This window comes from Hylobates moloch, unplaced genomic scaffold, assembly GCF_009828535.3.
Source record: "Hylobates moloch isolate HMO894 unplaced genomic scaffold, HMol_V3 SCAFFOLD_2, whole genome shotgun sequence".
NCBI lineage: Eukaryota > Metazoa > Chordata > Mammalia > Primates > Hylobatidae > Hylobates > Hylobates moloch.
This window is the reverse complement of record NW_026652277.1, coordinates 103,405,394-103,477,482: the sequence shown is the minus strand read 5'-3', so window position 1 is coordinate 103,477,482 and position 72,089 is coordinate 103,405,394. Positions and strand designations below refer to the sequence as shown.

At 42.4% G+C, this 72,089-nt stretch overlaps 1 protein-coding gene, 1 long non-coding RNA gene, 2 other non-coding genes and 1 pseudogene across 10 annotated transcripts in view; all 5 read left to right on the top strand.

Annotated features, from left to right (window-relative positions):
- Positions 1-27,315: 27,315 nt before the first annotated feature.
- LOC116469457 (uncharacterized) lies at positions 27,316-30,236 on the top strand. Of its 3 annotated transcripts, none has more exons than XR_004248269.2 (6): positions 27,316-27,439; positions 27,954-28,008; positions 28,104-28,182; positions 28,268-28,341; positions 28,642-28,710; positions 28,941-30,236. It is a non-coding gene; the product is annotated as an uncharacterized LOC116469457 (long non-coding RNA). The 3 variants fall into 3 exon arrangements; XR_004248270.2 differs by having other exon boundaries at positions 27,324-27,447; XR_004248268.2 differs by lacking the exon at positions 27,316-27,439 and having other exon boundaries at positions 27,923-28,008.
- LOC116477669 (small nucleolar RNA SNORD50) lies at positions 28,477-28,546 on the top strand. Its single transcript, XR_004250584.1, has one exon. It is a non-coding gene; the product is annotated as a small nucleolar RNA SNORD50 (small nucleolar RNA).
- LOC116477663 (small nucleolar RNA SNORD50) lies at positions 28,762-28,835 on the top strand. The gene has a single exon (XR_004250583.1). It is a non-coding gene; the product is annotated as a small nucleolar RNA SNORD50 (small nucleolar RNA).
- A 2,104-nt stretch (positions 30,237-32,340) lies between the features above and the next one.
- LOC116476729 (pyruvate kinase PKM-like) lies at positions 32,341-47,751 on the top strand (annotated as a pseudogene).
- An 18,041-nt stretch (positions 47,752-65,792) lies between these two features.
- Positions 65,793-72,089, top strand: part of SYNCRIP (synaptotagmin binding cytoplasmic RNA interacting protein) — a 34,700-nt gene continuing 28,403 nt past the window's right edge. For 2 of the 5 annotated variants that reach the window (XM_032154671.2, XM_032154661.2), the window contains exons 1-6: positions 65,876-66,007; positions 67,354-67,513; positions 68,247-68,365; positions 68,486-68,593; positions 71,437-71,550; positions 71,650-71,826. In XM_032154671.2, coding sequence (XP_032010562.1) covers positions 67,366-67,513; positions 68,247-68,365; positions 68,486-68,593; positions 71,437-71,550; positions 71,650-71,826 — 666 coding nt within the window. In that variant the 5' untranslated portion in view covers positions 65,876-66,007; positions 67,354-67,365. Of the gene's footprint in view, positions 66,008-67,353; positions 67,514-68,246; positions 68,366-68,485; positions 68,594-71,436; positions 71,551-71,649; positions 71,827-72,089 lie in introns of all 5 variants that reach the window. The other 3 variants (XM_032154690.2, XM_032154680.2, XM_032154651.2) reach the window with 2 other exon arrangements.

The window sequence follows — 72,089 nt, the reverse complement described above, 5'->3', positions numbered from 1 at the left end:
AATGGCAATCATTAAAAAGTCAGGGAACAACAGGTGCTGGAGAGGATGTGGAGAAATAGGAACATTTTTACACTGTTGGTGGGACTGTAAACTAGTTCAACCATTGTGGAAGTCAGTGTGGCGATTCCTCAGGGATCTAGAACTAGAAATACCATTTGACCCAGCCATCCGATTACTGGGTATATACCCAAAGGATTATAAAACATGCTGCTACAAAGACACATGCACACGTATGTTTATTGTGGCACTATTTACAATAGCAAAGATTGGGAACCAACCCAAATGTCCATCAATGATAGACTGGATTAAGAAAATGTGGCACAAATACACCATGGAATACTATGCAGTCATAAAAAAGGGTGCGTTCATGTCATTTGTAGGCACATGGATGAAGTTGGAAACCATCATTCTCAGCAAACTATCGCAAGGACAAAAAAAACAAACACCGCATGTTCTCACTCATAGGTGGGAATTGAACAATGAGAACACATGGACACAGGAAGGGGAACATCACACACCTGGGCCTGTCATGGGGTGGGGGGAGTGGGGAGGGATAGCATTAGGAGATATACCTAATGTAAATGACGAGTTAATGGGTGCAGCACACCAACATGGCACATGCATACGTATGTAAACAAACCTGCATGTTGTGCACACGTACCCTAGAACTTAAAGTATAATAAAAAAATTAAATAAGAAAAAAAAAGAAAAGGTGCTCAACATCACTGATCATCACAGAAATGCAAATCAAAACTAAAATGAGATGTCATCTCACCCCAGTTAAAATGGCTTATATCCAAAAGACAGGCAGTAACAAATGCTGGCAAAGATGAGGAGAAAAGGGTACTCTTGTACACTGTTAGTGAGAATGTAAATTAGTACAACTATGGAGAACAGTTTAGTGGTTCCCCAAAAGACTAAAAATTTAGCTACCATATGATTCAGCAATCCCACTGCTGGGTATATATCCAAAAGAAAGGAAGTCAGTATATCATAGCGACATCTCCACTCCTACGTTTTTTGTAGCACTGTTTACAATACCTAAGATCTGGAAGGAAGCTAAGTGTCCATCAACACATGAATGGATAAAGAAATGTGGTACATATATACAATGGAGTACTATTCAGCTGTAAAAAAGAATGAGATCCTGTCATTTGCAACTGATAGTGACAGAAGAGAGACAAATTCTTAGGCAGAAAAGAATGGGTCTAGTGAAACCTGACCTTCAAGTCAAAGACAGCCTGAAGCCTGAAAACCAAGCTGCTAGTTCCAGCTGGAGTCCATGACCAGAGTAAGAACTTCCTCAATGCCTTTTAGTCAATCAAATGGTGCTTTTTCCATGCCTACCCATGGATCAATCAGCATGTACTCCCCCATTCTGAGCCCATAAAAACTCCAGACTCAGCCTCACAGAGGGCTACCAGCTTTCAGGTCCCCTCTCACACAGAGGGCTACCAACTTCAGGTCCCCTCTCATTGACGAGAGCTTTTCTGTCACTCAGTACAATTCTTCTTTTCCTTGTTCACTCTCCAGTGTCTGTGTACCTCATTCCTTTCGGTCACAGGACAAGAACCCAAAAGGACTGGGTACAAAAAGAGCTATAACACTGTAACCCTCCTTCCAGCTCACTGAGCAATGGGGGAGAAAAAAACCACCGGGAATCACATGCCCTGCTTGCCAAGCTGCTGGTGGTGGAACCAAAAAAGCTGTGACACGCCCCCGTTCACTGAAGCTGTGGGTGGCAGGAGGCTGTGGGTGGCAGGAACAAATGAGAGCTGTACCACTTCCTGGGGGTCTGAACTGTAAAGCTCCCTGGGGGCTCAGACCTTCGGACTCCCTGAGCAAAACCTGTGACACCACTTGGGCCTCCATGGTTGCTGACATCTCTGAGTTTTTGGGCAATGCCACATCCCCCTCGTCCGGACACTGGCGAGCAAGGCAGAAGCCAGTCGTGGCACACCAGACCAGTGCAAAGCTGCAGCAGGTGCAAGATCCAGGCTGGTAGTGCAACCTGAGTGCAGCCTGCCAGGCTGAGTGGGAAGGGCGAGCCCAGCAGGCCCCAGTAAAGTTCTGGCAAGGGTGCCACCAGCCACAGAGATTTCCAGCTGGTGAAGCAGCACTGAAAGAATCCTGTGTCACAACAACATGGATGGAACTAGAGATCATTATGTTACATTAAATAAGACAAACATTGCATGTTCTCACTTATTTGTGGGATCTAAAAATCAAAACAATTGAACGCATGGATTTGGAGAATAGAAGGTTGGTTACCAGAGGCTGGGAAAGGTAGTGGGGGGTTGCAGGGGGGTGGGGATGGTTAATGGGCACAAAAAAATAGAAAGAATAAATAAGACCTAGTATTTGATAGCACAACAGGATGACTATAGTCAATAATAACTTAATTATACATTTTAAAAATAAAGAGTGAAACTGGATTGTTTGTAACTCAAAGGATAAATGCTTGAGGAAATGGATACCCCATTCTCCATGATGTGCTTATTTCACATTCCATGACTGTATCAAAACATCTCATGTACCCCATAAATACATACACTTACTATGTACCCACAAAATTTAAAATAGATAAAATAATGTTTTTAAAAACCACATCGAGGCCAGGTGTGGTGGCTCACGCCTATAATCCCAGCACTTTGGGAGGCTGAGGCGAGTGGATCACCTGAGGTCAGGAGTTCAAGAGCAGCCTAGCCAGCATGGTGAAATCCTGTCAATACTAAAAATACAAAAATTAGCTGGGAGTGGTGACGGGCGCCTATAATCCCAGCTGCTCAGGAGGCTGATGCAGGAGAATCACTTGAACCTGGGAGGCAGAGGTGGCAGTGAGCCAAGATCGCACCACTGTACTCCAGCCTGGGCAACAAGAGCAAAACTGTCTCAAACACACACACACACACACACACACACACACACACACACACACACACACACTGAGCAGCACAGTCACAACAGAGACAAAGGAAAGAGAAAAGTAAAAATAGGGGAAGGAAGCAGAACTTAGGGAGCTCAAGAAATAACCCATTGTATTTTTAACACTTCGCAAACATAATAAAAGAAGGAACTGCTGAGCTAAGAATTTAGAAAAGCCATCCTGCAACAGCCTCCTTTTAAAAGTCAGGTAAATTAATTTTATATAAAAATGAGCAACATAAGTGATCAAAGACAAATCCCACACATGCAAATTACTATAAGAAGAAACGAAAAGGCTGAGTGTGGTGGCTCATGCCTGTAATCCTAGCACATATATACCATGGAATATTATGCAGCCATAAAAAATGATGAGTTCATGTCCTTTGTAGGGACATGGATGAAACTGGAAATCATCATTCTCAGTAAACTATCACAAGGACAAAAAACCAAACACCGCATGTTCTCACTCATAGGTGGGAATTGAACAATGAGAACACATGGACACAGGAAGGGGAACATCACACTCTGGGTGTTGTTGTGAGGTGGGGGCAGGGGGGAGGGATAGCATTACGAGATATACCTAATGCTAAATGACGAGTTAATGGGTGCAGCACACCAACATGGCACATGTATACATATGTAACAAACCTGCACATTGTGCACATGTACCCTAAAACTTAAAGTATAATAATAATAAAATAAAATGAAATAAAAAAAATACCAACAGACTTTATGTACACACTGATTCCTGGGGGATACACATCAAATATCAACTATAATTTATAGTTTTGAGGCCATTAGAAAGCCTCTGTGAATTAAGATAGACTAAAGAGACACAACAACAAAATATAGAGAATGAAGCTTGGTAAATTCTGGCCAAAAAACATTAGTTAAAAAGACGTTTTGTAGACAATTGAGAAATATGAATTTGAATGAGATATTATACAGTATTATAATTTTCTTAAATGTGTTAATATTATTGTTTATAGAAGAGAATCTTCTTTTCTTTTTTTATTTTTTTAGGAGAAGTCAAAATTGCACTGGCATGATCTCAGCTCACTACAGCCTCGAACTTCTGGGCTCAGGCGATCCTCCTGCTTTGGCCTCTTAATTAACTGGGATTACAGGTGTGAGCCACCATGTCCAGCTCACATGTTCTGTTCTTATACATAAGTATCTTCTAGAAAGAAATTCTGAGTTTCCTTCTATTTAACAACCCTCATTGTATAATCATTTGACAAAGTTGACAAGCTCTAATCATTCACATAACATAAGCTAGGAAAATTCTCTTAATGACAGGCCATTAAGTCACATTTCTGAGCTGAAGTCTCCTTGATCCATTGCCTTGACATAGTACATACAAGTTCCTCCATGTACCTGAAATAAGCCATCCAGAACATAACAGGAAAGTAAGCACGAGTGTGACAAGAGTAAAGTGAAAAATATATCTTTAGGAAGCCACACACTATAACCCATTCCCAACTCTACTGTAAATTTTGTAAAGAAATTAACTATCCACAGCCAGTCATGGTGGCTCATGCCTGTAATCCTTGCACTTTGGGGGACCAAGGCAGGTGGATCACAAGGTCAGGAGATCTAGATCAACTTGGCTAACATGGTGAAATCCCATCTTTACTAAAAATGCAAAAATTTAGCTGGGCATGGTGGCACATGCCTGTAGTCCCAGCTACTTGAGAGGCTGAGGCAGGAAAATTGCTTGAACCCAGGAGGCAGAGGTTGCAGTGAGCCAAGATCGCACCACTGCACTCCAGCCTGGGCAACAGAGCAAGGCTCCATTGCAAAAAACAAACAAGCAAAAAAAGGAAATTAACTAAACATTCATGACATTTGGTACATAATAGCTTATAATTCTTTTTAACTATAAAGTACTTACAAAATATAGATAGTCATCACAATGGCTGCATGACAAAAATGGCTGGCAAAACTTTTTAGTGTATTGAAAAATTACTGAAGATGCCAAATAGGAACAGCTCCAGTCTACAGCTCCCAGTGTGAGCAACGCAGAAGATGGGTGATTTCTGAATTTCCAACTGAGGTACTGGGTTCATCTCACTGGGGCTTGTTGGACAGTGGGTGCAGGACAGTGGGTGCAGCCCACCAAGTATGAGCCAAAGCAGGGTGAGGCATCACCCCACCCGGGAAGCACAAGGGGTCAGGGAATTCCCTTTCCTAGCCAAGGGAAGCTGTGACAGATGGCACCTGGAAAATCAGGTCACTCCCACCCTAATACTGCACTTTTCCAATGGTTTTAGCAAACGGCACACCAGGAGATTATATTCTGTGCCTGGCTCGGAAGGTCGCATGCCCATGGAGCCTCACTCATTACTAGCACAGCAGCCTGAGATCGAACTGCAACGCTGCAGCAAGGCTGGGAGAGAGGTGCCTGCCATTGCTGAGGCTTGAGTAGGTAAACAAAGTGGCTGGGAAGCTCGAACTGGGTGGAGCCCACCGCAGCTCAAGGAGGCCTGCCTGCCTCTGTAGACTCCATCTCTGTGGGCAGGGCATAGCCAAACGAAAGGCAGCAGAAACCTCTGCAGACTTAAATGTCCCTGTCTGACAGCTTTGAAGAGAGTAGTGGTTCTCCCAGCACAGAGTTTGAGATCTGAGAACCAAAAGACTGTCTCCTCAAGTGGGTCCCTGACCTCCGAGTAGCCTAACTGGAAGGCACCCCCTATTAGGGGCATACTGACACCTCACACAGCCAGGTACCCCTCTGAGATGAAGCTTCCAGAGGAATGATCAGGCAGCAACATTTGCTGTTCAGCAATATTCGCTGTTCTGCAGCCTCCACTGCTGATACTCAGGCAAACAGGGTCTGGAGTGGACCTCCAGCAAACTCCAACAGACCTGCAGCTGAGGGTCCTGACTGTTAGAAGGAAAACTAACAAACACAAAGGACATCCACACCAAAACCCCATCTGTACATCACCATCATCAAAGACCAAAGGAAAATAAAACCACAAACATGGGGAAAAAACAGAGCAGAAAAGCTGAAAATTCCAAAAATTAGACCACCTCTCCTTCTCCAAAGGAACCCAGCTACTCACCAGCAACAGAACGAAGCTGGACAGAGAATGACTTTGACAAGTTGAGAGAAGAAGGCTTCAGATGATCAAACTTCTCCGAGCTAAAGGAGGAAGTTTGAATGCATCACAAAGAAGCTAAAAACCTTGTAAAAAGATTAGATGAATGGCTAACTAGAATAACCAGTGTAGAGAAGTCCTGAAATGACCTGATGGAGCTGAAAACCATGGTAAGAGAAGTACGTGATGAATGCACAAGCTTCAGTAGCCAATTCAATCAACTGAAAGAAAGAGTATCAGTGATTGAAGATCAAATGAATGACATGAAGCGAGAAGAGAAGTTTAGAGAAAAAAGAATAAAAAGAAATGAACAAAGCCTCCAAGAAATATGGGACTATGTGAAGAGACCAAATCTACGTCTGATTGGTGTACCTGAAAGTGATGGGGAGAATGGAACCAAGTTGGAAAACACTCTGCAGGATATTATCAGAATATTCAGAACTTCCCCAACCTGGTAAGGCAGGCCAACATTCAAATTCAGGAAATACAGAGAATGCCACAAAGATGCTCCTCAAGAAGAGGGACTCCAAGACACATAATTTTCAAATTCACCAAAGTTCAAATGAAGGAAAAAATACTAAGGCAGCCAGAGAGAAAGGTCAGGTTACCCACAAAGGGAAGCCCATCACACTAACAGTGGATCTCTCATCAGAAACTCTACAAGCCAGAAGAGAGTGGGGGCCAACATTCAACATTCTTAAAGAAAAGAATTTTCAACCCAGAATTTCATATCCAGCCAAACTAAGCTTCATAAGTGAAGGAGAAATAAAATTCTTTATTGACAAGCAAATGCTGAGAGATTTTGTCACCACCAGACCTGCCCTAAAAGAGCTCCTGAAGGAAGCAGCAAACATGGAAAGGAACAACCAGTACCAGCCACTGCAAAAACATGCCAAATTGTAAAGACCATCAATGCTAGGAAGAAACTGCATCAACTAACGAGCAAAACAACCAGCTAACATCATAATGACAGGACCAAATTCACACATAACAATATTAACCTTAAATGTAAATAGGCTAAATGCTCCAATTAAAACACACAGGCTGGCAAATTGGATAAAGAGTCAAGACCCAACTGTGTGCTGTATTCAGGAGAGCCATCTCACATGCAGAGGCACACATAGGCTCAAAATAAAGGGATGGAGGAAGATCTACCAAGCAAATGGAAAACAAAAAAAGGCAGTGGTTGCAATCCTAGTCTCGGATAAAACAGACTTTAAACCAACAAAGATCAAAAGAGACAAAGAAGGTCATTACATAATGGTAAAGGGATCAATTCAACAAGAAGAGCTAACTATCCTAAATATATATGCACCCAATACAGGAGCATCCAGATTCATAAAGCAAGTCCTTAGAGACTTAGACTCCCATACAACAATAATGGAGACTTTAACAACCCACTGCCAACATTAGACAGATCGAGACAGAAAGTTAACAAGGATATTCAGGAATTGAACTCAGCTCTGCACCAAGCAGAACTAATGGACATCTACAGAACTCTCCACCCGAAATCTCCAGAATATACATTCTTCTCAGCACCACGTCGCACCTATTCCAAAATTGACCACATAGTTGGAAGTAAAGCACTCCTCAGCAAATGTAAAAGAACAGAAATTATAACAAACTGTCTCTCAGACCACAGTGCAATCAAACTAGAACTCAGGACTAAGAAACTCACTCAAAACAGCTGAACTACATGGAAACTGAACAACCTGCTCATGAATGACTACTGGGTACACAAGGAAATGAAGGCAGAAATAAAGATGTTCTTTGAAACCAACGAGAACAAAGACACAACACACCAGAATCTCTGGACACATTTAAAGCAGTGTCTAGAGGGAAATTTATAACACTAAATGCCCACAAGAGAAAGCAGGAAAGATCTACAATTGACACCCTAACATCACAATTAAAAGAACTAGAGAAGCAAGAGCAAACACATTCAAAAGCTAGCAGAAGGCAAGATATAACTAAGATCAGAGCAGAACTGAAGGAGATAGAGACACAAAAACCTTCAAAAAATGAATGAATCCAGGAGCTGGTATCTTGAAAAGATCAACAAAATTGATAGACTGCTAGCAAGACTAATAAAGAAGAAAAGAGAGAAAAATCAAATAGGTGCAATAAAAAATGATAAAGGGGATATCACCACCGATCCCACAGAAATATAAACTACCATCAGAGAATCCTATAAACACCTCTACGCAAATAAACTAGAAAATCTAGAAGAAATGGATAAATTCCTCGACACATACACCCTCCCAAGACTAAACCAGGAAGAAGTTGAATTCCTGAATAGACCAACAACAGGCTCCAAAATTGAGGCAATAATTAATAGCCTACCAACCAAAAAAAGTCTAGGACCAGACAGATTCACAGCTGAATTCTACCAGAGGTACAAGGAGGATCTGGTACCATTCCTTCTGAAACTATTGCAATCCACAGAAAATGAGGGAATCCTCCCTAACTCATTTTATGAGGCCGGCATCATCCTGACACCAAAGCCTGGCAGAGACACAACAAAAAAGGGGAATTTTAGACCAATATCCCTGATGAACATCGATGCAAAAATCCTCAGTAAAATACTGGCAAACCAAACCCAGCACCACATAAAAAAGCTTATCTACCATGATAAAGTGGGCTTCATCCCTGGGATGCAAGGTTGGTTCAACATATGCAAATTGATAAATGTAATCCAGCATATAAACAGAATCAAAGACAAAAAACACATGGTTATCTCAATAGATGCAGAAAAGGCCTTTGACAAACTTCAACAACGCTTCGTGCTAAAAACTCTCAATAAATTAGGTATTGATGGGACATATCTCAAAATAATAAGAGCTATTTATGACAAATCCACAGCCATTATTATACTGAATGGGCAAAAACTGGAAGCATTCCCTTTGAAAACTGACACAAGACAGGGATGCCCTCTCTCACCACTCCTATTCAACATAGTGTTGGAAGTTCTGGCCAAAGAAATCAGGCAGGAGAAAGAAATAAAGGGTATTCAATCAGGAAAAGAGGAAGTCAAATTGTCCCTGCTTGCAGATGACATGACTGTATATCTAGAAAACCCCATCATCTCAGCCCAAAATCTCCTTAAGCTGATAAGCAACTTCAGCAAAGTCTCAGGATACAAAATCAATGTGCAAAAATCACAAGCATTCTTATACACCAATAACAGACAGAGAGCCAAATCATGAGTGAACTCCCATTCACAATTGCTACAAAGAGAATAAAATACCTAGGAATCCAACTTACAAGGCATGTGAAGGACCTCTTCAAGGAGAACTACAAACCACTGCTCAACGAAATAAAAGAGGACACAAACAAATGGAAGAACATTCCATGCTCATGGATAGGAAGAATCAATATCATGAAAATGGCCATACTGCCCAAGGTAATTTATAGATTCCATGCCATCCCCATCAAGCTACCAATGACTTTCTTCACAAAACTGGAAAAAACTACTTTAAAGTTCATATGGAACCAAAAAAGAGCCCGCATTGCCAAGACAAGCCAAAAGAACAAAGCTGGAGGCATCACACTACCTGACTTCAAACTATACTACAAGGCTAAAGTAACCAAAACAGCATAGTACTGGTACCAAAACAGAGATATAGACCGATGGAACACAACAGAACCCTCAGAAATAATACCACATATCTACAACCATCTGATCTTTGAAAAACCTGACAAAAACAACAAATGGGGAAAGGATTCCCTATTTAATAAATGGTGCTGGGAAAACTGGCTAGCCATATGTAGAAAGCTGAAACTGGATCCATTCCTTACACCTTATACAAAAATTAATTCAAGATGGGTTAAAGACTTAAATGTTAGACCTAATACCACAAAAACACTAGAAGAAAACCTAGGCAATACCATTCAGGACATAGGCATGTGCAAGGACTTCATGTCTAAAACACCAAAAGTTATGGCAACAAAAGCCAAAATTGACAAATGAGATCTAATTAAACTAAAGAGCTTCTGCACAGCAAAAGAAACTACCGTCAGAGTGAACAGGCAGCCTACAAAATGGGAGAAAATTTTTGCAATCTACTCATCTGACAAAGGGCTAATATCCAGAATCTGCAAAGAACTCAAACAAATTTACAAGAAAAAAAAACAAACAACTCCATCAAAAAGTGGGCGAAGGATATGAACAGACACTTCTCAAAAGAAGACATTTATGCAGCCAACAGACACATGAAAAAATGCTCATCATCACTGGCAATCAGAGAAATGCAAATCAAAACCACAATGAGATACCATCTCACACCAGTTAGAATGGCAATCATTAAAAAGTCAGGAAACAACAGGTGCTGGAGAGGATGTGGAGAAATAGGAACACTTTTACACTGTTGGTGAGACTGTAAACTAGTTCAACCATTGTAGAACACAGTGTGGTGATTCCTCAAGGATCTAGAACTAGAAATACCATTTGACCCAGCCATCCCATTACTGGGTATATACCCAAAGGATTATAAATCATGCTGCTATAAAGACACATGCACACATTATGTTTATTGAGGCACTATTCACAATAGCAAAGATTTGGAACCAACCCAAATGTCCAACAATGATAGACTGGATTAAGAAAATGTGGCACATATACACCATGGAATACTATGCAGCCATATAAAAGGATGAGTTCATGTCCTTTGTAGGGACATGGATGAAGCTGGAAACCATCATTCTCAGCAAACTATCACAAGGACAAAAAACCAAACACCGCATGTTCTCACTCATAGGTGAGAATTGAACAATGAAAACACTTGGACACAGGAAGGGGAATATCACCCACCGAGGCCTGTCATGGGGTTGGGGGAGGCGGGAGGGACAGCATTAGGAGACAGACCTAATGTAAATGACGAGTTAATGGGTGCAGCACACCAACATGTCACATGTATACATATGTAACAAACCTGCACATTGTGCACATGTACCCTAGAACTTAAAGTATAATAAAAAAAAAGAAATGTAAAACCAGAAAAAAAAGAAAGAAAAAAAAGATAAATTACTTTAATAACATACACAACTATGGCCGTGACTTCCTCTTAAAACATCTTTGAGCAATCTATAATAACTGTTTGTTATCTGTTTGTCTTTTAAAGAATTGTGAAACTCTCTAAAGCAGAGCTCAGCTCAAAATACATAACACATATATTGTAAAGCTAAGGGGTGAAAGGGTCAATGTAACATCACTTGCAAACCTTATTTTAGGGATTTAAAATTCTAGGATGTATATCACAGAAGTTAGAAACAATATCTAACAGCAATTGTATAAAATTTACCAACAAGTTATAGAATTCAACAAGGTATAAAATTGGGTTACTATAAGCATTCTCAGCCAGTTTCTAAGCAATGATTTGCTTGCAGCCATTCTAATCAGTGCTTAAGAATGATCTGAATATTTTATTTAACACTGCCTATAATTGACTTGTGAGAAGCTGCAGTAGAATGGGCAGATGTAAGGTGCTACCCAAGGACATATTTAAAGATAGCTTTCATTCAATGTTGCATAACATTGGAGGATGGGGTTAAAAATATATGTATCAACCATGAAGTCAAGCTGGTATACAGAAACCGAAAAGATTAACTCAAATTGGCCAAGCTGACAAGACAAGAATATTATTTATTATGTATATGAGTGCATGTATGCTTTTAAGGGTACTTAAAACTAGTTCATCAGGTAAATATTAGTTACAGTCCCAAGAGAAAGCATGGATAATTTGAGAAAAGTTCAATAAAGAGGCTATTTACAAGGTGAGTAAGGTGTAGGGAAAAAAGAGAATAGTATCTCTGTTAGCCTTTACTTTCTGTTGTAAAGAAATATTTAGTAATAGTATCCTGCGCCTCCGTGAGCTTTACTTCTGGGCCTGAAGGTGCAAGGGAAAGGGAGAAAGGTATGAGATGGCCACCTTGACAGAAACTTCCCTTCAATGGATGTCAACAGCAACTCCCTCCTCCCTCTAATCTCCTGCTGCGGCTCCCTATTAGCTAAAACCAATGGGAAGCCAGAGGACAAGGGAACTCATTGGTGCTGTTCATCTAGGTCAGCTTCCTGTAGCATAAAGCACTATGGAAAATGTTGAGGAGTTGATCTTGAATGAGAAATGTAAGATAATTAGCATAGCTGATTTTTTTTTTCTTGTATGGGGTAAAGTTGGATTGATTTATCCCTTTGCACCACAGATGAGCTTCAAGGGGTCTAAGAATTAGTAGAAACAGATTTTCAGAGACTGTTATAGTAATGGGTCTGATGCATTATACCTTTCAGTATTCACGCCATTCAGTATCCATATCCTGTGTATCCCTCTTCCATACTGAGTGATTTCTGGGGAAACCTGATTTCTACTAAGGAATGGCTAAATGCCAGTGCCACAGGAATCAATCAAGTTCAAATACTATGCCTCACAACCTGGTTCTCTCCACCTCACAGCTCAGCTGTTCTCTCTTCCTCTCAGAGTGTTGACTTAATTCTTAAATGGAATAGATTCTTCTCTCATAGTTACAAAAAGGTTGCAGCACTCCCAGATTTCACATCCTCCATGCTTAATGCACAATAGGAAAAAGAAAGTTTCTTTTTTCCAATAATTAGGCAAAAATGTCCAGTCTAACTCTCAAAGTGAGTTGTGTTCATCACAGCAGACCAATTACTGTAGCCAAGAGGTGGGGTTTGTTGAGTGGTTAAGTCAATCAGGGCCTACCTGAGGGATTAGGGTAAGTAGATCCAAATAATATAAGCTGAGAATAAATGAAGGGTAAATCCACACTAAAAAAAAAATGAGACAATTTGAAAGAAGGGAGAATCACTGTGGATGCTAGGTGACCAAAATTGATGAATTTATACTACAAATCCCAATTTTGTTCACCCTTCACCTTTCTTCCAAATTCCAGGCTTATATATTTAACGGCATATTTGGTATTTAATATTGGATATCTCCAGACATTTCAAACTTTAAATGTCCCAAAATGAATCACCCACGGAACTCAGATCTGGAGGTGGAAAAGTGCTTCTTTTGCTTTTTATTGTGGCTCCCAAACCTTATCCTAACTCTTCTCCTATAAAGCCCCATAATCTTTTATGCGGACCAGGATATTTTAGCACTAGCTTCTTCTTGTTGCTGTCATCTGCCAACTCCCTAGGCTATAACCTTCACAGTGCTGATGACTCTAGCACCTGTCTTATAGTCTACTTGTACCAATACTCCTATCAACATAATTAGTGCTGTCAACATTCACAGTGATGATCCACCTAACAACTTGACTCTCAGTTTCTCAACCTCCAATGATTCTTCCTTCCAATGATCAATTTACCACTCTATCTCAACCACCCACTCACTCCCATGGTAATACTTTGATTCTTGTCTTTAACAACAACTATACTACCTCCAAAATCCCAAATTCCAGAACCTTATTCTCTAGCCCTCCCATGTCCTATCACTTCTAGTCTTTGCGCAGAAGCTCTTCTTTGATCTTAATAAAATTTTCAGTCCAGGAACACCATCCCTTTCTCACTATAAAGCATTCCCTTACCCACTTTATATTTTTGTTCACCGCTAAAATCATTTCCTTGCAAAAGCCGTTAACTCCTCCAGCCCTTTCTTTCTTCCTTATCTTACCTGACAAAGCTTTGACCCTAATTAATCCCACATACTCCACACCTGCACCCAAGTGTCTGACTAGCTCTAGAAAAAGAAAGCTTACAACTTTACTCACATTACATTTATGGCCATAAATTTCATGGGCACTCCAGACTGCCAGGCAATCCTACTTTACTTCCCTACTCTGCCTGCTTTTCTCTTCTGCATAATAACAATTTCACATTTCTTTTCTCTTTCCTTTCTTTTGCCAACTTTCCTTTCTCAGTTGATGACCTTGCCTCATAACCATTTAAAAAAATACAAATGATTGAGGACCTCTATTTTCTGTACTTATACTTCCTGCTATCAAGCAACACTTGTTGCCTACCATCAGGGGCAGCAGCATCAGGATGTCAACCCACTAGGTGATTTGCAGGTACTGGAGTCACTAAGAAAGACATGACTCACACAGGCACTGAAAGGAACAATGCTTTACTTACCTAGAGAAGAGAGCAAGATCAGTTTCAACAGTGTACATTGGTCTGCCACGGCAGCAGGTCTTGCCTGGCAGCTGACATAGGGTGATAATCTTCACACATCCCTCTTGTGCTACAGGCAAAGGACCCTGTTCCCTTCTCACTGGGAACAGATAGAGCAGTAGGGCTGGCCAGGCGTCATATGATGTACATTCTTTAAGTAGGATAAAAAGTACAGATGACACCCAGAATAGGGAAAGATACTCCCAAATAAGGAGATATGCTCAGCATAGGTCCTTAGGACCCCTTATCTCTGTATAAAAATATGTTCCAGACCTGAGGCATACTTTCATGCAGCCATGCAAGGGTCAACAGGCTGTGCACAACTGTCTTTCCCAATGGTCCAACCCCTAATCCATACTTGGATGCTGACATAGCAGGTAACGCACATCAAATTTGGTAGGACCACTAACCTGACCAGGATTTGGAGGTGAAGTTGGTTCTTGTGGGGCCTCTGAACAACTCATTATGGATGTAGTTTATCTCAGAGACTCCCTGTCATTTTGAGACAGCATTCCTTCTGGGTTACTAGAGAAACAGGCACTTGGGCTTAACTAGGCACTTAACCGGGAACCCCAAGTGCCTGGGTCAAGCCAAATAAAGAGATTAAAATGAGTCCGAGGAAACTGTGAGTGTATAGATGTTAACTGTCTTCCTGAGTGTGGATCTTCTCCAGCTCAGTTTTTACCCTCCCTGAATTATTGATATATACACAGCAAGAGGTGTTGGCAATAACACAAAAACACCCTATTCTTCCAGCAAATAATCAAGGCTATTCAGTTGTCCATCACCACCTTGGCTAGTGAATTCAGTGAGTTTTGTTGGTCTTGGATGGCTTGGAGAAGGTTCGAGTCACTGTGCACTGGCCAGGCCACTACGATGGGAGTGTGGGATGAAAGGGATTTCATTGTGGGGTGGCAAATCCTGCATACTTTGAGCTCGCCACTTCTCACAACTGTGCTGATTCTCATCAGTGTTGTCATGCCAGGCAAAGCAGGAATGAGAAGAGGAAAGATTAATATTCCCAACCCATCCCGTCTGCATAAACCTCCTGAGGCCAAAGACCCTCTTTTTCAGTGACCTGGGATGACACTTACTCAAATATAGCTACCCAGGCTCTTTGTGTCCTGAGGCTACAATTTTCATGAGGATCCACTATCCCATTGCTAAACCCTAACTTTTCAGCCCTAATCATCCAACTCAGGGAAGAAGGTCACATCCTGAACAAATTTGACATGCCCTAAAATACTGTTCACCTATATGGAGGAATTGGGAGTTCCAAACACAACCAGGGGAATCCTAGTGTCCTGATAGTCTATCACTCCTTCCCTCATCTCCACAGAATCCACAAGAGGGAGGCACCTGAAGGTAGCATTGCCTTCAGGTCTGAATCAGAGACCCTACTGGTGATGCCACTGCAACATAGACCACAAACCACCCCTGGGTAGTGTGTTCCAGTAGGAAAAAAGAAAAAGAATGATTGGGTATACTGAGATTGGGATTTCAGAGGCACAGCCTAATCAGGCATCTGCCTAGTTCTCCACCCACCCCAAACTCAGTATTTTCTTTTTTGAGACAGAGTCTCACTCTGTCGCCAAGGCTGGAGTGCAGTGGCATGATCATGGCTCACTGCAGCCTCCACCTCCTGGGTTCAAGTGATCCTCCCCCTCAGCCTCCTGAGTAGTTGGAACCACAGGTGTTAGCAACTGCATCTGGCCTCAGTATTTTCTAATATGCATTGAAGTGCCATGTTTCATAGGCATTATTTGAGTCACCCACTTTATTATTTTATTATCCTACATTTTGCTTGAGAGTGATAGGGAGCATAAAAGGTTCATCTCTCCTTTCTAGTTTGCAAACTGTTACCACAGTTTTTGTTTCCACATAGGGGAGCCTTTTGTGGTCTAATTCTTCATCCATTAGGCACTGGACTCTATGATTAGCCCATTTGTGAGGCCCATGAGTCTGCAAATACATAGGAGGGATTTGCTGTTGGAATGGCTTGTACAGACATCATTATTGTATAAAGTTCAACCCATTAGACAGAGTGTTCTTATCTCGTCTCAGAAGGTGGCCATCCTTGAGGCAGATAGCCACAGTGACCCACTGGACTTCAGTTTCAAGGATCTATCTGTGAACCAAGCCATTCCATCTGCTGGAACATCTTTTAACCGTGAGACCCATTTAGTTAAGACTGGGAAGGAAGTATCCCCTTTGGGTCATTAGTCTCCTCCAGCAAAATAGATATTTGTTTATGGAATCCATTAACCCTTTGGGCCCCCAATCAGGCTCCCTCTCAGATATATCATTTTTATTTAATGACAGAGCTTTGCTGAGCTCTGAATTAAATTAGATTAATTAATTAATTAAATTAAATTAAATTAACAGAATTAGTGAGTATCCATATAAGGATGGGCAGCTTAGGTTTTAAGGTCACATACAGCACTTCAGTGGTCAGGTTATTTGTTTCCATCAGGTCCCAAAAGCAGGCTAATAGATGCCATTTAAAGGGGGTGTAACTGGCTGCCTCAGGTAATTTATAAGTTTAAAACCCAAGGGATCAACACATCCAAGTAACAGTATCTTGTTATCACATGTTCAGTCTCAGTAGGAGTAAGTGAGATCTGTAGCTCTGACAGGCTTCCTTGGCCCTACTGGCAGGACCCATATCATTGCATGTTGTATGACCTTTAGAGCCTGTTGTTATTGGGGGCTCTAAAGCCACCTTTAAATGATCCATGGATCATTTAAAGGTGGCCACTTTTTGAGTAATATTGATTAAAGAGACCAAAAGAATACCCAGACATGGTACATGCTGTTTCTAATATCCAAACAGGCCCATTAGCTGTTAAGCTCCTTTCTTATTTGTGAGTGCTACCAAGGACAGTAACTTTTTTTTTTACTTAAAAAGAACACTCTGATTACCAGCCAGGCGGCTCCTAGGAACTCCAATTGTTGAGCCTTGGACTTGAGGGCTCAGTCTACATGCCATGGTGTCTATGAGCTTAGGTAGGGCCTGGTCAACCTGTTTGTTTCAGTTAGGCCAGCAATGAAGATGTCATTATCACAGTGAATGACAAATATATCTGAGGGTAACTGGGCTTATTACAGATCTAGCCCTACCTATTGGTGGCATTTTGCGGGAAAACTGATGTATCCCTGTGGAACTACAGTGAAAGTGTATTGTAGGTCATTTATGTGAACACGAATTGGTCTTGATATTTATCCTACAAAGGAATCCAGAAGGTGGCCTTGGCCAGATCAATAATGTGTTGGTCTCTGTGTGGGCCACCATTGCATAAGTGATGGTAATGATGTCAGGTAACACAGGAGCCAAGGGTGGCACCTAAGCATATAATCTTTGGTAGTCTACTGTCAACCTCCAGGATCCTGAGGCCTTTTGTACAGTCCAGACTTGGCTGTTACAGTGAAACAAAGTGATGCATAACTTCTGCCTGCAGCAAGTTTTATATCAACAGGGACATGTCTCTTCATTGACCTGTTATGTAGTACTGCTTTTGTAGAATAACCTGCTGGGGCTTGGATAAATTTGGTGGTAGGTGGGAGCTGACATATCTCACTGTTATGGCTTAAATCCTTTGTCATGAGGTAGCATATCCCCTGAGGTGGCAGCGATGCTGCAAGTAACCAAAACGTCAATACCTATAATACATTCAGTGCCCAAAATGGCCCAAAGGGCCCTACCCAAAAGCACGTGAATCTGTCTCCATCAGTTTACCCTTACTCCTTCAGAGTCCCAGGATTATTGCCATCCGGGCAAAGTTTGGATTTGTGGCCAGGTGCAGTGGTTCATGTCTGTAATCCGAGCACTTTAGGAGGCCGAGGCAGGTGGATCACCTGAGGTCAAGAGTTCAAGACCAGCCTGACCAATATGGTGAAACCCTGCCTCTACTAAAAATACAAAAATTAGCCGGGCATGGTGGCATGCCCCTGTAGTCCCAGCTACTCAGGAGGCTGAGGCAGGAGAATTGCTTGAACCACGAGGCAGAGATTGCAGCGGGCAGAGATCACACCACTGCACTCCAGCCTGAGCAACAGAGCAAGACTCCATCTCAAAAAAAAAAAAAGTTTAGATTTGCTTTTTATTTTTATTTTAAATCTTGGCAGGAGCATAGGGCTCTGGTCCCCAGTGGGGACCTAGAGACCTTAAGTTTTATCCCCCTTAGTTCTATTTTTGTTGAAAAAATTAAGGTCAGGGTCAGGTGCAGTGGCTCACTCCTGTAATCCCAGCACTTTGAGAGGCCAAGGCGGGTGGATCAGTTGAGGTCAGGAGTTCAAGACAAGGCTGGCCAGCATGGTGAAACCCCATCTCTACTAAAAATACAAAATCAGCCAGGCATGGTGGCAGGCATCTGTAATCCCAGCTACTTGGGAGGCTGAGGCAGGAGAATCTCTTGAACCTGGGAGGTGGAGGTTGCAGTGAGCCAATATCATGCCACTGCACTCCAGCCTGGGTGACACAGGGAGACTCCATCTCAAAAAACCTAATTAATTAATTAAGGTCAGCGTATGGGTGAGTACAATCATACATACTCCCTGTCTGACTCACTGTATTCACTGTCAACATTGTCTTCCTGATTGTCCTGTTCAGGACACAGAGAAGTCATAGTCCCCATATTCAGGGACTTGAAAGGACACTATACAGGATTCTAAATCTTTTCAATCTTATGAGCCCACACTTTTGTTTTTATGGCTAAAATTACGATCCTAACCTCTAATTTAGTGACACTTCTCTCTGCCTGATAGCATTGGCCAAGATCTTCTGTAGGGATCCCATCAATCTTCCTTTCACCTATCCCCTGAGTTTTTTGTTTTGTTTTGAGATGGAGTTTCACCCAGGTTGGAGTGCAATGCCGCAATCTCATTTCACTGCAACCTCCACCTCCCAGGTTCAAGTGATTCTCCTGCCTCAGCCTCCGGAGTTGCTGGGATTACAGGCATGCGCCACCACACCTGGCTAATTTTGTATGTTTAGTAAAGATGGGGTTTCGCCACGTTGGTCAGGCTGGTCTCGAACTCCTGACCTCAGGTGATCCGCCCATCTCGGTCTCCCAAAGTGCTGGGATTACAGGCGTGAGCCACCACACCCGGCCTTGTCTATCCCCCGTTTTAACAACGAAAGCCATATTATTCTGTGGGTCAGCACTGTTCTATTTTTTCCCTTTCACATCCATTGGTTTGCTCTTTTGGTCCTCTGGACATTGCTTCCTATTCTTGAGAACTCCATTCAGCTCAAGTTGTTGGAAACCACTGAAACCATTTTGCTTTTATCCCAATGCTGGACACTCAGTGGAGTTTTTCCATTGCTCCCCCATGATCATTTCAGGAAACAACAGTAGGGATAATGGGGTCTTCAGGTTTGGGGAGACCTCTGTCACATGAAGGCTTCCACTGCATCATCCATATGCTGGGAGCAGGGTCACACAGTCAGGTATGACTTTTTCCTTAAGAGTGATTTCGGCTTTATGGATGGCTTTCGAGTGGATTTTAGGAAGTCCCCCACAGTTTGGAAGACCATTATCAAGATCTTTTCAACCTAGATCAAGAGCAGCTAGGACTCATCTCTATCCTTGTCCTGTTGGCTGTCCTGTTCAATGTAAGCAAAATAATGTTGCAGCAAGGGGTCAGTGGTTAGCTTACCTATACTGAGCCACTCAGTCTGAGACACTAAAGTGTACAACACCTCCTCATCAAACAAGTAACTACCGAAGCCACCTAGGGCTCCCCTGGCCTCCGCCCATGTCTGTTTTTCAGTATTATTTCATTTTCAAGGAAGGTACTCATTTTAAGTTTCATTTTCAGCAACACCATCGATGATTACGTGATACTGAAAACAGGTCTTACTTGGGACTTGTAAGTGACCAGACCAGGAGGAGTTTCCTGTGTGGGGGCCTTTCATTCCCCTCAGGCATTTTCTGCAACCCCTGGGACACAGTGAGAGTCGGCAGATGGTTTGGGAGTGTAAAGTTGGCTACCCAGAGCCAAGGTATAGTTATCCTATATTTTTCACGGGGCCCATCTCCTGCATTTCTACCCTCATCCATTGTACCATTTATTCTTGTTAACAGGGAGAATGTCAACATCCCATGTACCCCCACCATGCAACCAGAGGGAAGCCAGCAACTCAGTCAGCCCATCATCCCCTCAGGGAGCTGGCACCATCCTGAGATGGCTGGACTGGCAGACCCTGCTTGCTGTGCCAAATTGTCAAGCAAGTAACACCTGTTGCCTACCATGAGGAGGAGCAGTCCGAGGATGTCATCCCACTGCATGGTTTGCAGGTGACAGGATCACCAGGAAAGACACAATTCACAGAGGTACTGGATAGAACAACACTTTACTCACATAGAGAAGAGACAGAGCAAGATTAGCTTTGATTTGAGTATGGTACCCCGCAGTGGGTCTTGCCAGGCAGCTGACACAGCATAATGGTCTGTATGCATCCTACCTGGGCTGTGGGCAAAGAAACCCCTTCCTTCCCAAGTAGGAATAGGTAATTGTACTGGGATTGGCCAGGTGCTATATGCTGCACATACTTTAAGCAGAACAAAGAACAAAGAAGTACACATCAAGCCCAGAACACGGAAAGATACTACCAAACAAGGTGACATGTCCAACTCAGGATGTAAGGGCTCCTTAGCTCAATGAAAAAAAGTGTTCCAGGCCCATGTCACAAGGCACACTCATGTGGCCATGCACGGGTGGACAGGCTGCACATGATAGCCTTTCCCAACACCTGCCTTCTCTTTCAACAAATGAAACAGATGAAGTGTCCCTATTCCAATCAGAGTTCTCCATTTGTATTCTGGAAAGGATCTCTTGTCTTCTCAAGGGTTTGGCTCCTATAACTTTTGCCTCTTTGTCCTGCATCATAAATATTCTCCCTCTATTAAATAACTCCCATGAACATATATACTCTAGTATTTCCTATTTACAAAGGAGTGCCTTGTCCTTACATCCCTCTCTACCTAGTGACCGATTTCTGCCTTCTCACCTCAATCTCTTCAAGTAGACTTCCATCACCATGATTCCACTGAGACTGTGTTTACAAGATCACCAGTGATCTTCATGTTACCAAATCCAGTGGTCATTTCTGTTCTTACTTGATCTTTCAGAAACATTGAACCCAATTCACCTACCTCTTCCTAAAATTTTTTACTTCATTTCTGAGGTACCATATTCTCCAGTTTTCCCAAGGTGTCTCCTTTGTTGGCTCTTCCTTTTCTACTAGAACTCTAAACTTTGCAGTGTTTCAGGGTCCTGTCCTGGGCTTTTTCCTCTTCTGTATTTATATTTTCTCTGATGATCTCACTCGTGTCAGGCTTTAAATTCCTTATTCATGCCAATGACACTTAAGCCCTGACCTCTCCTCTGAACTTCAGACTCAAGAACCAAACTGCCTCCTTAATGTATCCACATACACCAGATATTTTCCCTAATTTAACTCTAACTTTACCATTTCTTAGAGTATTCACAAGATTTTCAGTTGGCTGTCCTACCATGGAACCTAGAATTTACTGGCCAGATCAGATATTGGGGAAAAATTAAAAAAGAATATTAGACTGAGAGATAGAATTCCTTTGTTTCTCAATTGTCATAGAATTCTTCAATTCTTTTTTTAAGGCTATTTTTCTGTTTTGGAATAAGGTAATTATGCCTCCAATACTTAACTTCTTATACATGTTTCTCCCATGATTTAACCAAAATCTTTGTGTACTTTTTTCTTATAATTTTGTAACCAGATCTTTATATTGACTATGTTTTTAAGGTTGTCTACTGTAAGCTACCTGGACACACTATAGTACTAATTCTAATTCTAGGCCACCACTATTAGCTCTTTTTTCCTTTTCTCTCCACACTCGTCTGTTCACATAGCTTCAATCATCCCTTCTGCATTAGTGTTTGCCAAATCGTCCTCCTCTAGTGCTGATTCTTCTCTGCCTTCAGGTCCACATTTCTGATGGTCCACTGGAAAACTGTAACCAATCAATGTTCCACTCAAAAATTAACACAACCAAAATGGAATTATGTTATTTTCCTTGCTCCCAAACCAGTAACTACCTGCCATTCTCTAAGCCACCTGGGCTCCACTCCACTTCCTCTCTTCTCCCACAGCTCATCATCACATCCTTCATTTCTTACTTCAGCACAGCTACATAATGCCGTGGTGACATGATTATGCATTTAAGGTCAGAAACACTTGGGAACATTAGTTAACTGAGATCTCCATGCCTCACTTTGCTCATTTCTAATATAAAGTTAAAAATACACACCAGAATTGTCTTGAAGAGTACACGATCTAACACATACAAGAACCTAACAGCATATAACAAGTACTCACCATATGTTGTACTCTTCCCTACCTTCCATTTCCATGGTCAAAATTATAATGGTGTTCCTCACAATATCTCATTTCTAAACTTTGTAAAAAGTTGGGTGGATACTTTTACTTTTTACTAAACTATAAATTCTTTCAAGGTTGACTTTTGTATATTCATATTAGACTTATATGAAGCACAGTGCATGCACCAGGGGTTCAGTGAACATTTCTTCAAAAAAATGACTAAAGTGATTATCTTATCAGGAAGTTTGTTACAGAATATAAGAATTTATTTTCAGTATAACGAAGACTCCCAAGACACTTTTAATTTCAGTACTGATCTTTATTAAGCCACTTCAAATATTTGGTAGTAATTCACTTGACTGTTTTAGGTGTGGGAGCAATAACTGATGGCTTCATCCCTCAGTTCATCTTTGTTTCCTGAAGAGATAAACATCTTAAAGGAGTTGTGTACTGACTTTATAGTCATCATCCACGTTCACAGGAAGGCACTGTTGTCAATTATCAGGCTCTGAGTTAATTTCATTTTTGCACTGCCCTTGTTACAGTTACTAGTTTTTGAGTCAAAAGTAATTCGGGGCTCAGCAAGATGGCCCATGTCTGTAATCCCAACACTTTGGGAGGTCCAGGTGGAAAGATTGCTTGAGGCCAGGAGTTTGAGACCAGCCTGGTCAAAAGAGCAAGACTCTGTTTCAACCAAAAAAAAAAAAAAAAAAAACTGGTCAGGTGTGGTAGTACACACCTGTAGTCCCAGCTACTTGGGAGGCTGAGGCAGAAGGATCACTTGAGCTGAGGAGTTCCAGGCTGCAGTGAGCTGTGATCACACTACTACACTCCAGCCTGAGTGAGCAAGACCCTGTACGTATAAAAAAGAAAAATAATAACATGGAAGGTTTTTTTTGAAAAAAAGATTGGAATATATATCACATATGTAGTATCTCTCTTACCCTAAGACTGTGGTTCTCAAACTTCTATATGAATCACCCTACACCTGTGCTGTCCAATGCAGTGGCCAGCCACATGTGACAACTGAGCACTTGAAAGTACAGACCACGCATGCATGTAAATGTTCATCACAGCACTATTCACAATAGCAAAGATATGGAATCAACCTAAATGCCCATCAATGACAAATTGAATAAAGAAAATGTGGTACATATACACCATGGAATACTATACAGCCATAAAAAAGAATGAGATCATGTCTTTTGCAGGAACATGGATGGAGCTGGAGCCATCATCCTTAGCAAACTAATCCAGGAATATAAAACCAAATACTGCATCTTCTCAATTATAAGTGGGAGCTAAATGATGGGAACTCATGAATTCAAAAAAGGGAACTACAGACACTAGGGCTTCCTTGAGGGTGGAGGGTTGGAGGATAGAAGGGAGCAGAAAAAATAACTACTGGGTACTAGGCGTAATATGTGCGTGACAAAATAATCTGTATAAAAAAATCCCTGTGATACAAGTTTACCTATATACAGCAAACCTGTGCATGTGTCCACGAACCTAAAAGTTAAAAAATAATAAATGTACAGACCAAATTGAGAAGTAAAAAATACATACCTGATTACATTTACTGCATACAAAAAACAAATGGAAAATATTTCAATAATTTTTACATTGTTTCTATGTCAAAATAAAAAACTTTGATTATATTTGGGTTAAATAAAATAGATTAGCACTAATTTCATTTTTCTTTTTTTTTTTTTTTTTTTGAGATAGGGTCTGGCTCTGTCACCAAGGCTGGAAGGCAGAGGCACAATCTCAGTGCACAAGCTCACTGCAACCTCTGCCCACTGCCTCCTGGGTTCAAGCTATGCTCTCACCTCAGCCACCACACCCGGCTAATTTTTTATTTTCTATTTTTTTTTTGTAGAGACGGAGTTTTGCCATGTTGCCCAGGCTGGTCCCAAACTCCTGAGCTCAAGCAATCCACCCGTTTCGGCTTCCCAAAGTGCTGGGCTTATAGGCACGAACCACCACGCCCGGCCCATGTGATCCTTTTTACATTTTAAAAATGTGTGGCCTGGCGTGGTGGTTCACGCCTGTAATCTCAACACTTTGGGAGGCCAAGGCGGGCGGACTACGAGGTCAGGATATCAAGACCATCCTGGCTAACATGGTGAAACCCCGTCTCTACTAAAAATGCAAAAAAAAAAAAAAAAAAAATTAGCCGGGCGTGGTGGCGGGCGCCTGTAGTCCCAGCTACTGCAGAGCCTGAGGCAGGAGAACGGCGTGAACCCGGGAGGCGGAGCTTGCAGTGAGCCACTGCACTCCAGCCGCCAGCCGAGGCGACAGAGCAAGACTCGTCCCAAAAAAAAAAAAAAAAAAAAAAAAAAGGTGGCTAGGCCAGGCGCTGTGGCTCACGCCTGTAATCCCAGCACTTTGGGAGGCTGAGACGGGTGGATCACAAGGTCAGCAGATCGAGACCATCCTGGCTAACAGGGTGAAACCCCGTCTCTACTAAAAATACAAAAGATTAGCCGGGCGTGGTGGCGGGCGCCTGTAGTCCCAACTACTCAGAAGGCTGAGGCAGGAGAATGGCGTGAACCCTGGAGGCAGAGCTTGCAGTGAGCCGAGATCACGCCACTGCACTCCAGCCTGGGTGACAAGAGAGACTCTCCCCAAAAAAAAAAAAAAAAAATATATATATATATATATATATATATGGCTACTAGTACATTTTTAATTACATGTGTAGCTTGCATTTGTGGTTATTATATTCCAATTGGACAGTATTGCCTCTAATGCTTGTTTAAAATGTGGATTTTTGGGTCCCACTTTTGAACATTATGCTTTCAAGATTCCAGGTTCGGGCCCAGAAAATTTGATATTTTTTAGCTTACCAGATTTTAACTGGTTAGTTAGGGTAAGAAATCACTGTTTTATATGGCTTTTGACCAGGTGATGTTTGTGGTCTTCAGAATGGCAGAAACTCTATCTCTACGAAAAACACAAAAAAAATTACAGGGAGTGGTGGCGTGTGGCTGTAGTCCCACATGGTTGGTGGGCTGAGGCAGAAGGATCACTTGATCCCAAGAGGTTACAGTGAACAGAGATAGAGCCACTGCACTCCAGCCTGGGTGACAAAGTGAGACCTTGTCTGGAAAAAAAAAAAAAGTCATCTATATGTACTGATATGGAAAGATGTTTATGATATTTACAAGGACAAACAAGTTGCAGAACATATAGATCCCATTTGTATGTGAAAAACGAAGTACATATATTTGCATTTGCATAGGAAGTCTCAAAAACTGTTAACAGTGGTATTGCTGAAGAGTACAACTAGGGAGAAGATTCCCAGACATGTGGAAAGATGCTTTCACCATGCTTTTTTTGTTAACTCTTTTAAATTTTTTTTTTAATACAATAGAGACAGAGTCTTGGGCTCAATCCTCCCACCTCGGCCTCCAAAAGTGCTGTAATTACAGGCATGAGCCACCACACCCGGCCTACTTTGCTTCTTATATCCTTTTGTACTGTAGTTTGTTTTACTATTTACTATGAGCAATATGCAAATTTATGTTAGACATTACAAACTAATATAAAAACCGACAAAATGCCCGGCCCAGTCAATACTTTATCACTTAGGTTCCTGTTAGAGAAAAGTGCTTTTCACTACTACCTTTGAATGTGAAGTTTGATCTTCATTCTAATTTTCTAAAAAGCCACCGAATGTATGTTAATTCATTCATTCATTCATTTAACCACTACCGACAACCTACTTAATGCTAGACACTGTTCTAAGAAAAAATAAACAGCAGAGCACAAAATCAGATGTGTTCCTCCCACACTCTAGCAGAATCGGATCATAATCAAATGCACACATAAACAAGTTTAATAAGTAATGCTTTGAAATACAGAAGACAAGAACGACCTGAATTTTCAAATACTGAAATGTTCAAATGTCGTGTGCACACACACACGCATAAATATTCACTCAAACATGCTATTTAATGAAAGCACTGCTTTTGAATTTTGTGTTTGTCGTCTGGATAAAGTATTCAGGGACACTTCTCAAATTAATCTTTCTCTCGTTTTCAATATAACTAATTGAGTACAAAGAAGTTAAAAATTAGCAAAGCATTTCAGCTGTGTGACCTTAGGCAAATTACCTGGCTGTTTTAAGCCTCAGTTTTCTCCTCTGCGAAATGGAGTATTGAACCTCACGTTCGCTGTTTGAGGGAGACTTCTATGGTCACGTTTAGTGTAACCGGATGCCTGGCACGAGGAAGCGTGAGGAGGAATGGGTCCCCATGGGGTCTTGATGCCCGCCCTGAGGCCCTGCAGGGCCTCACGCCGGGGCTGTTCTCACGTGGCGCTTTCCGCGTTTTCACCCAAGCGTTTCTGCCAGCCAACTGCCCCTTCCCGGAGTGCTGCGGCCAGGGCTCGCCCGCTCCTCCGGCGGCCTCCGCTGGGGGCCCGCTACAGCCCAGCTCCGGCCAGCCAGCGCAGCTTCTCGAATCGGTCCTAAGCTGAGGCCGCGCTGCGCTGCAAAACTTGTGTCCACTCTCGGACCCAATCTGCCCTGGACGGACTTGGCTTGTGGCAGGCGAAAGCGTCGTTTCCAACTGCAGCTGTTTGAATTCTGGCGCCACACCCGCGCCACGTAGGGCCAAATCGGCCGCCAGACTCGCAAGCGGCGCTTCGCAGTGCGCCTGCGGGCGCGCGCCGGGAAATGGCCGGGAGCGCGGCCGGCCTGCGGCGGGCGCGCCACAACGCGGAACGGGCCTCAGAAGAGCCGCCGCGCGCGCTCCCGCTAATTCGCGACCACACCCCTGTCTACTTCCATGTCCAATAGGTGCGAGAGGGCGGGACGGCCTCGGTCTGACGCCGGGAGGCTATATAAGGAGCTACTGGCCGTGCATCTCGGTCTTTTACGTCGGCCTTCGCGATCGTTTGGTCGTGTGGTAGGTGAGTAGGTGAGTGGGTGTTGTGGGCTAGTACCCGAGCGAAAGATGGTGGAGCAGGCCGAGTTAAGAGCTTTAATCTTGTGAAGCCATCTTAGTGAAGAACTTATAGTGCTGAGAGTTGAAAGCTTGCACGTGGGAAACGTGCGGCCCGACCGCCACATGTACTGAGGTTGAGTCGTGACGGCCACAGGCTCCGAGTTTTGGCGCCAGGAGACCGCTGATCGTCCACGGGCGCCGAGCTTGCTGGCCTCCGGCATGTGCCTGAGCGGCGGCGGAAAAACCACCTTAATTGGGGCGGAGGGTTAGTTTTGAGAGCAAGGGGCCTTTACTAAAATGGCGAAGGCCTTTCGTCGGCGTTGTTTTAAAATGGGAAGCCTCGACCCTCTATTGAGACTGAGCTGTTCGAAGGCGGCGTTGTGTGCAGTTCGGATTAATGAAGGGGAAGCGTTTTGTGTGGAAAAACACCTTGGAGTGTGACATTTCTGCGAGAATGCTTAAATACCAATTTCCCGCAGGAACAATGGCCCTGTCTTCAGTGGCACAGCGGAGCAGGTCTGTGAAGATGCAAAGGTAAGAGCTTAGTTACCCTTAGTTTTCAAACTAAAGGAGTAAACCTGTTGATTTAGAACTGTTGCATCGTTTGAAATTTACTTTTTTTTTGTTAGATACACGAAAAAAATTCCAGAACATCTCGGAGAATATTTAATGGAAAACCGCTTGGTTAAAACCTGACACTCTTCACAGGTATGTTTTGTTTTAGTACTTTATGATTGAGCATAGCATTTAATCCACGCCTAGTCTAAACCAAATTTGTTTTGTCATTGAACAGCATTCTGAGTGTGGACGAGTAGCCAGTGAAGATAATGAATGTCGGATGTCACTGACTAGCAGCTTCATTTTGAAGTAGGTTGTATGGCTTAAAAGTTCTGTAGTATTTGTACTATAATACTTGCCTTTTAGCTTTACCTTGGTTATGGTCAGTGTCACAGAAGTGCACTTTAATGTATTGTGTGTACATGTACAAGGTCTGATTGGTCTAATCAATGATGAAACCTATCCCGAAGCTGATAACCTGAAGAAAAATAAGTACGGATTCGGCTTCTGAGATTAAGACCAGTAATTCAGAGGTGGAGTAAATTTTGTTGCCGTGATTTTATAATAGTTGTGTTATAAAATCCTGGGGTTTTTTTTTTCTGCCAACAGTGAGGGTCGCTGTCTGCCCATTGATAGAGGCCAAATTGTCTTGGAAGTTCCAAAGTTGCAACGATTTCTGTAAGTGGAGTTTTTCTGTTTAGCGATTAGTGAATATGGTGTCCTTGGTCTTATCTGTGATGATCTTATCCCGAACCTGAACTTCTGTTGAAAAAAAAAACTTTTACGGATCTGGCTTCTGAGATGGACCGTTATAAGGACAATACTTTTTTTTTTTTTTTTTAATGCTTTTACATAAGCTGTTGTAATGTTGGTAGCCTTCTAAGAATCTCGTGTTTTTCCTTTTCCAGGGCTAGTGCCACGAGGTTTACTTGACTGTTGTGTGAAAAGCTGATGAGAGAACCATCCAGAAAAAAGCTCTTCGTTTTACAAACATGAAAATAAAACATGTAATTTTGGATTATGTTGCTTTTTGTTATTACTTTTAAATAGGTCCTGAAATAACATGGGGAGCATTAAATGGAAAATCCACTAACCAGCCTTCTAATCAAATTACTCTGAATGACTGTTTCGGGTTTGTGCAGGGTACAATGTAAGGGTTTTTGGATCAGTGTAAGAGTGGAGAGACAGGAATTAAAAGTAATTGTTACTAAGCAAATCATGGAATATTTAGTTTTGATGTAACTATAATTTTGAAAGCCTGGATGCCTAAGTTGAGAAATGGGGGAATGAGATACAGAAAATAAGGAGCACAATAGAACAATAATAGGTTGTTAAGTATGGTCATGAGGGAAGGTCACTGATAAAACAATCTGGTAAAGACATTCAGGCTTGCTAAAATCTAGGAAGAGGTCATTTGGCAGGATGGGTTACATAATACTATCTGATACTACCAAATGAGAGAGAAGCCTTAGGCATGTAACATTTGGAGATAGAAAATGCACCTTCACTATGAAGGTAGTGTGTGTAAGATGGCAGTGAAAGCATTGCTTGCGTTTATATTTATACCCTTGATCTCCGATGCCCTTACCTGCTGTACTTAAAACTCTTGTTAATCATTCTTTCTCCCCCTCCTGCAACTTCTGCATAAAATTTTAGGATCTGTATTTCATTAGTTCAAGAGTGCCTAGAATAAGGCCAGGCACTTAATGTTATGCAGTATGTGGTAAAAGACTATTGAGATTCCAATTTTCAAGGAAGAGTGCCATTACCCTTTTGTTAAAGCTAGCAAACAAGACAAAGTTGTGAAATAGACTATTTTGCTTTGGAGCCCTCTGACCGCTTTTCCTGTAGCTCCTTCTACTTCCCTTGCTTCCCAATAGATCTTTTAATATGTCACATTATCGAAATTACTCAACATTTATATGCACTGGCCTGTGCTAGGCTCTGCCAAGACTCCTGAAATAAAACACCATTTTGTCAATAGTGGCACAAGATGCCAAGGAAAAGTCAAGCTATGAAGAATTCTTGAAAATAGAACAAGTGGATTTGAGTCTAAACCAGCACACATGTTGGGACAATAGGCCTAAGAAATAACTGAGCAAAGACAGTATGGGTCAGAGACTGAGACAAATATTGAGGATTTGGGTACCAACAGGGTGGATAGGTGTAGGACAGAAAACTGTGATGTTATAAATACCCTTAAGATTCTTGAGCAGGGAAGTTACAAATGTAAGATTATTCCTGTAATGAGCAGTCAGATCCAAAAAGGTTTAACTTGAATTGAACTTGAAAGCTCAGTTTCAGTTACTGACTCCTTGATGGCAATTTCTAATCACACAGGAGGCTGTCAGTCTGTAATAGCCTCCTAAAAACTCAGGCAATATTGGTTAAGATCAGTTGCATAAGTTTACCCTCCAGAGCACCTCTATCCTCTATCCTGGGCAACAGACCAGGCTAAAAAAAAAAAGATCCTTAAGGAGCTTGACTATAATAGACTGGGATATGCTTGATTCTGATTGGTTTCAGAAGTTGAAAGATAATTTACATGTCTGACTTTAGTGACTTCAGCCAGCAGGAATTTTCCTCTGCCTTACACCAGGCTTCCAGGTAATCTTAAAATACGGTAAGCTCAAACCTACCATTTGGTGCTTTCTGAAATTGGTTCTATTGCCAGAAACCCAATATCCACTGTGCTCGGCTCCCCAGTTAAGTGTCCTGTGAACTAACATCAATCCTCACTGCCCTGTGTGTGTGAAAGAGCTTTTAGCTGTTTTCGTGGTTTTTGTAACAGTTTCCCAGTTGGGATTAGAGCCTTTGTTTGAATCAGCCTACTAGAATAACCTGTTTATCTTTTGCCAGTCCTTTAATGGGAGTGGGACCCTCCTTCCTACCTTTCCAAAAGCTTGGTTCTGGATCCAAACAATACTCACAGTACTTAGTTATAAGTATATATTAGTATACACGACTTAACTGTCTGAATATTGCCACTTACTCCACCCTGTAGAGTAACATCTTGTAGAGAGCATCTTGGGGCAGAAGAGGATACATTTTCAGTATGAGGACCAGACTCCTTGTCCTACTCCCATGAGTCCTGGTCTCCTCTCTGTACTACTATTCCACTGCTGAGGTCTCAGCATGCCATATAGCTGAGTTTGTCAGAGTTATGCGGGTTTAATCAGAATCCCAAATCAAGTACAATCCAGTCCAACCTATTTGAGAACTTTATCTTTCTTGTTACTTCATTTATTGTAGTTCTCTTCAAAAGAGCAATGGAAAAGGCACTTCAGAATATGCAAAAAAATTATTATTTGAAGGCAATAATAATTTACAAATGTGCATCACTTCACTGAGATCAGGAAACTGTTCTTGCCTCCTGTAGTGAGTATAACTGATGTACAAAAATGTGTACATTTAAAAATATACAATTTGATGGGTCTTTTCATAGGAATATACTCATGAAACCGTCAACACAATCAAGATAATGACTATATCCCTCACTCCCAAAAATGTTTTTTGTTGGCTTGATTTTGAACATGTTAAGTTTAAATAGCACATGATATTCAAATTGGGATTTTTGAGTAGGCAGTTAGATATAGAGGTCCACAGTTCAGAGGAGAGGTCTGACTAAAGAAAATTGGGAGTCATCAACATATGGAAGGCATATTTAAAGCCATAAGATTAGATGAGATCACCAATAGAGAAAAAAGAAGTCCAAGAGTTGAACCCTGTGGCCTTTCAGGATTAGGACATTCCAGGTTTATTCAAATCCTAGAGAATAATTTGTGCCAAGAGACAAAAATCAGGATGCAGGAATCTGCTGCCAAGTTCAAGGGCCATATTTGTTAGGAACAGAAACTAAGTAGAAAACCAAGGATGCCTGGAGTGAAAAAGAAGGATAAGAACCAAGCAAAACTTGCTGGAAATTGCCTTGGATTTAATACAGACCATTGGTCAACATGAAAACTGAAGAAGTTAGTGTCTGATCATGACTTTGCAAAGTAACAGACGAAGTGATCAGGAGAGAATAAGATGAGGAATTTAGGAAGTATGATAAGGCTTTTTCATCAGACACTGCAGATTTGGAGAAAATGGAGCTGACCATGGACAAGTTATAAATTTGCCTAGCATTGATAAAGTATCAGCTGAGGCTGAAAACCACCAATTTTAACAAAGATAATCAGCATATTTCTTCAGTATTGTGTGGTGCTTATCTCCTTGGGATCAGAAAGCAGATAAACTGGATTAATCCAAAATCGGGGATAAACTGACCAGGAGGAGCAGAGGAATAATGGGCCAAGAGTACTGAGGATGCAGGTAAAAGTGCTAAAGTTACTGTATTGACCTTGTAATCCCAAGCTGATCAGGGAAGGAAAAAAAAAAAAAAGCAGGAGAGGGCTGGAAAATTGTCACAGGTAATGACGGAGGATCAGATGTGCTATAGAAATGTGCTGTTGAAAACAAGGTAGAATAAGCCCCTCTCCAATTATACTATGGAATGAGCCATATAACATGTTGTGATTATTGGTTTCTCCCTTCTGGACCTGGAGTGTCACTTCTTCTAAAGCAGAGACTTCCCTTTAATCTCTCTTTAAACTTGGTGCCTAGGACAATGTAATGGCATCCATAAAATATCTAATGGAATGGAGTTCAACATGTTTTTTTAGGGTGGAACTGGTGGTGTGATTTAAATTCTCCAAAAGAGATAGAAATGAGAAAATTTGGAAGCTGTTGTGGCCTGACTATATACCCCCAAAATTCATATTCTGAATACCCCAAAAAGAAGTAGAATGTAAGCCCAGAATCATTATCAGTGATGAGATTCAAAAGTCAGAATTTAGATTATACCCCAAAGAACACACCTTGCTATTGCCCTTGAGAAATTTAGTGTGTTTTATGCCTATGTTCTTATTGATGCAGTTAAAGTGACCAACTATTAGCAACAAACCCCAAATTGTCCTTTGTACAGAAATAGTTGATTAGGCCAGGTGCAGTGGCTCATGCCTGTAAACTCCCAGTACTTTGGGAGGCCAAAGTGGGAAGATTGCTTGAAGCCAGGAATTTGAGACCAGTGGGCAACATAGCAAGACCATCTCTACAAAGTGTTAAAAAATTAGCTGGGCTACTTGAAGGATCTGACTACGTGGCGGCTGAGATGGGAGGATTGCTTGAGCCCAGGAGTTCAAGACTGCAGTGAGCTATGATTGTGCCACTGCACTCTAGCTGGGCAAGAGTGAGACCCTTTCTCAAAAAAAAAAAAAGAAAAAGTTATTTAAAGTTATTTGCACTGTGTCTTTATTATGCTCATATCCATATTTTTCATAACTGAAGGCCATACCATCAATAAAAACACATTGAGTACATTAAAAATATGGATATGAGCAGTAACAAAAATATAGGCCAAATAACATTATCATTATTATTATCATCATTAATTCTTTTAGAGACAGGTTCTCACTCTCACCCAGGCTGGAATGCAGTGGCCTAATCATAGCTCACTGCCACCTTGAACTCTTGGGCTGAAGGGATCCTCCCACTCAGCCTCCCAAATAACCAGGAGATCCTCCAGCATGTGCCACCAAGCTCAGCTGATTTGTATTACTTTTTGTAGGGATGGGGTGTCACTATGTTGCCCAGGCTGCTGTTAAACTCCTGACCTCAAGTGATCCTTCCAGCTTGGCTTCCATAAGTGCTGAGATTACAAGTGTGAGTCTCCTCACCAAGACACTTTTTTTTTTTTTAAGCAATGAAATGACAGCTCACTGTGTACCCCAAGCTGGTCTTGAACTACAGACCTCAAGTGGTCCTGCTGCCTCAGCCTCCTGAGTAGCTGGGATTATTGATGTGAGTGGCCACACCTATACCAAATAATTTTAATCAACCATTTTTTTTTTTTTTTTTTTTTTTTTGAGACAGAGTTGTGCTCTGTCGCCAGGCTGGAGTGTAGTGGTGCCATCTCAGCTCACTGCAACCTCTGCCTTCCGGGTTCAAGTGATTCTCCTGCCTCAGCCTCCTGAGTAGCTGGGACTACAGGCGCATACCACTACGCCCAACTAATTTTTGTATTTTTAGTAGAGACAGGGTTTCACCATGTTGGCCAGGATGGTCTCGATCTCTTGACCTTGTGATCTGCCTGCCTCAGCCTTCCAAAGTGTTGGAATTACAGGCGTGAGCTACCGCACCTGGCCCCAACCTGTACCTTTGTATAAAAGTAGTTGATTAAGGCCGGCACAGTGGTTCATGCCTGTAATCCCAGCACTTTGGGAGGCCGAGGCAGGCAGATCACTTGAGGTCAGTAGTTTGAGACCAGCTTGGCCAACATGGTGAAACCCCATCTCTACTAAAAATACAAAAATTAGCCTGGTGTGGTGGCACGCGCCTGTAATCCCAGCTACTCGGGAGGCTGAGGCAGGAGAATTGCTTGAACCCAGGAGGCAGATGTTGCAGTGAGCCAAGATCATGCCACTGCACTCCAGCCTGGGTGACAGAGCAAGACTCCATCTCAAAGAACAAAATAAATAAAATAAAAACTAACAAAAGTACAGTTTGGGAATTGTTGCTAATAGTTGATTAGTTTAATTGCTTCAATGAGAACATAAGCATTAAACACACTAAACTACTCTGGAGCAATAGTAAGGTGTACTCCTTGAGATACATCGTAATTCTGACTTGAATTTCATTGCTGATGGAGATTCTGAGTTTATGTTATGTTTCTTTTTCAAAAGTGAGTGTATACTGACTGACTAGCCCTTAAAAAGAAGAAAAAAGCAGCCGGGTGTGGTGGCACACGTCTGTAATCCCAGCACTTTGGGAGGCCGAGGCGGGCAGATCACTTGAGGTCAGGAGTTTGAGACCAGCTTGGCCAACATGGTGAAACCCCATCTCTACTAAAAATACAATAATTAGCCTGGCTTGGTGGCACGCACCTGTAATCCCAGCTACTCCAGAGGCTGAGGCAGGAGAATCGCTTAAGCCCAGGAGTTTAAGACCAGCCTAGGCACAGCAAGACCCCATCTCAAGAGAAAGAAAGAGAGAAAAGAGAAAGAGAGAGAGAAAGGGAGGAAGGGAGAGAAAGAAAAAGAGAAAGGAAGGGAGGGAGGGAAGGAGAGAGGGAGGGACACAAACATTGTTCAGAGTTTGGCCACATGCCCAGAAATGTCAGGATAGTTTTGAAATTCATGGACTTGTCCCCACATGTTGATATAGCTCACTTTCTTGAAGGATATTGTTTGCTTTCAATTCAATCTGTTCCTCGGGAGATTGAACCATACTGATAGACTACATGTGTGATGATTCAGAAATATACTAAGGTTTGCATTCATTTGTTCATTGAACAAATATCCTGAATGCCTACCATGTATAGGTACTATCCTAGGCACTAGAGATACAGTAGTGAACCAAACAGAAACCTCTGCCCTTGTGGAGCTTACATTGTAGGAAGAGGAGAAGGACATTATATAATAAATAAATTATAAACTATGTTAAAAAATGAGAAATGACACAGAAAAAATAGAATATGAGACATCGGGAGTGGGTTTGGGGAGACAATTAGTATTGCAGTTTCAAATGGGGATTCTCTCATCTGAGAGGCAATTGAAGTAAATGGGGTTGACAGAATAGGCTTCAATGAAAAGTTGAGATTAATTAAGCAGAGATTTAGATATGCACATAGCTCAATCTCTCACCTAACAGAGAGAGGGTGAGAGATTGATCTGTGCATATATCTGGGAAAAGGGCATTTCCATAGCAGTGGCCCATAGGAAGGAGCATGCATAGTGAGAAAGGAAGCAAGGCATGCAGCTTATGTAGGGCTTAATGGGTTATTGAAAGGATTTCACTCTTAGTCAAATGGGAACCACTGTGAAAGAAAACACAGAAACTCCAAGTATGATTCATACACATCAAAATCTATGAACCCTACCCCTAGGGCCCAGATTGTGGCCTCTAAATACCACTTACCACTAAAAGGAAACAGATCTGAGACAGGAAATATACAAGATGAGCTTGTTGTACGTTGCTATAACAGGTAGCAAGACTGCTGGAGTTGTGTTAAAAGAACTCAGGAGGCCAAGCGCAGTGGCTCACGCCTTTAATCCCAGCGAGGATTACTAAACAGGCAGATCACTTCAGGTCAGGAGTTCGAGACCAGCCTGGCCAACGTGGTGAAACCCCATCTCTACTAAAAATACAAAAATTAGCTGGGCATGGCATCGGGTGCCTATAATCCCAGCTACTCAGGAGGCTGAGGCAGGAGAATTGCTTGAACCTGGGAAGCGGAGGTTGCAGTGAGCCGAGATCTCGCCACTGTACTCCAGCCTGAGTGACAGAGGGAGATCCATCTCAAAAAAAAAAAAGGAACTCAGGAGTTAACTTGGAGAGTCTCTCACTTTCCAAAGATGGAAAATTTGACTATTATTGACGTGTGATAGAGAAAAAATGGAGAAAAAGACATAATATGTCTTCAAATCTATGAATTCAGAATGATGCTTTTAAAAACTGAATTTAATATAGATATTAAAGGATGCTAATCATCAGTTTCAGAACTGCAAATAAAGGGACTTTCCAATACCAACTGTACTGACATAACCAAATAAAAGGTGATAAAAAGTTTGTCTTTATTGACATATTCCAGTTAACAATGAAAAAAGATTGGCATAATTAGAAGATCATCATTTTGCAACATTCTAATGAATTAATATATAGGCAATAAATATCAGTGACTGCGAACATCCAAAAAAGAGGTGATGAGATATTATATGTCCCTGAAGAAAGAATTTGCCACTGCCTATTTCAGACTCTTGTCTGAAAACAACAAAAATGAATATGAATTTGATAAAGCCTCTGGATATAATTACTAATTTACAGATGACAAAGAAATATGTTAAACTACATTACAAAGATACAATCAGCAAAATCCAGACTATGGAAAACTCTACAAATGATTTCTATAACAAATAAATTGCAAGGAAAGAAACCAACCAAACGAGATGAATGGGTAACCTATAAATCAAGAAACTGAAAAGATATATCAACATTCTCAATGTTTGCATCACAGTTGGATTCTCATTCAGTATTGTTTAAAAAAAATGAATTTATGAGATATATGTTTAAACACAGGCATTTCATGTATTAAAAAATAATTGGGACTTTGTTAGGTGTGATAATGGCATTGTGGCTCTTTTTGTTGTTAAAGAGGCTGTATCTTTTAGACATATATACTATATACTGAGTTATTTATGGATGAAATGATTTGATGACTGAGATTTGTTTCAAAATAATACAGAAAACAAAGGAAGTGGTTGAAGGGTAGAAATGAAACAAGATTAGCCTGAAGTTGATAATTGTTAATGTTGGATGATGGGCTCTTGAGAGTTTATTATACTCTTTCTCTATTTTTGTACATGTTTGAAATTTATAGAATAAAATTTTTTTAATCATCTGTGAATTTTTTAAGTTGATTTAATTTCTAACATAAGATATTGTATTTCTTCATAATTTGGTTTTATTGTGTTCTGGCTAGTGCTGTAACAGAACAGGGCCGTTTCCTGCTGCCACGAACGTAGCCCACCTGTCCATATAGATATATAATGTCTTCATGATTCTTCAGTGCTCTCATATGTTCTCTTTGTGATTAAATTCAGGGTATTCCAGTCAGAGCATATGCTTTAGAGACACTTTACATGCATTAAATGAAATAATGCAGGCCAGATGAGGTGTCTCACGCCTGTAATTCCAGCACTCTGGGAGGCTGAGGTGGGCAGAACACTGGCTGTCAAGAGTTCAAGTCCAGCCCGGCCAACATGGTGAAACCCCATCTCTACTAAAAATCTAAAAATACAAAAAATAGCCGGGCATGGTGGCAGGTACCTGTAATCCCAGCTACTCGGGAGGCTGAGACAGGAGAATCACTTGAACCCGGGAGGTGGAGGTTGCAGTGAGCCTAGATCGCGCCATTGCACTTCAACCTGGGTGACAGATGGAGACTCCATCTAAAAGAAAAAAAAGAAGAACAAGCAAAGAAATAATGCATATAAAATGTTTAATATAGCGCTTGTCATTATGCATTAGCTATAACTGTTAATAAAATTGGGTGTTTCTATGCATATCAGTAAACACAACATTGTGAGCCACTACATTCAAATAAGTTAAGTCCATCAGATCCCTTCAGTTAAAAAAATATGTGATCTGCGAAGTCAGGAATTTGAGACCAGCCTGACCAACATGGTGAAACCCCATATCTACTAAAAACACAAAAATTAGCCAGGCGTGGTGGCAGGCTTCTATAATCCCAGCTACTCAGGAGGCTGAGGCAGAAGAATCGCTTGAACCCAGGAGGCAGAGGCTGCAGTGAGCGAAGATTGCACCACTGTACTCCAGCCTGGGCCACAGAGTGAAGACTCCATCTCAAAAAAAAAAAAAAAAAAAAAGACAAACAAAAAAAAACAAAAACAAAAAAACCAGCACGGCAGGGAGTGGTGGCTCACACCTATAATTCCAGCACTTTGGGAGGCCAAGACACACAGATGACTTGAGCCCAAGAGCCTGCCAAGTAGCTGCAACTAGCAGGTGCATGCCACCACACACAACTGGCTTTTTTTTTTTCCTTTTTACGTGGAGACAGGGTCTCTCTCTGTTACCCAGGTTGGTCTCAAATTCCTGGACTCAAGTGATCCTCTCACCTCAGCCTCCCAAAGTGCTGGAGTGCTCCCACTGCACTTGGCAAGGTGAAGAACTTACAGCTGGAGAGTTTAATGCCAGCAAAGGATGGTTTGAGATATATGTGTATATATATATATATATATGTACAAGCCTGTACAGTACGTTATTGTACTGAATACTGTAGACAAGTGTAAAACAATAGTAAGTATACATGCATCTAAACATAAAAAAGATACAGTAAAAATGGTGCATTGTAATCTTATGGAACCACTATCATGTATGAGGTCCATCTTTGGCCATAAAAGGTAATTATACTGTGCATGATTGTAATTTAAGTAATTTTCATCTCTAGAGTACTTACAATACCTAATACAATGTGGCCAGACGAAGTGGCTCATGCCTGTAATCCCACTACTTTGGGAGGCCAAAGCAGGCAAATTGCTTGAGTCCGGAAGTTCGAGACTAGCTTGCGCGACATGGTGAAACCCCGTCTCTACAAATACAAAAATTAGGCTGGTGCAGTGGCTCATGCCTGTGATCCCAGCACTATGGGAGGCCAACGAGGTCAGGAGTGTGAGACAAGCCTCGCCGACATGGTAAAACCCTGTCTCTACTAAAAATACAACGAATAGCTGGGCATGGTGGCAGGCACCTGTAATCCCAGCTACTCGGGAGGCTGAGGCAGGAGAATTGTTTGAACCCGGGAGTCAGAGGTTGCAGTGAGCTGAGACTGCACCATTGCACTATAGCCTGGGTGACAGGGCGAGACTGTCTCAAATAAAATAAAAATAAAAAAATTAGCCAGGCATGCTGGCACGCGCCTGTAATCCCAGCTATTCAGGAGGCTGACGTGGGAGAATCGCTTGAGTCCTGGAGGCAGGGGTTGCAGTGATCCAAGATCACACCACTCCACTGCAGCTGCTGGGTGATAGAGCAAGACCTGGTCTCTGGTCTCAAAAAAAAAAAAAAAAAAGCAAAAACAAAAAACAAATACATACAATGTAAATGCCATGTTGTAAATAGTTGCTGATTTTTATTTGTCATTTCTTATTGTTGTACTGTTATTTTTAATTGTTCTTTTCCTAGTATTTTTGTTTTGCAGTTGGTTGAATCCATGGACATGAAACCCACAGATATAGAGGGTCGGCCCGGATTACGCCTGTAATCCCAGCACTTTGGGAGGCCAAGGTGGGTGGATCACCTGAGGTCAGAAGCTTGAGACCAGCCTGGCCAACATGGTAAAACCCCATCTCTACTAATAATACAAAAAAATTTGCTGGGCATGGTGGTGCACGCCTGTAATCCAAGCTACTCCAGGGGCTGAGGCAGAAGAATCGCTTGAATCCGAGAGGCAGAGGTTGCAGTGAGCCCAGATCACACCACTGCTCTCCAACCTGGGCAACAAGAGCAAAACTCCGTCAAAAAAAAATAAAAAATAGAGGGTCAACTGTACACAGTAAACACTTCTATCAACTAGTGATATCAGTCTTGTCCATTGTATTATTGCCTATCTTACTAAACAGTCATATTTCAGGAAGTACAATATGCTCAAAAACTATGTTAATGTTCTTTGTAGATTTATGGTTAATGGATGATTCATATAATAGAACCTTAAATTTATTTGACCATTCTATTTAACATAGAATAAATACAACTGGCCAGGCACGGCGGATCATGTCTATAATGCCAGCACTTGGGGACGCCAAGGTGGGAGGATCACTTGAGCATGGGAATTCAAGGCCAGCCTGGACAACACAATGTGAGACCCGCCTCTGTGAAAATTTTAAAAATTAGCCAAGCATGGTAGCACAAGTCTGTGGTCCCAGCTACTTGGGAGGCTGAGGTGCGAGAAGTCCAGGAGGTCAAGGCTGCAGTGAGCTGTGTTTGTGCCACTGCATCCTAGCCTGGGCAACAGAGCAAGACCCTGTCTCAAAAATAAAGAATAAATACAACCTATTAAGCTTGAGAGATCCAGTGAAATCCAAATAAGAGAAACTGTGTCCTACACAGTTTTCTGTTAACCATTTTCTTGGTATTTAAATTATTTATCACATTTTAACTTTAATAAAAAATTATTCTAGAGAATATATACCTCCAGAGTAAGTAAAGTATACATTTTCAATTTTTAGACATGAGGTTTTGAGGTGTTTGACTGTATCTAATTTCCTAAAGGCTCTATTTTTTAACCTATAAAAATTATAAAAAGATATATAAAAGAGATGAAATGTGAAAATAAGGAAGATATGAAGATTAAAATAACTTATAATCCCACCACTCAGAAGTAACTGTTATATAATTTTTGATGTATTTTTCTATGCAGATATAAATTTTAATAAAATTTGAATTATATACAGTTTGTCGTCCTGATTCCTTTCATTTAATATTCTTTTTTAAAAAATATTTATTTATTGGCCGGGCGCGGTGGCTCACGCTTGTAATCCCAGCACTTTGGGAGGCCGAGGCGGGCGGATCACGAGGTCAGGAGATCGAGACCACGGTGAAACCCCGTCTCTACTAAAAATACAAAAAAATTAGCCGGGCGCGGTGGCGGGCGCCTGTAGTCCCAGCTACTCACTCGGAGAGGCTGAGGCAGGAGAATGGCGTGAACCCAGGAGGCGGAGCTTGCAGTGAGCCGAGATTGGGCCACTGCACTCCAGCCTGGGCGACAGAGCGAGACTCCGTCTCAAAAAATATATATATATATATTTATTTATTTTAGACACAGGATCTTGCTATGTAACCCAGGCTGGCCTCGAACTCCAGTGCTCAAGCAATTCTTGGCTTCAGCCTCCCCAGTAAATCGGACTATAGGCGAGGGCCACCACACCCAGCTCATTTCATTTCTATCATGACAATTTTCAACATTATTAAAAATTCTCCTACTCATTCTTTTCATTGGCAATATTGAGAGCATATTTTTTATTCTTTTTTTATTCTTTTTTTTTTTTTTGAGACAGAGTCTCACTCTGTTGCCAGGCTGGAGTGCAGTGGTGTGATCTCGGCTCACTGCAACCTGCGCCTCCCGGGTTCACGCGATTCTCCTGTCTCAGCCCCCCGAGTAGCTGGGACTACAGGCATGCGCCACCATGCCCAGCTAATTTTTGTATTTTTAGTAGAGACAGGGTTTCACTATGTTGGCCAGGATAGTCTCAATCTTTTGACCTTGAGATCTGCCCACCTCGGCCTCCCAAAGTGCTGGGATTACAGGCGTGAGCCACAGTGCCTGGATTATTTTTTAATTTTTTTTTGAGACAGAGTCTCACTTGGTTGCCCAGGCTGCAGTGCGTGCCACCATGCCCAGCTAATTTTTGTATTTTTAGTAGAGATGGGGTTTCACCATGTTGGCCAGACTGGTCTCGAACTCCTGACCTCAAGTGATCCACCTGCCTTGGCCTCCCGAAGTGCTACAATTACAGGTGTGGGCCACTGCGCCTGGCTGCATTTTATTTTTGTAGATATTAAATGGTTATTTAATCAATTTTAGAAATTTAGGTTGCCTTTAATTTTATCATGATGACAAAGTTTATGGCAATAAATAGTCCAAATGTTTAATGGTACACTGGTTATCTCTGGACAGTAGAATAATCTCTAGCTAGTGGGTTTATATTACCATTAAAAAATTAAACCTCTCTGGTAATCTATCCCCTCATATCCATTTGCAGCCATTCTAGTCTACACTACCCCCCAACATGGCCCTCTCTCTCTCAGTCTTTCCACTGCACAGTCTACAGGGATAAGAAACTACCCCTATATCCTCGATCATTTTTTTGTGTGCATGCATTTCTTCCACCTCTTTGCCCTAATTAAAATCTGATTCTTCCTTCCTTAGGGTACTGCTTTCTCTTGCTGCAGCTTGCTTCCTCCCTCAGGTATGAAGTTAAGGTTAGTATCTTCCTTGCTCCGCACTGCCACTTTTTTTTTCTTTTTTTTTTTTTTTTGAGACAGAGTCTCACTCTGTCACCCAGGCTGGAGGGCAGTGGCACAATCTCGGCTCACTGCAACCTCTGGCTCCCAGGTTCAAGCGATTCTTATGCCTCAGCCCCCCTAGTAGCTGGGATTACAGATGCATGCCACCACACCCAGCCAATGTATGTATTTTTATTTATTTATTTTTTATTTTATTTTATTTTTTTGAGATGGAGTCTTGCCCTGTTGCCCAGGCTGGAGTGCAGTGGCACACTCTCGGCTCACTGCAGCCTCCACCTCCAAGGTTCAAGCGATTCTCTGCCTCAGCCTCCCAAGTAGCTGGGATTACAGGCGTGTGCCACCACACCCAGCTAATTTTTGTATTTTTAGTAGAAATGGGATTTCACCATGTTGGCCAGGCTGGTCTTGAACTCCTGACCTCAAGTGATCCACCTGCCTCTGCCTCCCAAAGTGCTGCGATTACAGGCATGAGCCACCATGCCCGACCTAATTTATATATTTTTAGTAGAGACAAGGTTTCACCATGTTGGCCAGGCTAGTGTTGAACTCCTGACCTCAAGTGATCTGCCCGCCTCGGCCTCCCAAAGTGCTGAGATTACAGGCGTGAGCCACCATGCCCGGCCTCCCTACTGCCACTTCTTAACAATTACTCCTCCATCTTTATGTAAAACCCCCTGATCTTTTCATGTTCATGCCACCTGGCTTGTCATCTTTTGTCTTACTTCGAGGCTATCATTTTCTTACTTTGGGGTTACTGCCCCTTATTAATTTTGAAGAGTTTGGGACCAGGTTCGTGGCTCTGTTCTGTAATATCTATTTCTAATATTTACATGTCAATGTCCAAACAATTTGGTGTATCAGTTCTTTGACTTCCTCCACTTTCTCCCTCCACTTCAGTCTTTTTTACCTGGGATTCCACTGTCCCATAGAGAGCCATGGATAAAATTCAAGAAGTCTATGAACTTGGACAGGGGAAAATATGTATACTTTTACTAAACACTAACTGAAATTTAGCATTTCTTTCAATAACAAATGTAAACTGTACACCACAATAGTACTAGCAATGTCTGTGGGTTTGTCACCAATAAAAAGCACAGCTATTTTTTTTCCCAAAGAGTCATCTGCATCCCCATGTTTATTGCAGCACTATTCACAATAGCTAAGATATGAAATCAACCTAGGTGTCCAACAACAGATAAATGGATAAAGAAAATTTAGGCTGGACACAGTGACTCACACTTGCAATCCCAGCACTTTGGGAAGCTGAAGCAGAATTGCTTGAGCCAAGGAGTTCAAAACCAGCCTGGGCAACATAGCAAGATTTCATCTCTATAAAAAATTTTAAAAATTAGCTAAGTACAGTAGTGTGTGCCTGTAGTCCCAGTTCCTTGGGAGGCTGAGGTGGGAGGATCACTTGAGCCCAGGAGATTGAGGCTGCAATGAGCCATGCAGTGAGCCATGATAGCACCACTGCACTCCAATCTGAGCAACAGAGCAAGACCCTGTCTCAAAAAGAAAAAAAATGGAAAATGTGGTGTGTATATATACACAATGGGCTACTATTCAGTCATAAAAAGATGGCATCATGTCATTTGCAGTAACATGAATGGAACTGGAAGACACTATGTTAAGCGAAATAAGCCAGGAACAGAAAGTTAAACACCACATGTTCTCACTCATGTGGAAACTAAAAAAAGTTGATCTCGCCGGGCATGGTGGCTCACACCTGTAATCCCAGCACTTTGGGAGGCCGAGGTGGGTGGATCACCTGAGGTCAGGAGTTCAAGACCAGCCTGGCCAACATGGTGAAACCCTGTCTCTACTAAAAACACAAAAATTAGCCGGGTGTGGTGGTGGGTGCCTGTAATCCCAGCTACTCGAGAGGCTGAGGCAGGAGAATCGCTTGAACCCAGGAGGCAGAGGTTGCAGTGAGCCGAGATCGCGCCATTGCACTCCAGCCTGGGGGACAAGAGTGAGACTTTGTCTCAAAAAAAAAAAAAGTTGATCTCATAGAAGTAAAATGTAGAACAAAGGATACTAGAGATTGGCAGGGATATGGGAGATGGGAAGATAGGAAGAGATTTGTTAAAGGATTTAAAATTAAGGCCAGGTGTGTTGGCTCATGCCTATAATCCCGGCAGTTTGGGAGGCCAAGGTGGGCGGATCACCTGAGGTCAGGAGTTCAGGACCAGACTGACCAACATGGAGAAACCCCGTCTCTACTAAAAATACAAAAAACTAACTGGGCATGGTGGTGCATGCCTGTAATTCCAGCTACTCAGGAGGCTGAGGCAGGAGAATTGCTTGAACCCGGGAGGCGGAGGTTGCGGTGAGCCGAGATTGCATCACTACACTCCAGCCTGGGCAACAAAAGCAAAACTACATCTCAAAAGAAAAAAAAAAAGCATATAAAATTATAGCTATGTAGGAGGAATAAGTTCTAGTGTTCTACACCACTGTGGGATGACTATAGTTAACAATAATACTTACTTTCAGATAACTTGAAGGAGGATATTGAATGTTCCTAACACAAAGAAATGATAAATGTTTGAGATGGTGGATGTGCTAATTGCCCTGATCTGATGACTATACATTATATATATTGAAACATCAGTATGTACCCCATGAATATGTACAATTATATGTCAACTTAAAAACATTTAAAAGTAAAAAAAAAAAAAAAACCCAAAACACACAAGGAACTGAGCTAGCATGAATAAGAATTAGCAAAATCTTCAAACCTCACGACCAGACTCACAAGGACTTCAGATACAGAAATTTTAAATAAAAGTTATAAAATGAGTATGTTAAAATGTTTAAAGAAATAAAGGAAGACATTGGTATATGATATAGAAATAAAAGACCATCAAAAATAATTTGGATGACATGAAAACAATCAAATAGACATTCTGGAAATAAAACATATATAATGGACAGGAGTGAATGTCCCTAGGCTCCTGACCTCTCTGCATTTGCAAGTAGTCTGAGCCAGAAAACGCTGGAAGACCTCAGAAGCCAAGTGGAAGCCCCACAGTGAAGCCAGGAGGGCCTTCATTTCAGACTCAGCAGCTGCCCACAGTGGTGGCTGACACACTGCTGTAGCATGTGTGCTGCCTGAACACTGACTGGCCACCCCCACAGCCCAGAACACTGGCATCATCTGTACTATCGGCCCAGCTTCCTGATTGGTGGAAATGTTGATGATTAAGTCTGGAATTAATATGGCTTGTCTGAACTTACGAGTACCACGCAGAGACCATCGGGAACATGTGCACAACTATGGAAAGCTTTGCTTCTGACCCCAATCTCTAGCGGCTAGCTGCTGTGGCTCTGGACACTAACGGGCCTGAGATCTGAACTGGGCTCACACAAAGCAGTGTCCCCACGGAGGTGGAGCTGAAGAAGGGAGCCACCTTCAGATCACACTGGATAATGCCTACATGGAAAACTATGATGAGAACTGCCTGTGGCTGGACTACAAGAACATTTGTAAGGTATGGAAGGGGGCAGCAAGATCTACAGATGTAATAACTTATTTCTCTGCAGTCGGAGCAGAAAGGTACTGACCTCCTGGTGATAGCAATGGAAAATCATGGCTCTTTGAGCAGCAAAAAGGGTGTAGACCTTCCTGGTGGCTATGGACCTGCTTGCCATGTCAGAAAAGGACATCCAGGATCTGAAGTTTGGGGTAGAATGTGATGTGGATATGGTGTTTGCCTCTTTCATCCATGTGGCATCTAATGTCCATGAAATTAGAAAGGCAATTATTGCAAATTGGAGCAAGGTGCCCACTTGCCCACCAGAGTTAGGCTCTTACCTTCCCAGAGGAACTGAGACCCACAGCTATTTTTATATATCTTACAGTTCAGATCAGATACAAATATGTAAACCTCTACATTATTTCTATGTAGAAATTATGATACTCTTTAAGCCTGTCAGAGATTTTGTTATTTAATGCAAAGAAGCACATATATTACTATGGGACACTTTTGGTCTGTTTAAATATTTTGATAGTTGTATTTTAATGTAAAGGGTTTCATTTGTAATCTTATACAGATGGTTCTCAACTTACAATGGTTCAACTTATGATTTTTTATCTTTGCAATGGAGTGAAAGCAATACATTTTCAGTAGAAACTGTAGGTCAAATACGCATGCAACCATTCTGTTTTTCACTTTACTGCAGTATTTAATAAAGCATCTGAGATATTCAACATTTTAACTTTGCGTTAGATGATTCTGCCTAATTATAAGATAAAGTAAGTGTTCTGAGCACACTTAAGGTAGATTAGGAAAACTATGATGTTCAGTAGGTTAGTTATATTAAATGCATTTTCAACTTACAATATTTTCAGTGGGGTTTATTGGAACATAACCTCATTGTAAATTGAAGAGCATCTTTTATGCATTTTTAAACATGTTTTGAGAAGGGGTCAATAGGCTTCACCAGACTGGCAAGGTGGTCTATGGCATGAAAAGTTAAGGACCTCTGCATTTCATATCAAATCCTACTTGTTTTTAACTTCCCTTCCTATCCAGCCTAATTTCGAGGTTTATCGGTGGCCCTCTCATGCAATATTCCCAACTTCTTTACCCTGTCTTCTTTCCTGGGCAACTACTGAAATCACTTTTGCAAAAATTATAACAATGAGAGAAATCTAACATAACTGACTCTATCTCACTTCTAACTTCACAAGGCCTAACTACTCTTGCTCATTCCCGGGCATAGTTCAAGCTAACTATGGGAAGAATTTAGTTTATAGTTTAAAGTAAGGATGACAGCAGTCCCTTCTTAAAACTAACCCCTTACTGTTCAGGAACCAAAACTGCCTCCCTAAAGCTAATGAGAGTCCACAAGGTTAGAATTATGGGAGTGGCCTGAATTCTGTGAAGACGTAGACACAGTTAAACGATAACAAGCCATTGTTCCCTAGCTTGCTTTTCTATAATTGTTTACTCTTCAGGAGTTACATAGCTGGAGGTCACAAGATTTGTAACCCTAATTGCTCCTATAAATAACATTACTATTGTAAAATCTAAGACTGGTCTTTGAGATATTTTTCAGACTTTGGCATCCTGGCAGATGCTAGCTGTACCTGTGGCCCATGCCAAAGAACTGACTCTATGGGTCCTGTGATTCCCTGACACCCCCCATGCAGAAACTGATTCAGGTCACAAAGACAATTTCAATGTCCCTATGATTTCATCCCTAACCAATCAGCAGCATTCATTCCCTAGACCCAGCCCACCAAATTATCCTTCAAAACCCTAGCCTCTGAATTCTCGGGGAGTTAGATTTGAGAAATATCTCCCATCCTTCCATTCAGTTGCCTTGCTATGATTAAACTCTCTGCTGCAACACTGCCATCTCATTGTATTGGCTTTTCTGTGCAGTGGGCAAGAATAACCCATTGGTCTGTAACACTACCTGGAAAAACCCCAGCTATGGATTGATTCAACCAATTGCCTTTCCCAATAACATGCCAGTATTACTGAGCCTTGCTGCCTAAATCACATGGCAGCACAGACTTATGCCACCATAAATTTATGGTCTCCAACTCAACCAGGCTCTCAATACTACAGGCAATTCTTATTTCCCTTATCAGTTTTCTTTTTTTTTTTGAGATGGAGTCTCACTCTGTCACCCAGGCAGGAGTGCAATGGCATGGTCTCGGCTCACTGCAACCTCCACCTCCCAGGTTCAGTGATTCACCCACCTCAGCCTCCCGAGTAGCTGGGGCTACAGGCACGTGCCAACACACCCGCCTAATTTTTGTATTTTTAGTAGAGACGGGTTTCACCATGTTGGCCAGGCTGGTCTAGAACTTCTGACCTCATGATACATCTGCGTCATCCTCCCAAAGTGCTGGGATTATAAGCATGAGCCACCATGCCCAGCCACTTTGTCAGTTTTTGTTCCTCAGACTTCCTTTCTCCTCCACATCTCTTCACTCCTTTCTCCCCTATCTCAATTCTTTCCTCACCTAAAAATATGATTTTACCTCCCTCTTCATGGAGAATTTTGATGTTGTCAGATGACACAATTTCCTTACACCAGCTTTCATTTGTATCCACTGTTTTTCATTCCCTCTCACTACAATAGAATGGTGTCCTCTGGGGTAAGGCAAATTTCTCCTCCAGTGCTCTGAACCACATTCATTTATTCAACAAATACAGAATTTCCTAGTTTGTTATAGGTTGAATTATGTCTTCCCAAAAAGATATGTTGAAGTCTTAATCCGTAGTACCACAGAATGGAAATAGGATCATTGCAGATGTAGCGAGTTAAAATGAGGTGATGCTGGAGTAGGGTGAGTCCTAATCCAGTATGACTGCAGTCTTTATAACAGAGGGCCATAAAAAATACAGAGACACAGAAAGAACATCATGTGATGATAAAGGTAGAGGTTGAAGTTATGCAGCTGCAAGCCAAGGAATGCCATAGATTGCCTGAATACCACCAGAAGCTGAGAAGAGACAAGAAAGGTTTCAGAGGGAGCATGGCTCTACCAACTTTAAGACTTCTACTCTCCAGGACTGTGAGATAACTTTTTGTTTTTAGCCACCCAGTTTGTGATACTTTGTTATAAAAGCCCTAGGAAACTAATGTGCTATAATCGGCACAAAATAGTAAGCAAAACGAAGATCCCTGCCCTTGCTGTAGAGCTTAACTGCCCTCCTAAAAGCCAGACATATAGATTATCTCTTTTTTATCCTCTATTTTCTACTTCTCCCTCTCTTCTGGCTCTCCCACTTTTAAATGTCCCAAATCTCTTTACATAAAAATTATAATATTCCTTGCCTTCAAGTTTCCTTCTAGCTACCAAGTTATCCCTCATTCTTCTTTTACAGCCACATTTCTTGAAAGAGTTGTCTACACCTGCCTTGTATGCTGATCTACTCACATTGTTGCCCACTGCATTCTCATCTTTGCTTCTATCACTCCACTGAATTCGCCCTTGCCAACGTCAACAGATAACAGTCTTAGCCATCATCTTTTTTCGTCTTGATTGTTATAGTGCCCTCTGTATGGGTCTTTTTGCCTCTGCTGTGGCTCTCGAAGTGGGATTCATGGGCAGATGACCTGTGCAGTCACCTAGGGCTTTGCACTCAAAGGGATCCATGCTTGATTTTAAGCTCTACTGTTGCCAACTTGAAATTCTTAATAATCTTATCTTTAAACTTGTATTTTGTAAGTGAAGTCCAATGGGACAATAGAGTACATGTGTGAGCAAGGGAGATATGTGCAATATGTGTGCCTACCATTTTTTGCTGCTCCATTTCTATACAGTAGCCATGATGCTTCATGAGCACAGGATTCCAGTGGACCCATGATATGTGGGAGTTCAGTAAGGCTCGAAGTGAGTACAAAAGAAATGTGCTGAGTCTCAGTGAGCAAGGAAAGGCCATGCTTTCCACCAGGGAATCAGATCTCGCATTGAAGAAACAAAAAAGACAATGACATTCTAAGAATCTTCAGGGCCAGGAGTGGTGGCTCACACCTATAATCCTGGCACTTTGGGAGGCCAAGGCAGGCAGATCACCTGAGGTCAGGAATTCAAGACCAGCCTGGTCAACATGGCAAAACCCTGTCTCTACTACAAAAAATTAGCTGGGTGTAGTGGCGCACACCTGTAATCCCAGCTACTTGGGAGGCTGAGTCAGGAGAATCGCTTGAACTCAGGAGGCGGAAGCTGCAGTGAGCAGAGATGGCACCACTGCACTCCAGCCTGGGTGACAGAGCAAGACTCTGTCTCAAGAAAACAAAAAACAAAAGTTTCTAAGACTTGCCAGAGCCTTCCCCTACAGTTGCATTTTACACGGTGATACTCAAAAGGAAAAAGGGATGGGAAATTCAGCCTGCACTCTACCTGTCCTGCTTTGCATCCTGACGTGGGGATGCAGTAATGACCTTAGGTAGGCCAAGGAAAAGAAGCCACTACTCTGGGCCCCCCACTTGATAGTAGTGTGTCTAATCTCCAAAGTGTATGCAAATCAGTTTGGGATTGCAGATTCTTATTTAATTGGTCTGAGATGAAGCCTGAGGTTACTCATTTTTGCACACTCCCCAGAGGTACCCATGCTGCGTCCAAGGACCACATTTTGAGTAGCAAGTCTTTAGAGGAACTTGCTCTTGGATTTCTCATGCCATGCCACTTTGACATGAGAACCCATTTTCAGCTAGGCATGGTGGCACATGCCTGTAGTCCCAGCTACTCAGGAGGCTGAGGCAGAAGGATTGCTTAGCCTAGGATTTCGTGTCCAGCCTAAGCAACATAGCAATACTCTATCTCTTAAACACACACAGACACACACACACACACACACACACTATTCTAGTTCAGCTACCCAGGACTATATATTTTCCTACTCAAACAGTTCAAAGTTCACTTCTAACTCTTTGCTGGGAGGAGAGGGAATGGTGAATACAACTTGGATTACTAGGACAGAGTGCTCAGATGTATATGGACAAAAAGCCCTTTTTGGATAGGGTGGAATTCAGGGTGGGAAAAGAAGGGGAGCAGGCTTGAAGTTATGTGCCTATATTGAATTCTGAGTCCAAGAATTCTAAATTGGAACCTGAATCTTTGAGGTCACTATGAAGTTATATAAGTTGAGGAAGAAGGGTAGAACACTTTTTTTTTTTTTTTTTTTGAGATGGAATCTCTCTGTCATCCAGGCTAGAGTGCAACGGTGCCATCTCGGCTCACTGCAACCTCCCCCTCCCAAGTTCAAGCAATTCTCCCACCTCAGCCTCCTGAGTAGCTGGGATTACAAGCACCTGCCATAATGCCCAGCAAATATTTTGTATTTTTGTAGAGATGGGGTTTCACCATGTTAGCCAGGCTGGTCTTGAACTCCTGACCCCAGGTGAACCGCCTGACTCGGCCTCCCAAAGTGCTAGGATTACAGGTGTGAGCCACCACACCCGGCCAGAACACATGTTATTTATTGGTTGGTTAGATTGGTCTACGGTTTTAAATAGACTTAAGGGTATGTAGGCTTCCATTTGCACTCTTGCCCCACACTGTCTAAATGTTGGGGGCAAATATGTGGCGCTTCATCCAACTTGAGGAAGGGGCATCTTTTTTGGATAAAGGCACTTTCCACTGCCCCTTCCAGTCTTCAAGGCCTGGTCTTCACAGTCTCTAAGCTATATCTGCCTAGAGAGAATACTTATTTCTAATTCACACAAAGGCTCAGTGTAGTCTAGTAGAAGACAGACAGAATTTTTTAAAAGTAAAAGTGAACGTGAAATAGAAAATACAAAAGAGCTTTGGACATAGTAAAAGTATTCTCATGAAATATAGTTCTTATATACATATACATGAAATGTGTAAGCTGGTGGTATTATGAAATATATCTTTTTCTTTTAGTCATGGTCAAAAAAGTGTGAAAGCCTCAGCTCCAGGTGGTGTGCAAGGCTTTCCTAATATGATGGTATATTACCTCTCCAATATCACATCTTGCAAGAAGTTCTCCTTCCCCAGCCCTGCCTTTTGCCCACTCTGCATTCTGACTACAATGAACTTTTTTCCATTTCTAGAAGCCCCTATATTTATCTTACCCCTCTGCTTTGACACATGTTGTTCCTTCAGCCTGGATTCCTCTTTCCCTACCTCTTCACCTAGATAATATCTATTCAGACTTGAGGTCCCAGTACAGCCTGCCTTAATTGAAAGCAAACATCTATTTAGTATGGCAAACATGCAGCAGATTTCTGCAGGAGGAATCTACCAGGTAACAGTGCTGAGAAATTTGTGTTCCTCTATGCTAGTCTTAGGCATTTATAATTTGATGATAGAATTGCAATAATAATTAAATTGTTTTTAAAGATGGAACTCACTCTTTTGCCCAGGCTAGAGTGCAGTTCGAGATCATAGCTCACTGCAGCCTGGAATTTCTGGGCTCCAGAGATCCTCCTGTCTCAGCCTTCCGAGTAGCTGAGATTACAGGTGCTAGCCACTGTTCCTGGCAATAATTAAATTAAAAAAAAATAAAATATCAGGTTTTATTTTTGTGTTCTAGAAGTTTATTTTATCATTATGATACTCATATTTGGCCTTGGTCTTGTTGAATATTGATTTTTTTTTTTTTTTTTTTTTTTTTTTTTTTTTTTTTTTTTCCGTCGCCCAGGCTGGAGTGCAGTGGCGCAATCTCGGCTCACTGCAAGCTCCGCCTCCCGGGTTCACGCCATTCTCCTGCCTCAGCCTCTCCGAGTAGCTGGGACTACAGGCGCCCGCCACCACGCTCGGCTAATTTTTTGTATTTTTAGTAGAGACGGGGTTTCACCGTGGTCTCGATCTCCTGACCTCGTGATCCGCCCGCCTCGGCCTCCCAAAGTGCTGGGATTACAAGCGTGAGCCACCGCGCCAGGCCTGAATATTGATTTTAATGCTCAGCTTTTTGTTATTCAGCCCAAATAAATGTTTATTGCAATTCTATTTTGATCTTTAATTTTTTGTTTAATCCAAAATATACTTAGAATAATTTATTTTAATTTTTATTTTAAAATCAAATTGGGCCGGGCACGGTGGCTCACTCCTGTAATCTCAGCACTCTGAGAGACAGCGGCGGGCAGGTCATGAGGTCAAGAGATGGAGACCATCCTGGCCAACATGGCGAAACCCCATCTCTACCAAAATACAAAAATTAGCTGGGCGTGGTGGCACGTGCCTGTAGTCCCAGCTACTTGGGAGGCTGAAAAGAATCACTTGAACCCGGGAGGCAGAGGTTGAAGTGAGCCGAGATCCAGCCACTGCACTCCAGCCTGACGACAGAGTGAGATTCCGTCTTAAATAAATAAATAAATAAATAAAATCCAATTAAATATTCTAACTGGGGCATAGTTTTTGACTAACCTTTTGTGGTTAATTTGTAGGGGTATGAAATTGAATTCAGAAAATTTAGGCTATTCAATTTTGCTTTTTAAAATTTGTTGGCTGCACGTGGTGGCTCACGCCTGTAATCCCAGCACTTTGAGAGGCCGAGGCGGGTGGATCGCCTGAGGTAAGGAGTTCAAGACCAGCCTGACCAACATGGTGAAACCCCGTCTCTACTAAAAATACAAAGAATTAGCCGGGCGTGGTGGCGGGCGCCTGTAATCCTAGCTGCTCGAGAGGCTGAGGCAGGAAAATCGCTTGAACCCGGTAGGCGGAGGTTGCAGTGAGCCAAGATGGCACCATTGCACTCCAGCCTGGGCAACAACAGCAAAACTCCATCTCAGAAAAAAAAAGAAAAAAGAAAAAAAGAAAAAAAAATTTGTTGCAGGTTTTTTTGTGACCTAGAGCATGATTTTTGTCAGTATTCTTTTTTTTTTTTTTTGAGACAGCGTCTCGCTGTATCCCCCAGGCTGGAATGCAATGGCGTGATCTCGGCTCACTGCAATTCTCCTACCTCAGCCTCCCAAGTACCTGGGACTACAGGTGCCCGCCACCATGCTCAGCTAATTTTTATACTTTTAATAGAGATGGGGTTTCACCATGTTGACCAGGATGGTCTCGATCTCTTGACCTTGTGATCCACCTGCCTCGGCCTCCCAAAGTGCTGGGATTACAGGTGTGAGCTACCACGCCCGGCCTTTTGTCAGTATGCTTTAAATGCTTGAAAAGTTGTATTCTCTGTAAAATACCAAGTTCAACATATATGTAAAATACTACTTTAAACTAATTAAATGACTTAATATTATTGTCCTTCTTTATTTATTGTCAGCCTTAGCCTAGGAAAGTGCAGTATTAAAATCTCCTATGGCAATTTTATTTCCTTTTTATGCAGTTTTATTTCTTCCCATCCCTAAGGCTATATTTTCCTTCTGCCCAGTAACTGCCCTTTCTATACTCTAACACTTGTACCTCTTTTCCAGTTATAGAGTGGGTTTTGAGCATTTTTAGACTTTGGGGTTTGTATTTGTACTCTTTTCCCTAACCAACATTTACACAAAGTAAATACACACACGATTGAATCAGTTTAGCAACTGATTTAATATTGTAAAAGTTCTATTCTTCATTTATTTATATGCAAATTGCTCTAAATAAAATTGCCAATTTAACAACAAATTTAAATAATTGTCAAGATCATGAAAAAGGAGGTAGATCAAAATATGCTTATATAACAGAAATACTCAAAGGCATTTATTACGGAATTGTTTGTAATGGATAAAAAACAAAACAAAACAAAAACAAACAAAAACCAATCCAAATGCTCACCAGTAATAGGATGGCTATAGAAATTATGAAACTTCTATAAAGTAAAATTCTATGCAACTATTGAAAATTGAAGTATATGAAGTATGAAGTATACTGACAAGAGAACATGCCCAAATATACATATTAGGTGAAAAAGCTAGTTATAAGATGACATGTGTGATGTGAAACCATTCTTGTTAAACATGTGAAAATAATATTAGTATCTAGAGAGAAAAAAACTGAAAGAGATACACATATTTTTATATAGTAGCTCTATTTGGCAATGAGATTACAGGACATTTTTACTTCTATTTTACATGTTTATATAATGGTTGAATTTTTTATTGGAGCATATATTATCTTTTATAACAAAAATATTTAAAATAAAAGTAGGACTACAGATATACAAGTTAGTAATCTGATAAACTATATGATTGTCCTTGTCTTCTTGGAGAATTCTGTGATTGAGTTATCTAGGACTTTTATTTCCTCATATGCTTCTTGCTGGCTTTTCATCTCTTCACTAATCTCTATGCAAATACAGGGAGAGAAGAACTAGTCACATTTTATCAGCTGAGTTGAAAAAATAGACACAATAATGTAATTAATTTATATAAATGGTTAAGTCTCAAGTGGCTGTATTCTAATTGGGTCCTTTTGTGCTAGATTAAAGACCTCAATCTAGCCAAATAAGGGGAGGGAGTATTATTTATTTTAAGGAAACATGTTCAGTAGAACTTTCTGCAATGATTAGAAAAGTTCTATATTGATGTGTTCATCTCAAGTCACATGTAGCTACTGGGCACTTGACATGTAGCTAGTGTGGCTGAGGAACTGAATTTTAGACTTTGTTTTGTGTTATTTTTTTGAGGCGGAGTCTCGCTCTGTCGCCCAGGCTGGAGTGCAGTGGCTCGATTTCGGCTCACTGCAAGCTCTGCCTCCCGGAGTTCACACCATTCTCCTGCTTCAGCCTCGTGAGTAGCTGGGACTACAAGTGCCTGCCACCACGACTGGCTAATTTTTGTATTTTTAGTAGAGGCGGGATTTCACCATGTTAGCCAGGATGATCTTGATCTCCTGACCTCGTGATCTGCCCGCCTCGGCCTCCCAAAGTGCTGGTATTATAGGTGTGAGCCACCGTGCCTGGCCGACTTTATTCTATTTTAATTAATGTAAGTGGCCACATGTAGCTAGTTGCTATGGTTTTGGACATTTTCATTCTAGTTCAGAAGAAACTGAAGAAACAAAATGCAATGTATGAACTTGGTTAAATGTAATGAAAAGCACATGCAGAAGTGCTGGTAGGTTTTCATCTTCATCTTGCTCTCCCCTGGTCTGTAGCCAGTTCTTTTACCGAATTGTGAACCCTGGTAACCAACAGCGACCACAGGCCTGCCACCAGCCACAAAACAGCCTTTTTTTTTTTTTTTTTTTTTTTTTTTTGAGACAAAAATCTCGTCCTGGAGTGCAGTGGTACAATCTCGGCTCACGGCAGACTTGACCTCCTGGGCTCAAGTGATCCTACCTCAGCCTCCCAAGTAGCTGAGACTACAGGTGCGCACCACTTTGCCCTGCTAATTTTTGTAGAGATGGGGCTTTCACCATGTTGCCTAGGCTGGTCTTGAACTCCTGGGCTCAAGCGATCTGCTAGCCTCAGCCTTCCAAAGTCCCAGGATTACAGGTGTGAGCCACCATGCCTGGCCAAGAACAGCCTTCTAGATAGTTCCTTTTCATGGTCTCACTCCAGGAACGAGACATGGCTGGCTTCCAGATTGTCCTGTAAGCTTTCCTCATTCACCCAGCCTTGTGAAGGACTGGTTAGTGACACTGCTCATTCTCCAAGTCTCCCTTTTGGATCATTACTTTCTCAGCTTCTCTCATCTCATATAAATTCTTATTCCCGTAATAAAACCTTTATTTCACAATACTTAGAGTGGTTTTGCCTCACTGACACACACTTGAAATCTGTTACTCTCCCTTCCTCTCCAACTCAGTGATACAAACAACCACCCAATCGCTCCCTTACTCCCTACTTTCAGTCCATCATTAAATGCTTGGCAAACTATATTTGAAAATACACTGTGAATATGCCCACTTCTATTTCCTTCCCAACACCGTTAGTCCAAGTACCTGCCACCCCTCATCTGGTGCCACTTCTATCCTCAACCTCCAATAACTATTCAGTTTTCTAAAGTTCTAAATACTAATTTTATTTCATCTTATGTTTATTTATTTATTTTTTGAGATGAAGTCTCACTCTTTTTGCACAGGCTGGAGTGCAGTGGCACAATCTCGGCTCACTGCAACCTCCGCCTCCCTAGTTCAAGTGGTTCTCATGACTCAGCCTCCCCTGTAGCTGGGACTACAGGCGCGCACTACCGTACCCGGCTAATTTTTGTAGTTTTAGCAGAGACGAGGTTTCGCCATGGCTGGTCTTGAACTCCTTGCCTCAAGTGATCCATCTGCCTCAGCCACCCAAAGTGCTGGGATTACAGGTGTGAGCCACCACACCCTGCCCTAAACACTAATTTTAAATATTTGAAATCTTTCAATGATTTCCTGTATAATCTGGCTTCCTGCTAACTTCTCCAAATTCATCCTGGGATCTGCTTATTTATAGTTTCTATTGTCTTATAACTTAGTTCGACATGACCTCTCATAGCCCCAGCTCTAACTCCCTCCTCATGACACTGATTCTACCTTCGGTTTTTTTTCTATAGGAATCTTCTGGTGCCGGATGCTGGTCCAATTAGTTGTGGCAAGGCAAGGATGAGTGGGTGTTGCAGAGTAAGACAGCCTAGGCTGCTCCCTTAGCAGGAGCTTTGGGTGGAGTCACCCTGGAAAAGAGCTTTCAGATACACCATGATGGACATGTTCAGTGAAAACAACTATCACAATAGTTTTCTTTTTTTTGTGCAATGAATCATCTTGAAATCTGAACAACGAAAGATTGCTCTTATTCTGGAACTCCATTCAGATTAGGATGGGAATACCTGGATAAAAACCATTGTTTGGGTTTATGTTTACATTATCCCTGTTTTTTTTGTAGGTACTGATATATACTCTGTGGCTTCTGGTAATTTAATCCATCACCTTCTATCATAAAAGTAAAAAGCCAAAAAGCTAAAATGACACTGGGTTTCTAATCTAAAAAAAAAAAAAAAAAAAAAAAAAGCTAAAACCAAAGAATGTTTAACATTTCTAGTATATTTAAAACATCAGGCTGGGCGTAGTGGCTCACGCCTGTAATCCCAACACTTTGGGAGGCCGACGCGGGTGGATCACCTGAGGTCGGGAGTTCGAGGCTAGCCTGACCAACATGGAGAAACCCCGTCTCTACTAAAAATACAAAAAAATCAGCCGGATATGGTGGTGCATGCCTGTAATCCCAGCTACTCGGGAGGCTGAGGCAGGAGAATCACTTGAACCCAGGAGGCAAAGGTTGTGGTGAGCCAAGATCGTGCCATTGCACTCCAGCATGGGCGACAAGAGTGAAACTCCATTTCCAAAAAAACAAAAAAACAAAAAAACAGCCTTCTTTTAATGAAGAAACAATTATTTTAGCTCACTGTTAGATTTACAGAAAAATAAGAAGGTACAGAATTTCCGTTTACCCTCTCACCAACACCTCCTCCACCCCCTAATTTCCTCTATTATTAACATATTGCATTAGTCCTGTATATTTCTTCATTTGTTACAATTGACAAATCAATACTAATACATTATTATTAACTGAAGTGTATAGTTTACATTAAGGTTCACTATTTGTGTTTTACATTTTATGGGTTTTGACAAATTTATAATGACATATATTCATCATTACAGCATCAAATAGAATAATTTCACAACCCTAAAAATCCCATGTTCAATGTATTCATTTCTCCTTCCCTTCCCCTGAGCCCCTGGCAACCACTGATTTTTTTTTTTTTTTTTTTTTCTGAGACGGAGTCTCTTGCTCAGGCTGGAGCGCAGTGGCACGATCTCGGCTCATGGCAACCTCTGCCTCCCGGGTTCATGCCATTCTCCTGCCTCAGCCTCCCGAGTAGCTGTGACTACAGGCGCCAGCCACCACGCCCGGCTAATTTGTTGTATTTTTTAGTAGAGATGGGGCTTCACCACATTAGCCAGGATGGTCTTGATCTCCTGACCTCATTATTCCCCCGGCTCGGCTTCCCAAAGTGCTGGGATTACAAGCATGAGCCACCATGCCCGGCCTAACCACTGATCTTTTTACTGTCTCTATAGTTTTGTCTTTTCCAGAATGTCATATAATTGTAATCACATTGTATGTAGCCTTTTGTGATTGGCTTCTTTCACTTAGCAATAAGTACTTAAGATTCCTCCATGTCTTTTTGTGGTTTTTAGGTCATTTCTTTAGAGTGCTGAATAATATTCCATTCTATAAACTTTTGAGTCCAACTTAATAGGGCAGAGATGGACCTAGGCACAAGTGTCTCTAAAGAATTATTTAGGTGATTTTAATGTGTGGACCAAAACAAAAGCCACCAATCTATCAAGACAATACTGAGTTCTTAAACCTAAACATTTTTACACGATGTCTTATCTACGTTAATAACACAAGCAAAAAAAGATTTATTTAAAGACAGCTGCCACATTTGTGTTAACACTTCAAAAGGATCTATAACACTTCAAAAGGAACACTTCAAGTGGAATAATATTCCATTTAATAAACAACAATTTTTTATTAAAATAAAACAAAGTAATAAAAAAATTAGTTTGTTCATTCATTCACCTATTGAAGGACATCTTGGTTGCTTCTAATTTTTGGCAACTGTGAAAAAAGCCACTGTAAACATTGGTGTGCAGGTTTTGGGGTAGACATGTTTTTAACACATTTGAGTAAATACCAAAGAGTGTGATTGCTGGATTGTATGATAACAGTATGTTTAGTTTTGCAAGAAGCTGCCAAACTGTCTTCCAAAGTGACTGTACCATTTTGCATTCCCACCAGCAATGAATGTTGAGTTCCTGTTGCTCCACATCCTCATCAGCATTTAGTGTTGTCAGTGGTTTGGATTTTGGCCATTCTAATAGGTATATAATAATATCTCAATTTTTTAAAAAAATTGATATATAATATTTGTACATATTTATAGGGTACATGTGGTATTTTGATATATGCTACAATGTGTAATGATCAACTCAGGGTATTTAGGATATCTGTCACCTTGAACATTTATCATTTATTTGTTTTGGAAACATTTCAAATCCAGTAATTTTGAGATATACAACATATTCGGCCAGGCGCGGTGGCTCACGCTTGTAATCCCAGCAGTTTGGGAGGCCGAGGCAGGCGGATCATGAGGTCAGGAGATCGAGACCGTGGTGAAACCCCGTCTCCACTAAAAATACAAAAAAAATTAGCCAGGTGTGGTGGCGGGCGCCTGTAGTCCCAGCTACTCGGAGAGGCTGAGGCAGGAGAATGGCGTGAACCCGGGAGGCGGAGCTTGCAGTGAGCCGAGATTGCGCCACTACACTCCAGCCTGGGTGACAGAGTGAGACTCTGTCTCAAAAAAAAAAAAAAAAGAGATATACAACATATTGTTAACTATAGTCACCCTCCTGTGCTATCAAACCCTAGAATTTATTCCTTCTATCTAACTGTATGTTTGTACCAATTAACGAACCTCTCTTCAACACGCCTCCTTCCCCTCAGACTTTGGTAACTATCACTCTATTCTCTACCTTCACGAGATGAACTATTTAAACTCCCACATATGAATAAGAACATATGATATTTGTCTTTCTGTGTCTGGCTTATTTCACTTAGCATAATGGTCTCCAGATTCCATTTATCTTGCTGCAAATGACAGAATTTCGTTCTTTTTTATTCTGAATAATATTCCATTGTGTATATATATCACATTTTCTGTTATCCATTCATCCATCAATGAACACTCGGGTTAATTTCATATCTTGACTATTTTCTCACTGTTTTAATTTGCAAGTCCCTGATGACATATGATATTCAGCATGTTTTCATATGCTTATTTGCCATTTGTACATCCTCTTTGGTGGGCTATGTGTTCAGATTTTTTGCCCATTAAATTTTTTTTTTTTTTTTTGCCAGTCGTGGTGGCTCATGTCTTTAATCCCAGCATTTTGGGAGGCTGAGGCGGGTGGATCACAGAGGTCAGGAGTTCTAGACCAGCCTGTCCAAAATAGTGAAACTCTGTCTCTACTGAAAATACAAAAATTAGCCAGACCTGGTGGCAGAAGCCTGCCTGTAATTCCAGCTACTCAGGAGGCTGAGGCACGACAATTGCTTGAACCCAGGAGGTGGAGGTTGCAATGAGCCAAGATCGTGCCACTGCACGCCAGCCTGGGCGACAGAGCAAGACTCTGTGTCAAAAAAAAAAACAAAAAAAAAAAAAAAAAAAACACCAAAAACCAAAAAACAAAACTTTTTTTTTTGTTGTTTTTTATTTGCCTAACACTTGATATCAACGTTTTTGCCAATTTTTAAATTAGGTTGTGTGTTTTCTTATTGTTGAGTTTTAAGAATTCTTTGTATATTTTATTGAATAACAGCCTTTTATCAGATACGTGTTCTGCAAGGATTATTTTTTTTCCCTAGTCTGTGGCTTGTCTTTTCATTCTCTAGACAGTGTCTTTCTTGGAACAAAAGTTTTTAATTTTTGACAGGGCAGGCTTTTTATTACTATGAAAATAAGATGTGAGAGATAGTGCCGCCAGGCGCGGTGGCTCACGCCTGTAATCCCAGCACTTTGGGAGGCTGCGACGGGCAGATCATGAGGTCAGGAGATTGAGACCATTCTGTTTAACACGGTGAAACCCCGTCTCTACTAAAAATACAAAAAAATTAGCCGGGTGTGGTGGTGGGCGCCTGTAGTCCCAGCTACTCCGGAGGCTGAGGCAGGAGAATGGCGTAAACCTGGGAGGCGGAGCTTGCAGTGAGCCGAGATTGCACCACCGTACTTCAGCCTGAGCGACAGAGCAAGACTCCAGCTCAAAAAAAAACAAAAAACAAAAAAAAAAAACAGATGTAAGAGATAGTGCACAAATTTTCTTGATTACTAGAAAGATTAGGTTGAATGGCTTCCATGGTCTCTTTCAACACTAGCTTTTTATGGTTCTATGGAAAAAGTAATGGTGTGCTGTGAATTTTTACCCTGTGAATTGAAGGGTTCCCTGGCCCATTATAAAATTAATATATGTTAATGGCAGGAAGTTTAGAAAATGCAGTAAATAAGAGAAGAAAATATGCAAAAAACAAAACAAAAAAACAAACAAAAAACAGTGTGGCAGTGTGGCATTGACTGGGTGGAAGAATTTTGGATAAGTAAAAAATCCAAACAGGCCTGCCTACATTCCTCTCTTTCATTAGTTGCCAGCTCAACAGGGCTGCATATTCTCACTGTTTCAAAGCTTACATGGACGAAAAGACAGCAATTAAACTAATGAATAATCTGTCGGGAGCGGTGGCTCACGCCTGTAATCCCAGCACTTTGGAGGCCGAGGCGGGTGGATCACCTGAGGTCAGGAGTTTGAGACCAGCCTGGCCAACATGGTGAAACCCTGTCTCTACTAAAAACACAAAAATTAGCCAGGTGTGGTGGCAGGTGCTTCTAATCCCAGCTACTCAGGAGGTTGAGGCAGGAGAATCGCTTGAACCCAGGAGGCGGAGGTTGCAGTGTGCGAGCCCGCCACTGCACTCCAGCCCGGGCAACAGTGCGAGACTCCGTCTCAAAAGCAAACAAACAAAAAACCAAAAAACGAGCCCTGGCGCAGAGGCTCACGCCTGTAATCTCAGCACTTTGGGAGGCCGAGGCGGGCTGATCATGAGGTCAGGAGTTCGAGACCAGCCTGGCAAACATAGTGAAACCCCCGACTCTACTAAAAATACAAAAGAATTAGCTGGTCATGGTGGCGGGCGCCTGTAATCCCAGGTATTTGGGAGGCTGAGGCAAGGAGAATCACTTGAACCTGGGAGACGGAGGTTGCAGTGAGCCGAGATCACGCACTGTGCCGAGATCATGCACTGCGCCGAGATCACGCACTGCATTCCAGACCGGGCGACAGTGCGAGACTCCATGTCAAATAAAAAGAAATGCCAGAATCAAGGGAAGGCCAGGCTGAAGCCATAAAGTGGCCGAGATGAGCTGGGGAGACAGGTGGGACAGATCTTGGAGAGCTTTGTTGATCTAGCTAAGGATTTTGGCTGTTGTTCTAAGTGTAATTGGAAGCTAATGAAGGGTTTTAAGCCGATGCGCCATAGGATCTTACTTGCAATTAAGAGAGAGAAGATCAAGGGAGGGAGAGAGCCTACACAGGAGACAGAGTCATACAGAAAGACAGATGACTTGGGCTTTGAACAGATTAGGACAGCTGTAAGAGTGGATGAATCAGGAGGCTATGCCATTAGTACAGGGGGTAGATGATGGTGGCTTTGCCTGGGTGGTTGCAACATAGAGATAAATGGGATATATTTGGGAGACAGAATTGATAGGACTTGATTAACTGATATGGCAGTGTAGAGAAGGAAGTGCCTTGAATGATCCGCTCCAGTAATTCATGTGGGGGATGTTAATTGAGATGGGAACTCTGTAGATGGAAGACTGGGGGAAGATCACGTGCTCAGTTTCTTGAAATGCCGATCTGGAGTGCCAGAAAGCCCACATAAACGTTGAGGGAGTGGTTAGAGAAAGGACTTAGATGTCAGAGAAGAGCTAGAGATTTTAATTTGGGAGCTTTGCCCAGGTTAAGGCACTTCTTAAAAAAAATTTTGATACCCAGGAAGGTCTAAACAAAGTGTTACATGTTTCAGACTCATTTTTATTCTTTTTTTTTTTTTGAGACAGAGTCTCTCTCTGTCGCCCAGGCTGGAGTGCAGTGGCGCGATCTCGGCTCACTGCAAGCTCCGCCTCCCGGGTTCAAGCCATTCTCCTGCCTCAGCCTCCTGAGTAGCTGGGACTACAGGCACCCGCCACCACGACTGGCTAATTTTTTTGTATTTTTAGTAGAGACGGGGTTTCACCGTGTTAGCCAGGATGGTCTGGATTTCCTGACCTTGTGATCCGCCCGCCTCTGCCTCCCAAAGTGCTGGGATTACAGGCTTGAGCCACCGCGCCCGGCCAATTTTTATTCTTGTTTAATCCATAGTATGACTCTTATTTTCATAGTTTTCTATTAAACATTTTGTTTTTCATGTATATCATTAACTACGACCCCTGCTTTGTGAACAAAAATCCCTATGGCTGAAGCAGCTGAATACCACGTATGTTTGATAGTAAGGAATCTGGGGTGGTGGAGATCTCAAATCCTTACTAAACAGGTTGGCTATGTGGTGCTTTGGCTAAAACATACTTCGTATTTGATCCAGGTAGCTATGAAAATAATCTATCATTTTATGTGCTTGTGCACTTTGAAGAGTGCTTAGCTAACTTTTCCTCAAACCACTGATTTGTTATCATAGCACAGAGCTCATCTGGGGAACCAGTAAGCTCTTAAAAATAAGCTTTTTAATTAAGAGGACATTGTTCCTATTTTTCATTACAGCTGCCCTGGATAAAATTAGTATCCATATCGCATCTGTAATTCAAATGCCTTTGTCTTGTCTTTCTTGTACCTAGTAAACGATTACAAAGGAAATGTCACTTAAGATTTAGTTGCCAAGGTTTTTAAAAAGAGACATTTTTCTCAAAGTTGTTCTAACCACGCAGCTTTGTGCTGTTTCAAGTTGCTCAAACTGTGCCAGGAGGAAGCCCTTAACTGCTTAAAAGGCCAGGGACTGAAACGGAGTATTGCACAACCCTTCACCACCGGGCGGTTTCGCTTCCAAATCTGGCCTTCGTGTCATCCCAAGGCGGGAGCCGCTCCTCGCTCCACTGGAGCCAGCCCCGTTCCCCCTTCAAAAGCAGCCGGGATTTTCTCGTCCAAGCCTGGGGCGCCCCTCCCTTCGCCGACGGTTCCCGTTAAAGCGGAGCCGCGCGGCTGCGACGGGGGGCCCATTGTCCAGCTGGGGAGACCGAGTCTCCAGGTTCGACTCTCGCACTCAACTACCGCCGGTCCGGCGGACCAAAGGTCCGCGGGTCTCCGCGCCGCTCCCCTCCCCCGCGGCCCCATTGTCTGCCTCGCCCCGCCCCAGGGGACACGTGCGCCTGCAGCTTCCCGAGAAGGAGAGCGCGGGGCGGTGGCAGCGGCGTGGACACCGCCTGGAACGGCTACGCGGCCGCGGAGCCGGGGGCGGGGGCCGGGCGCGCACAGACCGGTGGGTGCCCTCCGGAGAGCAGCAGTCGCACTCAGCGCCCACAGCACTCTGCCCCGCCAGCCCCGGACCGGGCAGGGATGGGGCGGGCGGGAGCTCGGTGGGGGTGGCGTGCGCGTGGTGTCGCGGTGGGGGTGGGGTGGGGCGGGGTGGGGAGATGCCAGTCTCCTGACAAAGGAGAACGAGTGGGACACGCTGAGCCGGCCCGCCCCGCCTGGAGGGCAGAGGGAGGGGGAGTGTCGGGAGGGGAAGGGGCGGGCCTTTCATTCAGTCTCGGCCCCTCCGCCGCCGCCGTCGGAGCGGAAGGGCGGGGCCTTGTGCCTCCCCCACCCCAACCCAAGGAGTGAGGAGCCGGGAAGGCGGCGCGGCGTGGGGGCGGAGCCCGCGGGCGCGCGTCCCGAGGCGTAGGCTACGTTGTCACGTCAGCGCGGGAGAGAGAAAGAGAGGAGCCGACTCGGCAGGGACTGGGGGACAGGGCTGAGAGTGCGAGCAAGCGAGGGAGGGAGTGAGGGAGCGTGCGAGCCAGAAGGGGAAAGGCGGCCACTCGTGCCTGAGCGACCGCAGAGGGGAGTGGGAGCAGTGGGGTAAAGGAGCGGGGGGCGGGAATAAGAAAGGCCGAGAGAAGGCGGACAGAGGCTAGTGGTGGTGGTGGTGGTAGGGGGAGAAGGAGGAGCTGGAGGAGGGCAGGGGCTGAGGGAGTGAGTGAGTGAAGCGGACGCGCGAGGGAGGGGAGGGGAGGGGAGGGAAGGGAAAGGGGGGGGTCACGCGGGGGCGCGCGCGCGCACCGGGAGCGCGCTCGGAGGCGAGTGGAACTGGATCGGGTTTGCTGCCAGCGGCGTGAGCTTCGGCCGCCATTTTACAACAGCTCCACTCGCGCCGGACACAGGGAGCAGCGAGCACGCGTTTCCCGCAACCCGATACCATCGGAAAGGATTCCTCCGCCTCAGCCCAGCGGGGAGGTAACGACCGCCAGAACCTGGGTCTGGGAGGGGAGCTCCATGACATTGTGGAGTGAGCTGGGGGAGGGTGGCGCGGGTAGAAACCGGCTTTTCTGGAAAATGGATTCCAAGGGGGAGAAGAGCACGTTGACTGGGGCTGCCTGGGAGTAGGCCGCGGCCCGCACCGCCACTTCCTCTTCTCCATGTGCTGCTGGCGTTCGGGCTTTGTCTGCGGCGCTCTGGTAGGAGGCGCCTCCATGGTCCCGTGGCCCGCACGGACCACGAGCGGCTTCAGAGTTGGTGCTGTCGTGGCGGTCGCCGCGGCGCGGGAGTGGGCGGAGAGGAGTGGGTCTGGTCCTGCAGCCGTGCGGCGAGCTTGGGCGGTGCTCATGGTCCCGCGGGCGTTGGGCTGTTCGCGGAACGCTCTCACGCTGCTGGGTTGCCGGCCCGGCGCCGCAGTCACTGCTCGGAGGGGTAAGGGGTGGGTACCTGCACCGCGCGCCACCGGTCACGTCTCGGCCGGGCGGGCGGCCTGGGGTCGTCGGCGTCGGGGGAGCGCCCGGGGCGGAGAGCCATGTGTCACGGCGGAGACGGCGGCGCTGGGGGGCGGGGAGAGCCTGTGGCCTGGCGCCGCCGCTGCCTCGGTGTTGAGGGGCGAGATTGTGCTGCTGCAGGTTTCTGGGGGCTCTGACCGCGGCTTCGGGTTGATGTTGGGAACCAGTGATGGTCGTCTTGGTTTGGGATTCGTTGGGTTTCCGTTGAAGGAAGTTGTAGGACATTGGAAGGCGCAGAGCACGTGTTTCTAATGGGCTCCTGGCGGCCGCAGTGGTGAGACTGCCGCTCTGGGTGCGGAGTCAGGGGCGGGCTTTGGGGTGCGGGGTTAAAGGGTGGAGAAATTGGGTGGTGGGAAGGTGGCTTGTATGAGCGCTTTGTTCTTCGCTGGCTGTTGTTACCGATCTATAAGCGGCAGGCGGGAAAAGCGCGCACTTTGGGGGTTTATCTTTGAGAGAGAGGAGCCCAGTTTTGCTTTCTCCACACACACCTCATTTTCCGAACGGGCGCAGCTGCATGTGGCACGCTGGCTTGTACCCGTGCTGATTGGGCTGTATTTGTAATAATGGTTTTTCCTAGGGAGTGTTAGCAGGTGAGTCGGGGTGGTGCTCAGGAAGAATATAGTGAATCGGTCCTTCTGTGCCCTGTGTTCCAAATCTGGCTTGGCAGGCGATATGTGACTGTAAGGCTTTTTTAAAGGGAGGCGCAGGCTAGCTGGTGTAGTAAATGGTAGAGAAAGTAAAGATGGGGCTCTCATATTGTCCTGTATTCTTTTTGAAGATCCTAGTTTAATTTTGCTTATTGCGTTTGAACAGATCTCTGGAAACATGGCTACAGAACATGTTAATGGAAATGGTACTGAAGAGCCCATGGATACTACTTCTGCAGTTATCCATTCAGAAAATTTTCAGACATTGCTTGATGCTGGTTTACCACAGAAAGTTGCTGAAAAACTAGATGAAATTTACGTTGCAGGTAAGAACTAACACTTGCAAAATTACATTATGAAATTTTTCTATTGGATTTCTGGCTTTGAGCTAAAATAGCAACTTTTTGTGGTTTCCAATAAGTGTGGGAACTGGAGTTTTGCTTGTTGTGATAGTTGGTTAATTTAAGTTTGAAGTAGAGGTTAAGATGTATAGAGGGAGGGTAGAAGAGAAGATTAGGAGCTAAAGGCTGGCTTGTATGCTGGCTTGATGGATAAGTATATGATAGTAGCAACAGCTGCTAAATGTTGGGAACAGGCCATGTGACTTTTTTGAGTATTTTTATAGTAGGATTCTTCTTAAATAACTTGGTAACTGTAGACTTGTTTTCTTGTCTTTTTGGTGCGGCTGTTAACTTTTTCTGGTGGTATTTGAAATTGAGTAGAGGTTTAGTTGTCATGCTTGGTACTTTGTTGGTTGATTCTGCGATTCGTAAGTCTGTATACTGTAAAAATACCATAGTGTTCAGAGCTATCAGACTTCGGAGATAAAAGATGTAAAAGAAGTTAGCTCATTATTGTAAGTGTGCTTGGTAGGGCCTATTTAGTCCAGGATTCAGTTCAGAGTGGCTGAAGTGTGTGTTTTTTTTTTTTTTTTTTCAGATACAGATAAGGGGAGTAGAAGAATTGTAAAGGCACACATGTACCTGTATTGCCAACATAGTCTTCTCTAAAAAATCTTTTCTAAAAATATTAAAAGCTGATAACTTTTATTTTTTCCAGGGCTAGTTGCACATAGTGATTTAGATGAAAGAGCTATTGAAGCTTTAAAAGAATTCAATGAAGACGGTGCATTGGCAGTTCTTCAACAGTTTAAAGACAGTGATCTCTCTCATGTTCAGGTAATGTTAATGTCAATGTGAAAAGAATTAAAAAATTTGAGTAGTTTCGATACTATCTGCTAAATTTTATTAGACTCAGATATGGTTATTGTTAAATATTAATGGAACATTTTTTTGCAGAACAAAAGTGCCTTTTTATGTGGAGTCATGAAGACTTATAGGCAGAGAGAAAAACAAGGGACCAAAGTAGCAGATTCTAGTAAAGGACCAGATGAGGCAAAAATTAAGGTATGTCTTTCTATACTCCCTTTAGTTTTAAAGTCATTTTAACTGTTTCCTAATTTTGGTAAATATTCCTTGGGTGTGAAATGGATGTATGTTAGATGTTGAGATAATTCATAAATCTTTCCTAATTCCTGTTTTTTTTTTTTCTTTTTTTAGTTTCTTTTAACTATTTGTTTCTAAAGCAATTTACTGTGAAGTTTATCATGTTATCCAGCTACTGATGTTTAAATCTCTTCTATTGGTAGTCCCAATATAAAAGAAATACACCCATGATACCTCTAGAATATTTTTTGAAAAGCTGCAAAGCTAGCTTACTGACAGTTGAATACTGATGGAGAATGTACATTTGGCAACTGTTTTTTTTTAGGAGTCTCAAACCCCAATGAATTTAGAATGTTAACCCTGCTGCCCTCCACTTCCATCAGTATGGATTATTAGATTATTTTTCAAAGCAGCTTTAACAATAAGATTTAGTGTGGGTGTGTAAATGAGAAACTGAGGCTAGGAAGGGAAGGCTTTTTTTTTGGTTTAAAATCATAGTGAATGGCTTCAAATTCAGCTCGGTTTTGATATTTATATTGGTGAGTTTTCTAATTTATAGACAATGTGGTGATCGTATTACTTTTTAACCTGGTGTGCTTTGTAGTGTGCCAGTGCTCTTGAGCCAAGCGTGTGGTTTAAGAAAATCAGTTAAGGGTATAGGCCTTGAGCATTGTTGTAATGGTGTGGAAACCGGGAAAGCCTAGAATATGGAAAAGGTTGGTATATGGAGTTAGCTGTTTAAGAGCCATGAATTGGAGGCTTTCACAGATCTAGCTGTGAGTGAATTGAGTTTGATCTGTAAATCTAGTTTTTCCATAAAAGTGGCATATAGTTGTCTTCATTGTAATTCAGTTGTAATTAAGTCTGCATTTGTGAGCTAGAACTAAAATTTTTAAACTTTAGTTTGTGACTTTCAGCTTTCAGTTTTTTTTTGCAAGGGGGGTGGCTTAATTTTTTTTTTTTTTTTTTTTTTGGGAGACAGAGTCTTACTCTGTCACCCAGGCTGGAGTGCAGTGGCGTGATCTTGGCTCACTGCAACCTCCACCTCGCAGGTTCAAGCAATTCTGCCTCAGTCTCCCGAATAGCTGGGACTACAGGTGGGCGTCACCAGGCCCAGCTAATTTTTGTATTTTTAGCAGAGATGAGGTTTCACCATGTTGGCCAGGATGGTCTCAATCTCTTGACCTCGTGACCCACCCACCTTGGCCTCCCGAAGTCCTGAGATCACAGGTGTGAGCCACCACGCCTGGCCTCTTAAATTTTTAATGAGACCTAAGTTGTGGTAAGAAGGCATAGAGACATTTTTAGAGGAAGTTTGACAGAGGGAATAAGTTTTTCCTTTTTGGTTTTATGGATTGACAAAAAGTGTTATTTGGGTCTTAACTATTAAGGTTAAAAAATTCGTTTACAGCACAGGGATTACATGTGAGAAAATGGAAAGATGAGCTATTACTCATTTAGTTTATGTTACAGTCATAGATGTGAGCAAGTTTATGAATGTTTTTGTTAATTACAATATTTTTCATAAACAGTTAGTGTCCTTTGAGTAGAAAATGTTAAAAATCTGTCCAGTAATTTTCAGAGACTGAGGTGACCTAGATTATGCATTTTGATAAATTTTGTCAGATAGCTAGGGTTAGTCTGTTTTTATTTCAGAATGTACTAGCTAATAAAATTGGTTTTGTTTAGGAAACCACTTTTGTGCTTTGTGGTTGAGACAGTGGAAAAGGGGAATAATTCTTGACTTTTTCCTTCAGATAACGGAGGAGTATACTTCTTTTTTTTTTTTGAGATGGAGTCTTGCTCTGTCGCCCAGGCTGGAGTGCAGTGGTGCGATCTCGGCTCACTGCAACCTCCGCCCCTCCAGGTTTAAGCAGTTCTCTGCCTCAGCCTCCTGAGTAGCTGGGATTACAGGCGTGTGCCACCACGCCTGGCTAATTTTTTTGTATTTTTAGTAGAGACGGGCTTTCACCATCTTGGCCAGGCTGGTCTTGAACTCCTGACCTCCTGATCCACCTGCCTCGGCCTCCCAGAGTGCTGGGATTACAGGCGTGAGCCACCACGCCCAGCCTATACTTCTTTCTATACTTTGCCTAGAATAAGAAATAAACACCCGATGCTCTGAGTAAATATGAGTTGTGTAAATTTTAACAGTTACTTTTTGGGAGTTAAAATGTAGAGGTTATGTAACATTGTTGCAGTTTCATAAAGTTTTTAAAAGTCGTTGTGGCTGTTACTTTTCTGAATGACCCATGCTATCCCATGAAATGTAGCACATAAATGTGAAATAATAATAGGAGATTTTTTTTCCTTGTAGCTCCCAAGTTTCTAGACTTGATATGGGAAGTGTAATTTCTTCTGAGGTTGGCACAATGTCCAGAATGGCAGTATGTACCTAGGAGTGGGGTTTATAGGGAATTTATTGGGTAAGAGATCCAGGTTTGAAAGACACTCAACCAAATTAGGTACATTTTTTAAGATGGTATTAACGTAATAATACATCCTGTCTTGAAAGTTGCTGATGGATTGATCTTAACTTTTTTTTGTCCATTAAGCACACTATTCAGTAATTAAGGGGAGACTGGAAAGCAATTTGAACAAGACCCTGGAATTTTGATAATAATTTAGGAGTATAACAAGTACACATTTAAGAGGAAATTTTAAAACAGACATCACAAACCTGTTTATGAGGGAACATGCCAAGATAATTGGAAAGATTTGAGCAAGATGGATGTTAACTGCTAAATGTATGGGTGTGGTCTAGTGAATTAAATGTTATATTAATGACGTTTGAACTTTTCAAGGCACTCTTGGAAAGAACAGGCTACACACTTGATGTGACCACTGGACAGAGGAAGTATGGAGGACCACCTCCAGATTCCGTTTATTCAGGTCAGCAGCCTTCTGTTGGCACTGAGGTAAAGCAACTAAAAACTTGTATCTTTTGTAGTAAAAGCACAGGTATCTGGTTTCCTAAAGCAGTTCTCCATGGTTTTTACTTAATATTTAATTTACAGATATTTGTGGGAAAGATCCCAAGAGATCTATTTGAGGATGAACTTGTTCCATTATTTGAGAAAGCTGGGCCTATATGGGATCTTCGTCTAATGATGGATCCACTCACTGGTCTCAATAGAGGTTATGCGTTTGTCACTTTTTGTACGAAAGAAGCAGCTCAGGAGGCTGTTAAGCTGGTAAGTTGTCCTTTTTTTCCCCTTTAGTTTTCACGTTCACTGTCTTTAATATCAGGTTTTTTTCTTCTTGTGCCTAAGAGTTTACCAAACATTTTTTGAAGTACTGATTTAGGCAGGTTTTTTTTTTTCCCCCACATCACTGTGCAAGCATTGTAGTGATATTCTTTGCATGTATAGTTGATAGGATTCAGCATCTAAAAGGTGGCATGATAGAATTCCTAGCAATTGGTTCTTATAAACGTCTGGCTTAGTGACATTTTTTG